Below are 72089 nucleotides of genomic sequence, written 5' to 3'. Positions count from 1 at the left end.
AACACGCACTTTTGGGGAGGGGGAAACAATTTAACGGGTAGGAAGGGGAGTGGAAAAGGAGTTGAATTACTTTTATGAGTATAATTATGTCTCAAAAACGGAAGGTGTTACACACGTGAAAATTAGTATTTGGAATCTCCTTTAAAAATAAAGAAACACGCAATTGTTTTTTCGGAAAATCGACGAAAGAGGTGTAGGGTTGAATATAAGTAAATAAAGAATTGAAATACGTTTATGAGGATACTTTATCTTAAAAACTGAAGCTTTTACAGACATGAAAATTTTGAATCTCCTTTCAAAATAAAGAAACACATATACTTTTGTTTTCGGAAAATCCACCTTAGGCGGGAGAGGGGTGGAAAGAAGTGAGGAAGAAGATGTTGAATAATTCTTATGAGTATACATTTATCTCAAAAACTGCAGGTGTTGGAGACGTAAAGGCATGAAAACTGGTATTTGAATGTCCCTTAAAAATAAAAATAAAAATAAAAAAATATGAAACACGTATTTCCTTTTGCTTTCGAAAAATCCAATTGAGGTGCTGAAAGATTTGGAAAAGCGGGTGAATTTTTAAAATGAGTACCGGTATATCTACGTTATATGTCGTTCGGCTCCATGGCTAAATGGTTAGCGCGCTGGCCTTTGGTCACAGGGGTCCCAGGTTCGAATCCCGACAGGTTCGGGAATGTTAACCAACACTGGTTAATTTCCCTTGCAAGGGGGCTGGGTGTATGTGTTGTCTTCATCAACATTTCATCCTCATCACGACGCACAGGTCACCTACGGCTGCCAAATCAAAAGACCTGCACCTGGTGAACCGAACCCGTCCTGGGATCTCCCGGCACTAAAAGCCATACGCCATTTAATTTTACATTATATGTCAAAAACTTAACATGCTAGAGACAAGAAACTTGGTATTTGGAAAGTCCTTTAAAATACAGGAACCTGTATCTTTTTGTTTTCGGAGAGGGCACCTAACAGGGGGTGAAAAGTAGTGAAAAATAGTTGAATTATTTTTATGAGGATACTCATATCATAAAAACTGAAAATGTTACAAACGTGAAAATTGATATTTGGAATCTCCTTTAAAAAAAGGAAACATGTATTTTTGTTTTCGGAAAATACACTTAGATGGGGGTAGGGGAAGGACTGATCAAGGGGTTTAGTTCCTTTTATGGGGATAATTATGAATATCTCAAAAACTGAGTATATTACAGATGTGGGAATAGGTATTTAGAATCTCCTTTAGAAATATAGAAACATGTACACTGACTGACAGAGCAAATGCAACACCAAGAAGGAGTGGTTCGAAAGGGATGAAAGTTGGGGAAGAAACAGAGACAGCACGGACGAATAATTGATGTTTATTTCAAACCGATATGCAGGTTACACAGTGCGCACGACATCGACTCAGTAGGATGTAGGACCACCGCGAGCGGCGATGCACGCAGAAACACGTCGAGGTACAGAGTCAATAAGAGTGCGGCGTAAACTTGTCCCCTTTGCTGCCATACAACCTCCCTGATGCAACCTTATGTTAAGGCATGTATTCACTATTGCGTGTTTCATTGGTGGTTGGTAGTGTGACGTGTTTTAGTGTAAATGAAGGGGAGTGTAGAGGGACAAGGACAAATGTCCAGTTATAGAGTCAGAATAATTAATCAGATTGGGCTGATATCTCCGTCCTATCTGGGAACTGATCTCAGGACATTCTGAAAACAAGGCCTCGACGTTAAACGTTCACACAAGGAACCGGGCTGCCAATCCTTTTTGTTTGGGTCATCAGTCTATAGACTGATCTTTAGCATCTTTTTCCACAGCCTGGTGGGGTGGCAGGTATTACCTGTATCGCACATGTAAACTTGTCCCCTTTGCGGCCACACAGCCTCCCTGATGCAACCCTATGTTGAGGCATGTATTCACTATTGCGTGTTTCATTGGTGGCTGGTAGTGCGACGTGGCTCTCCATGCCATCCTACCCTGTGCTTAACTTTCCATTTCTCCGTAACTGCTACAACCTTCATCTACTCTAATCTGTTTGACATATACAAGCCATTATCTATCCCTAATTTCTTACCGCGTTGAATTCTGTCAAAATCCAACTGAGCAAGTCCTTGGTGTCTTAAGTTCTATCTTATTCTATCTTTTCTTTTGTTCACAATTCGCCAAATCTTTCTCGTCTCACCAATCCAATTAAGTATCTCTGCATTCGTGATTCCGTCCACCCATCGCAGCTTCAGCATACTTCTATAACACCACATTTCAAAAGCGTCTATTCTCTTTCTTTCTGAGCTAGTTATAGTACATGTTTCACTTCCATACAATGCCACGCTCCAGACGGAAGTCTTCAAAAACAACTTTCTAATTCCGATATTAATGTCCGAAGTGAGCAAATTTCCTCAAGAATCGCCTTCCTTGCTTGTGCTAGCCTTCATTTTATGTCCTCCTTACTTCTAGCATCCTTAGTTATTCTACCACCCAGGTAAAAATATTTATCTACTCTCCTTAAGACTTCATTTTCTAATCTAACATTTCCTGCATCTCCTGACTTCGTTCGATAGCACTCCATTAACTTCGTTTTGGATTTATTTATTTTCCTTTTGTACCCTTTCTTCAAGACTATGTCCGTACCATTCAGCAAATTCTCCAGATCTTCTGCTGACTCAGATAAAGTAATAATATCACAGACAAATCTCGCAGTTTGGATTTTCTCTACTTGAATTTTTTTCGTTCCAAATTCCTCTTTGATTTCCTTTACCGCCTGGTCTATATAATCAATGAAAAGAAGAGAGGACAAATTACAGCCTTTCCTCACTTTTTTCTGGATTGGTACTTCTTTTTCATAGCCCACGATCCTTACAACTGCATATCGAGTTTTGCAAAGATCGTAGACCCTTTTTTTTCAGTATCTGATCCCGATCACCTCCAGAATCTCGAATAGCTTAGTCCAAGTTACATTAACGAATGCCCTTTCTAGATCTACAAATGTTATGAACGCGGGCTTGTTCTTCGTAATTCGATTATTTAAGATCAGATGTAAAGTCAGGATTTCTTCACGTGTTCCTACATTTCTTCTGAAGCCAAACTGACCTTCTCTCAACTCATCTTCCAGTATTTCCATTCTTCTGTAAATATTACCCGTAAATATTTTGCAGGCGTGAGATACTAAAGCAATGAGGCGGCAGTTTTCATACTTGTCAGCATCTGCTTTCTTGGGAATAAGTATAACAACATGCTATCTAAAATCGGATGGTACTTCTCCTTTATCATACATCTCACACACTAATAATATCGTCGTGCTACTTTCTCCTAAGGCAGTAGGTTATTCTGGGGGTATGTCATAAGTTCCTGATGCCCTGGTCCTATTTATGTCTCTCAAAACTTTGTAGAATTCCGTCCTCAAAGTAGGATTCCCAATTTCATCAGTGTCAGTAGTCTATTCTCGTTCAAGGATATTATCACCTACTTCTTTCACTAGAAACAATTATTGGATATGTCCCTGCCATCTTTCTGACTTGTCTTCCTTCCCTAGAAGTGGTCTTCCATCTGAGCTATTAATATTCATACACACAGATTTCCAAAGGTTTCCTTGATTTTCCTGTACACATCATATACCTTTCCTACATCCATACAACCTTTAACATCCTTGCACTTCCTTTTCATCCATTCTTTCTTAGCTATACTGCACTTTCTATCTACTTCATTCTTTCATCGCCTGGTTTTTGTTCTGCCATCCTCATTTTTTGCATACTTTTACGTTCCACGTTCTCATTCAGATCTAGTATCTCCAGAGTTACCCACTGCTTATGTACTGATCTTCCTATCATTTATTCAGCAGCCTTACTCTTCTCATTCTTCATGACTGTCGACACTTCATCTATTGTGTTTCTTTCAGCCTTTTCATTTAGTACTGTGTGACATGTTTCTGGAAACGATCCCTCACACTCTTTTTTCAACTTATCTACATCCCATCTCTTTGCATTCCTTTCTTCAATTTCTTCAAATTCAGATAACATTTCGTGACCACCAACTTGTGGTCAAAGTGCACGTCTGCTCCTCGTAAGGTCTTTCAGTTCAACACCTGGTTTCTGAAACTCTGCCTTATCTCAAAGTCTATTTGATACCTTCCAGTGTCTCCAGCTCTCGTCCACGTATGTAGCCGGCGTTTGTGGTGTTTGAATCAAGTATTATCAAGGACTAAACCATGATCGGCTCAAAATAAACAGAACGACTTCCTCTTTCATTCTTATGTCCCAGTCCGAATTCTCCTACTGCGTTACCTTCTCTTCCTCGGCCTACCATTGCATTCCAGTCTCCCATCACAATTAGATTCTCATCGTCTTTTACATATTGTATTAAATTTTCTATCCATTCATATAATTTTTCGTATTTTCATCATTCGCTCAAGTAATAGGCATATAGACTTGCTTTACTGCGGTGGGTTTGGTTTGGTATGACATGTATGAAGAGTCCGAAATCGAAATTTCACGTACATTAATGAACAACCTAAACTAGTTTCGAAAGCATAGTCAATAAACTAAATGAACTGATTTGAATGATTATGAAATGAGTAATTAAATCGAAGGAGAGTCCAAGGTCAGTATTGCATGTGAAGTAATAGATTTGAGCTCATGCAGATTAAAATCTACTTCAAATTTAAGTTTTTAAACATAGTTGTCGAAAATTTTGCACCTGACAAACGGGAGCGCCTTTCTGTTAGAGCATGAACCTGCTCTGAGAACAATAATGCCCTTCTTTTGTGTAAAACAAAGACCTTACATTGCGGAGTACAATTTTCTTTTAGTAATTTGAATCGCAGTTCGGAACATGAAGCAGGTAATAGCGAGTTTTGGCTCATCTTCAGGGCAATGTCACGCGGAGTGCTCCCATTGAGGCGAGAGGATAAACAAAGCACTGTCACTGTTTCGCAGCATTGATGTAGCTGACATCTACGGAATAACTGTTGTTTTTGTTCACGTGACACGACACACGAAGCAATAAAATTTCACCGCCTCGAAACAATGGAGCGTTGCTGTGTCGAGGCATCGAGACAGCTGATTACACCGGCTCAGTGATCGAGGAATACAAAAATTAGCCAACTCTAGTGTGAGGAAGGTAAATTTAATAGGCAAGACCAATGGCAAGAGGTCCAAAGGAAGATTCCCAACCAGATGGATGGACCAGCTGTGGCCTCTATTGCGGCAATCTCTCCATACGGCAGCAGACAGGCACAATTAGGAGGCTCACATCAAGAGAGCAAATTCACGAAACGCCACCCGCCCTGTGAAGTGTAAAGGATTGAAGAGGAGATACGTAAACCATAGATGACATGCAATTCACAGATGAATAAGAATACTTAATTCAGTTGAATATGTGAAAATGTATTATTAAGAAGTTTTAGTTCTTCGCAGTTGTATTAAAATTTTTGCAAAATGTACAACAAGAGGATAGTAGGCGTGTGTGTGATTCCTTAACGTCATAGGAACTGAAATATCAGTGTTCTATATGACATTGTACAAATAATTTGCCTCCTTTGTTTCTTTAACGCCCATATAATGTTGTTATTATTACTTCATGTGAGGGTTTTTAGGCATCATAGTAAAGAGCGCTGAATACTTCCTGCGTAAGTAATCTACAGGGCAACCTTTGCGATTCTGAAGTCTGTGCAAGTAGGTATAAATGTGGGCGAGGAAGTGTCTATCAATTTACTACTCGTACAAATTATACCGGCAATCGCCTGGAGTTGAAGTAGAAGACCATAAAAGTTATTTTCTAGCATAACCGAGGCTAGGAATTTTGCTTGAAGCTGAGTATAGCCTTTTCCATATTCTCCAATCAGAGCGCAAACAAAACTGGCAAACAAAATCCAGTGGCGGATGAAATGATTTCTTCTCAGATACGGAACTCTTGATATCATCTACCATTGTACTAAAATAATTGTACTCATACTAGCTCAAGCGCAAATGTGTAGAGCAATAGTAGATAAATAATGTATGCTTCAAATAATGATAGAATTCCATGACCTGGTGGGGGACTGGGTGGGAAGTGAGCAAGTACCGTATTCACTGCCACAGGACACATACGGGACCTTTTGGACTGGTTAATGGTCATAAATGAAGGTCACGAACGTCGTGGACAGGACAGAGCACTAGACATTTCAAACAAGCAGGAGAAGTATCTTCTGTCAAATGTTTACGATCTGGCAACTCAAATACAGTAAACCGATTGTGTTAGCACGCTGCTTCATCGTGATGTCAAAAGACGCCAAGGATAAAGCTTTTGAATAAATCTAAAGTTCTAAGCGAAGAGAATAACGAATGTAGTTTTACGCGCACAAACAGAAGCTTAACAAAATTATCACCCAATGTTCTATCGAAGAATCTTGGGCTGGTTGCTCTGTGTAGTTCTGAATGATCTCACCATGTATGCGTTAAAAAATCTCAATTTTACGATAAACAAGTTATTTTTCCCTGTTTATATTAATACAAGGATGTACATGGATAAAGGTGTTTAATATTTATTTCAGTCCATTCTTTAACAGCAGATTTTTCCCTTGAAAAACTCGTCGAAAAGAATAGAAGAGAAATAACAATGTCAATGATACTGATACTGGCCGAGGTAACAAGGCAAGCGGCGGGTCGGTAATGTGTGGTTGTAGCGTAGTGCAAGTGTGTGTTCCTAACACATATTTTGTGTAGTCCTTGGTAAATTGTATGTACAATCATGGCAAGTATCATACAATGTGTTTTCAAAGACAGGATTAATAGGCCTTTGCCTTTAATCCATCGTTGGATTAGTCACGAACTAAAACTTAACAGAGACCAGGTGATTGCAACAGAGTTAAATAACGCGGAAAATGCTGTGTACATAAAACTAGTATCTCTGACTCTTTATAAAAACCTTCCAGCACGTCAAGAAGGAGTTAAATCTTTTGGTTTAGTTAATGGTGGTACCACTAAAGTAACAACGATTTCGGCAGCGGACACTTAAACTAAACGAATACGTGTGCTCAACCTCCCTCCAGAAATAAGCGACGATCGCCTACGAATTTGCTGATGTAAGTAATGGCATAAGAATTGTAAAAATAGAACTTAAGTACCCTATCCCGTTTCAGCTTATGCTGAATGATTGTAGAATTCTACTATCGTACGAAGGACAATCAAAATCATGTTTATATTACAAAGAAAACACACCTTCATACAGATTGTCCCAATAGGGAAGATCGTCCCGCGCTGAGTAGAAAACAAACATACAGCTCCGCTGTGGCCGAGTCTGATGGAAGCAGTACACTAAGCAACACAACCGATGCAGAAGTTGGAGATCTCTCGCCTTGAATACCCAGAGAGTACTACTCACACTCCGCATAATCAACAACACGACTTTCAATAAACCTCGCTTCTAGATGACAGCATAGAGGACGCATCCTTACCTCGTAGTACGGGAGAAGCAATCATGACACCTCGTAGTGACAACTTTGAGAAGGGGAAAAACATTCTGACACCACAGGAGATTGAGGAACAGGCGGCAGCCGAAGAGAGCCTAGTTAGAATGAAACAATAGTAAATACACCAATAGAGAGAAAAATATGGTCTGAGGATATGGACATTCAGGAAGACACCCATACACCAACAAGAGAAACTCAGTTCACAAAAGAGGATACACACCCATATTTTACAAACCATCCAATCACAGACAACACACAAACGAAGTCTGCTTCTTTGCGCAGTGAAGACACGGAGTTTACACCAGATTTAGAAAATTTCCCCATTCCTGACCCTGTAATTGATCCTAACACAACAACACGACCGGGTGTTAGTAAAAGTGCAGTGACCTTGCTAGTAGGTGACAAGACTACCCCGAATACTACAGGCAGTACCAAAGACCCTCACAACTTACAGATAAAAGTTGTCAACAAATATGTTGCGCGTGACGAATCAAAACCGTACTACACCCAAAGACGTAGTACCCTACACAGTCGGATTAAATAATAGAAAGTATATTAAATAATAGAAAGTATAAACCAGTGTATGCGTGAAAGTGTTTGACCAGAGCAGCTTAATCAAATCCTACTACCAGGGGCCTATTCCACAAAAGTATGGTCTTGTACATTACAAGTTACTAGTGTGGGTTCTTGTAATGTATGGAGTTGTACATTTCTGTTCCACAAAAGATTGATAGTCTCTTGTATATTACCAGTGAATTGTTACAAGTTTTACAAGTGACGACATATCAATAAACATACTACGTCATAGCATGAATCAGCTGTTTATCTTCGTATTCCATTCGTTGAATTAGGTTATGCTTGCCTCATTTATCGTAATATCGTATTTTACTGTAACTTATGCAGCAAAGATTGAAAGAACTAATATTCCTGTGAATTTTTTAATGCTACGATGTTATTTTTCAGTTTATTTCTTTGATGATAGGAAATTACTCCATTATTATCACCCATTCTGTTCTTCCGCGATCCTCGCGTATGTTCTACGAGAGTCTAACATACCTACCTTGGTCTGTCATTAGAAATCAGATGCCGCTAATAACGATATTCGGCCGCCAAACTTAATTGTTACGAAATTGCAAACTCTGCATGAATTGTTAAAATGACGTCAAGAGAAACAAAGTTATTCATTTTGAAGGAAATAGAAGGTAGAAAAGATATTCGTTTCGCTGGATTCAGCGAGAGTCTGAAAAAACAAGACAAAATAAATGGTTGGATGGAAATATTTGACTTGGGAAAAGCTCATGGAGGTTTTGAGGGGAAAAGTTGGACGTATGTAAGAGATATTCTGCTCATTAATGATTCCAGGAATGTCCTTCTTGGAATATGGTTGTTGTTTTTTTTTAGTATTTTCAGGCCAACAAACAATTTGAGGAAATTTTATATCATTTATTGCAGCTACCACAGACCGAAGATTTTGCCATCCCAAGCATATCTGCAGTACCATGGTACTGACCACCATTTCCTAGCCAATGTAATGTTGTTAGTAAATGTTGTTTAGCAGAGAGAGATTTATTTCTGTTCGTAGGATATTTTAAGCTATGGCCAATATCTATCAAAAGTTCTTCCACTTGTATTGTGCTTAACCTAAAACGTTCATTGTATTTAAATACAGTGTTAAACTGGAAGTTTATTCTTTCCCTGTACAGACGATAGTTTTCATTTTCATCACCATCACTATCACTACTGCTAGACCACATATTTATCAAAATGTATCCAAAATAAGCGTATTTAAATAGCACTAGTACATTTATATATTATTGTCCTTTCACTGGTAGAGAATTCTTCTCATTTCGCTAGTAAGTTACAAGTACTAGTACTTTTGTGGAACACGCCTATAAAAATTCACTAGTAATTTGTAAGTATGGAGTAGTAAAGTACAACTGTAGAAAATTCTTTTGTGGAACAGAAACTCTGGTATTTGTACAAGTTACTAGAGAATTTACTTGTAATGTACAAGACCATACTTTTGTGGAACAGGCCCCAGGATGAATTCTACTACAATTACCTTGATTATTCCCTTGTTTCGCCGGGCTGAGTGGCTCAGACGGTTAAGGCGCTGGCTTTCTAACCCCAACTTGGCAGGTTCGATCCTGGCTCAGTCCGGTGGTATTTGAAGGTGCTCAAATACGACAGCCTCGTGTAGGTAGATATACTGGCACCTAAAGGAACTCCTGCGGGACTAAATTCCGGCACCTTGGTGTCTCCGAAGACCGTAAAAGTAGCTAGTGGGACGTAAAGCAAATAACATTATATTATTATTACTTCCCTTGTTTCTGCAGATGACTCTCCTACGTCGTGTCACCACCTTGAATGTAGACGGCGTCAAAAGTCTAACCACGCAAGTTCTCATTCAGGATTTTCTCATGGTTCATGCCATAGATATCCTATTTACACAGTAAGTTAATGATCCAAACTTAGACTGGCTGTCGGGATACGAATATAAAGTAAATGTTGGTCCAATACTTCGAGGTACGGCTATAATATATAGAGAAGGACTGACCGTTTCTGAAGTGGAGTTTCATCCCAGTGATAGAATTGTTGCTGTGAAATGTGAGGACACACTTTTTATTAATGTTCACGCTCCGTCCGGTTCTCAAGGGTGTCTTGACAGAGAACGATTATTTGAAGATGACGTCAGATATATTGTGCAGGGCACTATTAATAACATCATTTTGGCCGAAGACATTAACTATGTACTAAATCCGCGTGATCAAACTGGAAATTTCAATAACTGTCGCAACCTACAAAATCTTGTTAAGGGATTGCACTTACATGGAGGTATGGGAACTTAAACATGGAACAGATGTCCAATTTACATTCTACAGGACCGGGTCAGCTTCTAGAATAGATAGGGCATATATATCACCAGAGATAATAAATAGGCTACACCGTTCTGAGGTTATACCGGTGACATTTAGTGATCATCATGCTCTCATCTTTCGTTACTCAACAACGGTACGATCACCTCTACATGGGCATGAATACTAGAAATTTAATGCGCCCCTCTTGTACGATCAAGATGTCCAAAATGATTTTCGAACACTATGGATGAAATTGCATAGTAATCGATCTAAATACCATTACCACGTGTTATGGTGGACTGATACTGTTAACCCAGAAATTAAACGACTTTTTCAAAAGATTTCCAAACAACGGGCAAAGGAAAAGAGAAATACGTTGCATTGTTATTATGAAGTTTTATACCAGCTTCAACGACAGCAAGCCAGTGGAGAGAACGTCACTAATGAAATGAAATAAATCAAACACACAATCACTAATATTCAAGAGAATCATCTGAAAGGGACGTTCATCCGTGCAGAAGTACCCTCAGTAGTTGAAGAAGTGCGTTCTTTACTATTTCACATTTTGACTCAAAGACGTAAAGGGAAGAGGAAAGCAATTTCTAAACTGCGGGTTGAGCATGGTCACATAAAGTCGGATATGAAGGACGTCCTCAAAATTGGTGCAGACTACTTCACAACACTATTCCATGACGACCCACACATTAATCAGCACTTTTACATCATCCTACAGCACGGTCTACCAACCTTGAATAAAGAAGATGGGTCAAGTTTGATTGCAGATATTACCTCGGAGAAAATACTCTCTGCACTTTCTCTAGCGCAGCGTCATCGCTCTCCAGGCCCAGATGGAATAATTTATGAATTCTACAAAATAATGTGGGACATAATACGGGAAGACCTGTTGAAGTTGTACCAAGAAATACTAGAGATGCCACGCGTCTTAACGGAAGATTTCACGTCCGTAATTATTTTAATTCCCAATACCACGAGACCACTAGGAATGGAAGACTTCAGGCCGATCACCTTTCTAAATACAGATTATAAGATCTCCACTAAAATAGTAGCATCTGGAATAAAACTGCAGTTGCAACAGATCATCGGACAATGGCAATCGTGTGGGACATCAGGTCAAAATATTGTCTCCAATATATTAGTGCTGAGAAACATAATTCTGTTACACGGCAAAGCCTCATCGAACCTTCCTCCCACGACACTCGTAAGATTGGACTTCCATAAGGCCTTCGAAAGAATAAAACATCCATATCTATGGTCCACGATACACACTTTCGCCTTTCCATCTAAATTGATTGAGTGCATTAAAGGACTGTATAGAACGGCAACCTCACGAATCCTTATAAATGGACATCTAACTGTGAAAAAACCTATACGGAAATCAGTTCGTCAAGGCTGTCCCCTCTCTCTGCTTCTGTTCATCGTAGCGCTAGAACCATTTCTTCACCGAATAAAGCAGTGTATAACTGGCCTGACACTCAGTACACTAAAAGTGGCAGTACGGGCGTATTCTAACGACGTGTGTATTATCCCAACAGAACCATACGACGAAGAGCGATCTCTAAATATAATCCACGAATTTCAGGAGGATTCAGGATCGAAGGTAAATAAGAAAATGTCCGGAATGCTGCTTCTTGGCCGACATCAATCACCTGCGCCTAATCGATCACCGTCCATTGCAACTAAGTTGAATATCTTAGGAATTGTTTTCAAAAAAATTTTAAAGATACGGTAACCGAGAATCGGACGTCGATTACTAATAAAGTTAGAAACACCTTAATGAAGCAGCATACTAGGTCTCCGAATTTCATCCAAAAGTATGGCATATTCATGTGTTTGATTTATCTAAAATATGGTACTTCGCTCACGTTCTACCTGCAACAAAACAAATTACACAGCGTATAGAACTTTGTCTAGGCCACTATCTTTGGAGAGGTTCTCTGTTTCGGGTGAGACGTGATCAGATCTACTTGTCAATTACACATGGAGGACTCGACCTAATCTGTGTAGACCTGAAATGTAAGGCTCTACTGGGAAGAATGATACTTAAATCACCATCAGGGTTGCAAACTCGAACAGAACTGGCATTTCTTCAACCTCCGGAGCCTGATGTAAGACGTGGTCGACATAGGCATATACATCCTGCTTTCCGAACCATCGTTGGTATCCTTGACCGTCTCCCCAAAGACCGGAAAGAAAGAAAATAATTTCACTAGACAAAGAATTTCTGCACATGCTGCTAAAAGGATTACAGAGACCAGTACCGATTGAACAAATATTCCCCCAAAGAAAGTGGAAAATGGTGTGGTCAAATGCTAACAATAAACAAGTACCCACGCATTAGAGATCATCACAGTCTACTCGGTAATTAATGACATCGTGCCAACAGCAACAAAGCGCTTTCGTCACAACTTGCCTGAAGATAATACGTGTGGACATTGCGCTGAGCTCGACGCCACAGTGCACCGAGTTACATCTTGTCGAGAAGCGCAACCTGTCTGGACATGGACTGTCAATACAGTGCGGAAAATACAAGGAAGTCTGTCTTCTTTATCAAATGAGCAGTTAATGATTGGAGAATTTCAATTGTCGGAAAAATCAGAAGTGAATGCTGTAACTTGGTTGCTATTGGCGGCAGTGGATTGGAATTTGACATCATACGATAAGAGTGGATGGACTTTGGTGGACTTTATTAGATCAATCAAGACTGCTCGTTGGAAAATGGTAAAAGAAACCCGCAATATAGAGAAATTTGCGAAACATTTATTTCATTTTTAAATGTTTTTATTTTATTTTATGTATTTACACGGTGATGTAATGAGAATTGACAACATTGAGATGGCTTTGCATTTTTTCAAAAGAGTGTTATTCTAAATTTGTATTTCTTTCTTTAAATTATAAAGTGCATTTTTGTGTTTATATTAGTCTCACCACTCTTATACAATTATACAGGTGTGCTTATGGTTTTCAGCTTACTACATTTCTTTAAACTGTCATGTTGTTTCTTTTCCTTTTAATTGATTAATATGAAATGTGAATTATAATTGTAATTCTGTAATTTTGAAAAGATGAATAAAAACATATTGACAAAAAAGATACTGACATCGTCGATGTACCTGGGCATTTTCCCCCACGTCTTACATTATCTGTTGTTAGAGATTAACTCCAAAACATTTTACAAACCATGGATTCTTTTACACTAAATATTTCAACAATTCACTTCTATAAAGAAGCTAAAGTATAGATCTAAAATGTAACAGTAAGGTGATGGCACTATTTGTACGCTGGTCACATTGCTTTGAGATTTGGGGAAGAAATGCGAAATTCGGGCGTGCACTGTTTATTTGTTCTCGTGAATGCCGTTGTTGTCGTTTCTATAATACAAGCACCATACTACCCCAATGCATGAAACAGAGTTCGCACTTGAGAAGCATGTACTACACTCCAGATGGATCCACAATATGGCTATTTACGCCTGTCCTTCAGGCAAAGTATACATATTAGTCTTTAATCTTAATTGAGAAATTCCTTTCGAACCACTTGATGTTATTACCACTTAGCAGTAATTTAGCTCGAAGTTCATATTTATGAAAGGGCACTGGAAGTTTAAATTGGTTTCTCAATATATGTCTTGCAACAGAGTACAAAATGAAATTGGAATTTTTACTTCAGAAAGAAGTACACCGGTCCTGTCAATGGATTCATGAACAGTTAGTAAATACATGTTCTGTAATTTATTGTCAAAAGGCTACTAACCGTTAGAAGAGGATAATGGTAATTTGTATCCATAGCCTGAGCTCAAATACATCCTCTGCTTATTCAATTTTCTAACACTATTACATACATAAGCTCACCGGACAAAAAATTATTCACCCTAGTGCCCACTGCGCAGATGGATGGTTAAACATTTACAGATGGCGTGCACTGCGTCTACGTGAGCATAAGGTAGTAGCGATCAGTGAGACACTGATGTTTCAAGCGGACAGTGTACGCGAACATGGGTAGATGAAAGGATGTGACAAAGTGACAAAAAGGGGCAATCGTGTTGGGCCGTGCACATGCCATACGGTGCTTGAAGTTGCTAGATTTGTTGGTGTTTCGCAGAGGACTGTTCAACGTGTCTACGAGCAGTGGTGTCCTACATGTTGCCACGAAACACGACGTCAGAATTGTGGTTGGAAAAAGATTCTAACAGAGAGGGAGAGGAGACGCGTTTCACGGTTTGTGAAACAAAATCGTTTCCAAACCCGACAGGAATTGCTGCAGTCAGTGAATAAAGGTCCATCCCAACCTGTTAATGAGAGAACATTACGACGGGAACTGCATACAGCAAACATTTGGAGTCGGGCGCCTTTCAAGAGGTCATTGCTCACACAAGCACATAAAGCTCCGCTTCTTCAACGGGCTAGAAATCATCGAACATGGCCAGTAGCTAACTGGCGGAAAGTAATGTGGTCTGACAAATCACGTCTTTGCCTGTATTCCAATGACTCACATCGTCGAGTGTACCGGAGGCCAGATGAAGCATTACATCCTGGATGTGTGCAAGGACAGGTTCCAGCCGGAGGTGGATCTGAGATGTTTATGGGGGTGTTCTTCATGTCATGGATTGGGCTAGTTCACCGAGGTGACCACTAACATGAACCAGCATGTTTATTTAAAACATTCTGGATGATAAGGTGTTGCCTTTCATTCAACCTCTGCATGATGAGTATGCTATTAATACCCAGATTTTAAAGATGACAACAGCAAAGTTCATCGGACTGGACGCATATGTGACTGGTTTTATGAACACTCACCCACTCTATTACATCTCGATTAGCCTCTAAAATAACCTGACTTGAACCCCGCTGAACATCTGTGGAACGTTGGGTAAAACGCCGACGTCAGTATCCGCGCAATTTGGTGTAATTGCTCGATCAAATCCACAGCGAGCAGCTTGACCTGGATGCGACGTATCTGCACAATCTTGTGGACTCACTTCCTAACCGAATCAAGGCGGTTATCAAGTTCAGAGGAAGATATGATGCTGGTAGTGGTTTCTCCAGGGGTGGCCACAGAAAGGGCCTTCGCCGTGTAGAATTCTGCAATGATTTAATCCAGGTTAACTTTGTACAAATTCTACTAGTTTACGAGGTGTACAAGCCTGAAGTTGAGAGCTTTAAATGGCGATACCTGCTACAAAAACGGCTGATATAGGGCAAGATAACCATACAACACATTTCAGGTCTGTGAGGGTACAACAATAACAGATATGCTCATGTCCGTAGGTTTAACCTTAAATTACCCTACACATGTCCCCCGAGTGGTGCTAAGTGAGCAACATCAGAATAAGATGAGACCGAACTGTCGTATACAACCTCCCGGTCGAGGAAAACGGAGAAGAATCACACCTAGAGGCCTTTCTCAGGGCCCTCAAGTTCGTAACATTGGCCCTTCAATGAAAATATGCCAGCTTAACATCGAGGGCATAAGCAGAGCAAAGTGTGAACACCTAGCAAAGATTCTCAAAGAACACCAGACTCATATCATCCTACTTCAAGAAACCCACACGGAAAATGATCTCCAGCTGCAATCCAGAGGAAGAATTCCAGGATTTAAATTAGTATCCGCAGTTAATCACGCAAAGTACGGGATTGCCACCTATGTGAGGAGTGATATTACCCACTATCAAGTCTTGCCATCCTTCTCAGATAATGAAATATTTACTACCTCAATCAAAGTATGTGATTTGACAGTAGTTAAAACCTCCTGGAACTCCCTGGCCGTCTCCGCCAATTCCATCTCTGCAAAATCCAAGTATAATTGCAGGTGACTTCAACAGCCATCACACACTATGGGGATACAAAGAGAATGACAGTAATGGGGAAACGCTGGTTGGAAACTGAAAACCTTAAGATTATCTATGATGCCAAGGATAAGGCTTCCTTCTCTTCTGCAGGATGGAACAAAGAATACACCCCGGATCTCTGTTTTGTAACGCAGTCACAACACCCACTCAGCAACATACGACGCACAGTGCACAACAAATTTCCTCACAGTCAGCACAGATCGATAATTCTCCAGTCTGGATTGCTTGTGCCCATCGTTCACTCCTGCCCGAAACAGAGATGGAATTTAAAAAAAGCCAGTTGGGAAGAATTTTCTAAACAGATTGACTCCAACATGCGATGGATAAGACCTATCCACAGTAACTACAGCAGATTAATCAGTGTAGTTAAAAGTGCAGCAAAACGATGTATCCTAAGAGGATATCGTAAACAATACATCCCCGGCTGTAACGAGGAGAGTGAAAGGCTCTTCAAAGAATTTGAGGTCAATGGTGACCCAGATACAGCTTCGGAAACAATCCCTAGATGAAAATAGGAAGAGAATTTGGCAAGAAACAGTAGAGTCCCTAGACTTCACTCACTCCAGCAGGGAAGCTTGGAGCCTGATCAGTAAATTGGACACCCAAATAGCAAAATTAGACCGAAAACAAGCATCAGTCTAGACGACATGGCCAAGCATATGATCTGTACCTAAAAGGTCTCAGTTGAAAAGCATCATAGAAGCCACGTAAAGCACCTCCTGAAGGAAAATAAACGTTCCGCTCAACGATCCTCTGAATTCTTTGCCCCATTTCAACTACAAGAAACTAAGCAGGCCTTAGAAAGTCTAAAACCTGGCAAAGCGGCAGGTGCTGATGGTATATATCCAGAGTTCCTTGTTCATCTTGGACCAGCTGCTGCTAAATGGCTTACTAACTTCTTCACAAACATACTAGAGACAGGTAACCTACCTTCTGTCTTCAAGAAAACAAAAATAATAGCTGTATTAAAAACATCTAAGGACCCAACAAAAGTTGATAGTTACCGGCCAATAGCACTACTCAGTGTTACAATGAAGCTTATGGAAAGGCTGATACATAACAGGATTTTTGCGACAATAAACCAGCATATTCCAATCGAGCAAGCTGGATTTAGACCTGGACGAGGATGTGAAGAACAGGTTTTAGCACTAGTTACCCATATTGAAAATGGATTTGAGAACAAAATGGTAAGCACGGGCGTCTTCTTAGATCTGACAGCTGCATATGACACCGTGTGGCAAGATAAGCTCCTTCTCAAATTTATCAGCATCATCCCTTGTCTGAATCTCTCCACATTACTCAGTAACATGCTGAGTAATAGGTACTTGCAGATTTTTTCCGAAGACTCCAGAAGTAAAGTACATAAGATAAATGGCGGACTCCCTCAGGGCTCTGTATTGGCCCCTCTTATATTTTACCTGTACACACATGACCTTCCTGTAACTAAATCCAGAAAATTCATCTACGCAGATGACTTCGCATTGGTTGCCCAACACCAACGCTTCGATGAGTCTGAGTCGACGCTTACGTCAGACTTAAAGATTCTAGATAGTTACTTTTATTAGAACAACCTTAGACCAATCCCCAAGAAAACTGTTGTGTCTACCTTCCACTTGCGGAATAGAAGTGCTGGGTAAAAACCAACCATACCATTCAGAGGAGATAATCTACAGTATTGTACTAACCCAAAATACCTGGGAGTCACCCTGGACAGGTCCTTGACCTACAAGAATTACCTCTATAATGTGTCAGCCAAGATCAAAACGAGAAATAACATCCTCCAAAAGCTGGCAGGTACATCCTGGGGTGCTAATGCTCAAGTCCTGAGATCCACTGTCCTTGCACTCTCTTATTCCGTCGCTGAATATTGCTGCTCTACCTGGCTTAACAGTGCTCACACTGGATTAGTAGACACCCAGCTGAACCAAGCAATGCGTATCATTACAGGATGCATCCAACCAACTAACACACACTGGCTTCCTACCCTAAGCCACATACCACCTCCATCCCTAAGAAGATCACAGTCACTGCTTAACTTGTGGAAGAAAATTGAAAACAATCCTCTCCTCCCTATTCATTCTGACATAGCAGCTTCCCCAGCTAAACGACTGAAATCCAGACACCCTTCTTGGCGTACTGCAATGAATTTACAGGACTCCTCCTTTAATGTATCGGACGCCTGGAAAGAACAGTGGCAACAGCAATCCTCATTATCACATCATCACATCGTTGAGAACCCGTGCAAGTGCCCAGATGGTTTTTCTCTTCCCAGACGGCAGTGGAGGATGCTAAATCGAATTAGGACCGGCCACGGTAGATGTGGAGCCACTCTCTTCAAATGGGGATGGAAGACATCACCGCAATATGACTGCGGACAAGGGGAGCAGACAGTGGATCACATTGCATTTGAGTGTCCTTTGCGTGGTTACAGAGGCTCTATAGAGGACTTAAACTGTGTCTCAAACGAAGCTCTTCTCTGGCTATTAAATTTTGACATGGAACTTTAGTTATGAACTTGAGATGGTAGTTGTATATATTGTATATAATATTGTATTCATCATACGCTAAATAAAATAATAAATTAACAGATAGAAACAGATTGCAGTAATGTTTTACAACAAGAAAGAAAAGAAAAGGGAGCAACGCAGTGAACTACGTAAGCTTCATTCCACTTTCCACAAGTGAGTGATCGTGGCCTTAATTAAGGAAAAGTCCCAGAAATCACCCGGTGAAAATGGGAAAAACCTGAATGTGTGCGGAGGACTTCTCGAGTCATAGTTGTACTAAATGCAAGAAGGTGACATTGTTCGCCGTGTTCTGCGTTTTCTTTCTTCTTTCCTCCCGTGTTTATTGCTGTAGTGACAAGTTGATAACTGAATTTCACTCTTTCTCAAAATTTATTATTAGAAGACGAATTTTGGAAAATGAGGCTAAAGTTTGAGCAAATGGAGTAGATTTTTTAAGTTGCCTTCTTAATTTAGGGAAATTCACATAATATGTCAACCTTTCCCTCGAATTTCTCCGCACTTGCTTGGGTTGAATACAGGAATGTTACGTTTTTAGATTCATATTTAACCTTTCACAATCGTAGATCTGAATAATAATTACTTATTGTGATGTGTACAGATACAGCAAAGGTACATAATGAACTAAACACTTAATATCTTTTAAAAATAATTGACATTTGAAATATTGGGAATAGATTTGTACTCAGACCCGCAGTATATATACCTGGTGGGTCACCAGCCCCTTATTTGTTCCGGAGGTAGTTTACCCAACTAACGCGCATATCGCTGTCTCGCGAAAAACATTAGTACCTGCTTTTTTATGGCCTTAGTACAACCATACCGTTTATATAATGCTTGCGAATATGGTAGAAATCATTAGCGGCAGTGTTATTTCTGTTACTTAAATTATAATGAATGTGAAAAATGGTCACAGCTGAGAATAACACTATCTTACGTTTGGACAGTAAGTTTCTATTGAAACTGTTCATTACATCGTAATGAGCACGTCATAATATCCTGTTAATACAATATGTCGTTTTCCGCGACGTTCTGCGATAAATAGGGTCATAATCAGCATGTTTTTCACAGACCGGTACACGAGTGGCTCTCTGCTGGCTGGGAGAACTGGAGTCTAGTTGCTCGCAACGAGAGAAAGGGGAGCTCGTACAAGCAAGTACTTAAAAAAGCGCTCTCACTCCACTGAGAGAGAAAAGATAACCCACGCTACGCGTGAGAGTAGATTCAGGCCAAGAGGAGGGACTTATCACGGCGTGTCAACGCATGAAATAGTAATTCTCTGTGATTTTCCCTAAAAATCCAATGATGCCAACCTACATTCTTCAGCTGTTTTTATTAATAAGCAAAATTCAGAGATACGTGATGGATATTTATGACTAAGGAGTCATACGGATCAGAGGATTTTGTACTGATTTATGGTAAGTCTTACATAATTAATGTATCACTAATGACGCACTTTATGCGGGTGCAGAAAATTGCAAACAGATGTTTAGGTCTTGACCGTGAGACAGGAATCCAGGAATCCCCACGGCATGGCGTATAAAGCTGAAATTTATCAAGTAACCCTTTAGAGATAGCGAGCGACTGTACGATACGATGAGGATGAAATTTGATCAGTAAAAGAAGAATATTTGAGCTTCCATTAGATACCTCAATCGACGTTTAGAAGCAAATATTAGCGGACCGATGTTTGGAAAGTAGGCGTGGACTTCCACTAGCGCCAGGCCAGCTTCTCGATATAAGAAAGAGCTACTTGATGTCATTTACTCAATATATTCTACACCTTGTGCGGATATGCAGTGACTTACGTACTTAGCGTATTCATCACCTTGTGCGGTTCGCATGTACTTTGTTACCCAGTAATCTACAAACACGTTATCGATTACTGAATGTGCAATTGCTTGCCCGAGTAGACGGAGTTATGAATTTATTCATTCATTGTGAAACTTTACTGTCAAGAGTGAAACAACGTAAATTCAGTCAAGCAAGTGCTATTCAGTTATATTGACCCAGTTGTAATTGGGAGACGTTTCTTATGTACGAATTGATATGTACATGTATTTTAATTAGTACATGGGTCAGACAAAGAAAGAGAAGTGAAAGTTTCTAGAAGAAATAGCGGATTATATGGGGGATACTGACAGAACGGGCAGCGTATGCTAAATACCATAAACCCAGTGAGTAATATGTCCTACAAATAGTAAATGCCGTGAATCAGGCAAATGTAGTATCAGTAATACGCAAAGTGTTAGACTAATCAGAAGCGTTCGTGTATCCAGAGACAGTGTTCGGGAGAACGCGTGATGCTTCAATACCTAGCTGATTATTATAAACTGCGATAGGCAAATGAAAGGAAATAGGTAACGAACTACATGGCTAATATCGTTACTAGGCTAGTAATATTGAGCATATGAGTGATCCTAGTCGCAGCAAGTTATAGTATGTTGCATAAAATTAACATAGCATTAATAGTATAATTTCCTCATTTGCATATATGAACGAGCGTGATCGTCAAATCCAGGAGGAGTCTACGAGCTGTTAGCCTTGTGTCCACTCCCAGTGCACCGGAGAACTTCTAGATCATCCTACGGCAGTTGAAAATCCATACATCATGAACGGGACTCGGAAACAGGCGAATCCAGGATTCACCATTAGTGAAGCCTCTGTGATGACAGCCTAAGCGCCATGGATGTACCAGCCAGATGACAACTGACCGCAGAGCTGAAGCGATAAGTACATTTCCAAAATTCTAAGCCTGAATTTCATATCGCACCCCCATAAATGTAAATAGATAACATTTTGCATGTCATAAATTAGAGGAAGGTAACTCTCCTAAGCTGTTTCGAAAGGATTTGAGTTTTTCTCAGTATTATAATATTTTATAGGGAATTTGTCTTCAATTTTGGATAATGAAATGAAAATGGCGTATGGCTTTTAATGCCGGGAGTGTCCGAGGACATGTTCGGCTCGCCAGGTGAAGGTCTTTTGATTTGAGGCCCGTAGGCGACCTGCGCGTCGTGATGAGGATGAAATGATGATGAAGACGACACATACACCCAGCCCTCGAGCCGGCGAAATAAACCAATGATGGTTAAAATTCCCGAACCTACCGGGAATCGAACCTGGGTCCCCTCTAACAAAAGGTCAGCACGCTAACCATATAGCCATGGAGTCGGACAATGGTTGGGTAACCATGTTTATTGATACACCGGGAAATTAATGCATGAAGTAGTTATAAGATCCTAGTGTTAACTAAATGTGAAGCATTGTAATAAAGGGGGTTAATATTTATTAGATTATTTTCAATTATCAGCAATTAACAGATCGCTATGAGTCGTCAAAAGGTTTCAAAGTTATTTATGTAATGCTTCACACGTAATATAGTTGACCTCCCAGTTTGTGGTTTTAACACCGGCGACCAGATGATGTGAAGACACGACAACGGGGTGCGAACCATGATTGATCTAGCACGCGAGTGTTACGATTAATTTAAATACCCGATGGATAGAGTCTTCTAAATAAATATGTATGTGTTTGATATATCAGTGTTAGGGTGGGAGTTCATCTCGCATGCCAATGTTCGGGAGGCTGGATCGAATATAAAAATGTGAATCTCCAAATGATTACACTATGCGACAGGGAAAAAACTTTTACCACAAAAGTAGGTGTACTTTATGTATTTATGCCTCCTGAATTAAAAAATGACACTGAAAATATCGTATCACTCACAGTTTTGGCACAAAACCTATACTTTATTAATAATGATATCACATATTGAAGTAGTACATATATATGCAACACGAATCATGCTGAACTAGAATACAAGTTTAAACCAACATCATATTGAAATATGCACACAGTGAACAGATACATACAGAGGCACAAAACCTATACTTTATTAATAATGATATCACATATTGAAGTAGTACATATATATGCAACACGAATCATGCTGAACTAGAATACAAGTTTAAACCAACATCATATTGAAATATGCACACAGTGAACAGATACATACAGAGAATGTGGTAAAAACATGCACTAACGTAATTCATTCCGTGCTTCCTTAGTTGTCATGGCGTGGCCCCTGCTTTTCCTCTTATGGGGCATTTCGGTGTGCTCACAGTGAAGCATCCAGCAATAGTCGCCCATCACCCGAACGTCCCACGTTCCATGGTATCGTCGTTCCATGTCCTTTATATCCTGATGGAACCTTTCACCCTGTTCCTCACTTACAGCACCCAGGTTTGGTGGAAAAAAGTCAAGGTGAGAAAGTAAAAAATGTAAATTCAAACTCATTGAGCATCCCAGCATTTTCAACTTCGTCAGCATGTTCTCCACTATGTCGACGCACTCTGGGCTGCGATTGTTTCCAAGGAAGTTTTGAACCACATACTTAAAGGCAGTCCAGGCTTCTCGCTCCACGGCATTCATTGAATTAAGGAAATCTTCATCTAGCATTACTTTCCGAAAATCGGGAACATTGAACACACCCTCCTTCAGCTTAGCATCTGACAGGTTCGGGAACTTGGTACATAGATATTTGAAACATTTGCCACACCTAGGTAATGCTTTGACAAGCTGCTTCATTATGCCCAGTTTGAGGTGCAGAGATGGTAAGAGTATTCTGTCTCTTTACACTAGAGTGTCACACTTGATATTTTGGTCTCCTGGAACCAATTCCAACCTTCGGGTCCACTGCATTTGCTCATAATGTTTGTCACGAGCACGACTGACCCATTCACAGATGAAACAAGGAACTTGTTATATCCGGTCTGTTGTCCTAGAAGCATACCCAACACTTTCAAATCGCCACACACCATCCAATTGTGATTCTCATAATGAATGGTAGTAAGAAGCACCTTCATGTTGTCGTATGATCCTTCAGGTGCAGAGAATGGCCGACAGGTATTGAGGCATGCATGTTACCATTGTGCATCAGAACTGTCTTCAGGCTTCTTTTAGATGAATCAATGAACAGTCTACAGTCACCGGGTGCGTACGGAATGTTGAACTGACCCATCAAACCTTCTACATCACTGCAGTACACTAACACGTCACTTTGAGAAAAAATATTGCGTGAATATCAAGTCCCTTTTTCTATAAAATGTAACGGACGTTCCGGGTGCTATTAAATGTCTTTCACGCATTCTTGACCCTAAGAGCTCTGATTTATCCTTTGACAGTCCCAGATCACGGACTAAATAATTTAGATCTGGCTGAGTGAACAGAAGACGGGCCTCATCTGTACCTACTTCAAAGTCAGTATCATCCGTCTCCTACACGGCATCCATGTCATCACTGTCATCCGTATCTAATGTCAGCGGAGGCTGTGGTATAGGTAAATCCGGGCCATGTTGAATGGGACGAATAGCTGAGCGAATGTTGTTCGGATACTCAATAGTCTTGTTTTTCTTGTTGAAACCAGTTACCTTACAAGAGCAGAAGTAGCAGTCGTCGGTATGATCCTGTTTCTCTCGCCAGACTATAGGGATGCCAAATCGTAATCACTTCTTCTTTCCTGCCACCCACCGTCGTAAATCTTCTACACACACAATGCACACGACCTGTGGAGCCCATGGTTTATCGATGTCGCCGAGTTTCACTCCGAAATAGGCATGGTAGACCTTTTTCACGAAGGTAGTAATGTTTCTTCGGTCCTTTTTCACCGCAAGTTCACGACATATTGAACCCGAGTGACATAGGTCCATAGTCAGTCATGATTTGATTGATAAAATAATATATGGTACATTTATTGAAATACAGAAAACTTATTCCGTACAAGCTTTGTTGAGGTTGAGTACGCGACAGGCTGGAGCCGTGAAGCTTAGCTCGACACAACAACATTTAGCTACTTCACAGCAGGGGATCTCATTAGTTGGCGAACAAGGAAATACAAGTCCACAAATAAGTCTTGGTCAGAAAGAGAAAGGGGTAGGTGACACAAAGGAAGCTCGCAACATGAGTAACGCGCTGGGATATTTTTGGCGGACGGAGAATTCCGTGACGTCATGGAAAACTACAGCGGTTGCGAGGACATTCGCTAGCCTAGGTTCGGGCAGGTGGAAATTTAAATCACGTGACCATTTGCCGGCCAATCGCTAAAATTTGATGGAAGACTCAGCGGTACCATCTTAAGAGATGATGGATGAGATATTCTCGTAACTTCAAAAGTAATCAGTAATAAATTATTGTGAGTACACGGAGCAATGTAATGAATTTATTAGATGTCACGCATGGAAAAATAATCAATAATTATTGGCAAATTAAATAAATTGAAGGCTGCATTTCTTGGAAACCAGACAGCTTGAATGTCATTGGCTGGACGAAGACCACGTTGTAAGGGACGCTTCCAAAGACGCGAAATGTGAGGAGCTAAATCCACCCGTATCTCCTAAATCTGTGATCGCCAGGAGTTCATATTTAATCCAGCAAATAAGCTAGAGGAGTGGATTAATTTGATATAATTTTAACGTCTAATTCGGAGTGCAAGTGCCGATATTAAAAATCCACCCTCTCCCTCAGGGGTATGACGTCAATGAATCCGCGAGGGAAAGCTTCATCCATATATACGAGCGCAAGGGATACTCGCCACCACACTTGAAGTGAATCTCTGGAGCTGAACCGTCGTTTCGCAGCCGACTTCAAATCCGTCGGGCGTATAGTAACTCAACATTTAATGGCGCGAGCATCCGCCAGTACTTATAAAATCTGATCGCGCTCAAGCAACATGAACTGGAAGTAGTTAACTTAGGACAGTGTTTGTCAGTTATAAATATCATAGTGAAGTCAGTTAATTGCACTGTAAGAGTAAGTAATATAAATTGCACCGCAATAAGTAAGTAAATAACATACTGTGTGACGAACAGTACTTTGAGGGAATAATAGCCTGTACTTTGGAATATCGAACCGATAACATGAACACCTCAAGAGGGCCGTATGAAACAGGCGTATCGCGTCGGACGACATAAATCGCGACGGGCGTAGAATATGACACACCGCCGTACGTGTCCATGTCCATTGTGCGGTAATTGGACGAAGATTAAAACAGTGTAAAATAATAAAAATTTGGGTCTAGGGTATTAATTTGTTTTATAAAAGTAAATGTTCAGTGTTAACCTTGTCAATGGTAAATTATTGTGATAATTAAGGTATTAGTGTAAAATGGTAATGTGCCAGGAAATAATTTGTGGAAATACGCCATCAAGAATGGAGGAGTAAGAACGGCGGAGAGGGGCCGAAAGGAGCCTCTCATCTGCCAAGCTGCAATGGATTCGATAACTAAGATGAGTACTAAACTGTAAATAATATTTGGGAAATGTTAGCGTGGTTGGAAAAATGGGAATAATTTGATTAGATTTGGTTACCTTCTGTAAGAAGATGAGTCGCTTAACGACCCCATCCTAAATTTGTAGCACGGACAGTATTAAATAATAACAATGTAAATAATCGGGTCCTTTTTCGTATTCAGTTTGTTGTAGATGTAAATTTTGTAGATATAGGGTAGTACGTTAAGTCATGCATGTATTCTTATTTTCTTTGTATTCAAGAATAATTTTCTTTACATTTGATTTCGTTATCAGAGTCAAATAGACCCGATCTGTGTTTTTCTGTTAGTCATTTTGACGAGTTATGTAATGGCATTGAAGGGAAGTCCAGCCTTGTCATACCAAAGTGAAGTTGTTAAATTTGTGAGAAGCGATATTAATAATAATAATTCATGAGATATTGGAATTTTTAGTGATCAGTGCGTAATAATAAAATTTAAGTGATCAGGTGTTGATTTTGTCGGAAATCATTTAATGACGGGATGTCGTTTTTAATTCGGAATTAAAGTGTGTGGTAATTTAACTTGATAAATTAATAATATTGAAATTTAAGGGTCCCAGGAATTAACCTGGGAGGAGTCCATGTGGCTTTTGTCATCACATGGCTCTGGGCAAATGGGAGTGAAACGCGTCGTTGCTTGTCATCTGCAACTATAACATATTGGGTTCAGCAAGAGAACCCAACTTAGCCTCTTTCACTCCAACTCCAGCATGTAACCTACAAGAGGTGTCCCTGTTAAACCGAGCAACCCAGTGGAAGGTTGGGTAACCAATCCCAGCCGGAAACTGGGTCGGTGAGCCGATTAGTGCTGGTGGCTTCAAGGCTTACAACCTTGATAGTTACCTTTTAGGTAACCACCATTACGACTCTCGTAATACTCGAAACATGGAGACAAAGAATATTCAGAAATGTACCCCAGGTGGTAAACAATCCAACCCCACACAGTCTGGGGCAAGCAGGTCATCGGATTCTGGGGAACCTGCACCTTCATGCTTCCCACTTCTATCTAATTCTGCTAAACGACAACCAAAGAGAAACATCGAGTACTTTGCTACAATAAATATTAATTCCCTACTGAAGGTAGGTAAGCTCAAACAAACGCTTGACGTGCTGGAAAAGTACAAGGTTATGATAGCAGCACTACAAGAGACTCGGTTTACCGACGAGGATACAATAGAGTCCGGAGTGTACAGAATCTACAAGGGGAAACCTGGTGAAAAAGTTATCAAGACACTTCCACAATTTGGTACTGGGTTCGCAGTACACCACAAGATGGTTGACCATATTTTAGATTTCACTTCACCTAACGGAAGGACCTCCGCGTTATCCTTCAGGTCTCGTAATAGAGCATACACAATCGTAAATTTCCACTCACCCACGAATGACACAAACCGTTCAAACCTAGAGAATGTAGAACAATGCTGGGCCACCTTAGAAGAAACTCTAGATATGATCCCTTCCCACCATTCCATCATACTCATGGGAGACTTCAATGCACAAGTCGGTAAGGAGTGGAAGTACCGGAAGATAGTAGGCCATTATCCAGCCCATAAGAGAACAAACAGAAATGGAGAACGTCTCATTGAACTCTGTGACAAGTACAACTTAGTCCTGAAATCAACAGCCTTCAAACATCTACCTAGAAAGGCCAAAACATGGAGGAGTCCAAATCCTATGCTTGGTGAATTCCAGTTAGACCATGTTGCTATAGCACGGCAACATCATACAGACATACAGAACGTCAAGGTATTACGAGGAGCCAACATAGATTCTGATCACTACCTTTCACTTGTTAAGATTAATATGCAACCCTTTAGAAAAACACCAACTCTCCAAAGTAGTCGTAAGATACCCAGGTTCAACACTCTGCGACTGCACGATGAGGATTGTGATTTTCAGGATACCCTCAGGAAGAATACAGAGAAAGAAGGATGGCCTGCCTTACAAAAGGCGTTGCTGGATGCCGCTCAAGAAACTATCCCGGCCTCATCAACCAAAGGCAAACACCCTTGGTGGAGTTCAAAGTGTGATGAGGCTATAGAAGAAAGGCGTAAAGCCTGGACTAGGTGGAACCAACATAAAACTGAAGCCAATTATGAAGCCTTCCTCATGCAAAGAAAAGCTACAGCTAACACCATCCGCAGTGCCAAGAGAAATTACCTCAGGAGCCTAATGCAAGAGGCTGAAAATAATTTTCAGAGAAACAACTCAAGAGACCTGTACAAAGGACTTAAGAAGCAAACGACCCAGTACACAGCTCCTACCCTCATCCTCCACGGGCCAGATGGAAAACTTCAACTGAACAATAAAGACTGCACCAAAACTCTTGCAGATTATTTCCAGAAGCTACTAAACGCAGAGGAACCTAAAGAAAAGCTTATTTTCCATGAGCCTTCACACAGGAACCCTGATTCTCAACCACCTACGAGAGAAGAAATAAAGGACATCATCGCTGGTCTCAAGAACAACAAGGCTTCAGGTGAAGACGGCATAGTTGCCGAGATGTGGAAACATGCAGATGACCAGTCTTTGGAGAGCATCCATCAAATCATAAAGGACATATGGACAACAGAGTCCCTACCCGAAGGATGGACGTCTGCCGTGATTCACCCCCTCCACAAGAAGGGAAGTAAGACAGATCTCAACAATTATAGAGGTATTTCCTTGTTACAAATTACCTACAAGATCCTCTCTGTAGCTCTACTTAATAGAGTCACCACACAGCTAGACTCACAGTTAGGTGAATACCAAGCTGGTTTCCGTAAGACTAGATCTTGTCCAAAACAGATACACAATCTTAAGACAGTTCTCAATTACAAAAGCCGAGGTGGACATCCCTGGGTGGTGGTCCTAGTAGAATTTCAGAAAGCTTATGACTCTGTGGACAGAGACACCCTTTTCTCCATACTATGGGAACTTGGTCTGGATGGGAAGACCCTACGATTGATTCAAGCCACTCTGAGGAACACGACGTCCAAGGTCAGGTTCAGAGGTGAACTATCTGAAAGCTTTCCAATCAGAACAGGAGTTAGACAGGGTGATGGTCTCTCCTGCATTCTCTTCAACTGTGTCCTGGAAAAGATCATCAGAGAATGGAGAACTATGCTACCACCAGGAGCTGGACTGAAGCTTGGGTACAAGAGAGACAACCTCATTGTCCCGTGCCTAGCCTTTGCCGATGACCTCATTCTACTGGCAAACAATATAGAGGAGGCTACCTACAACTTACAGAGTCTTTATTGTGTAGCAGTTAAGACTGGTCTGAAAATCAGCATCCAGAAGACTGAATTTATGACCAATATCAAGGAGGCCCCTTCTACAATTCCTCTCACAGACGCTACCATACGAAAAGTACCTGCGGTTAAGTACTTGGGAGAATGGATCTCTGCGAATCAGAGCGAGAACCCAGCCATAGATGCCAGATGTACCAAGTTTGAAAGGGCTTATCACTCGTGTCGTAGTATCTATTCATCTAAGTGCCTCTCCAAGAACCTCAAGCTCAGACACTACAACTCGGTAGTCAAACCATCTGTTCTGTATGCTTCTGAGTGCCTTGTAATGGCTAGGAAGGGCCCACTCAGAAAGCTGGAGTTAAAAGAGAGGAAGATCCTGAGGAGGATATTAGGACCAATCAGAGAGGAAGGAGGCACTTACAGAATCCGCCATAATAATGAACTGTATGAACACCAGGAGGACATCGTCACGTCTATAAGGAAAAGGCGCCTGACCTTTTATGGACACTTGGCCCGTCTGGATTCCGAAAGACTCACCAAAAGGATATTCACAGTAACAGGAAGAGGCAAGGCTTCTAAGAACAAATGGATCACGTCAGTTAAGTCAGATATGGAACAACTAGATATCCCACCGGGACAAACTCATGACCGACTACTGTTCCGTCAAGCCATCCGACACGGAGTTTTCCCAACGTCCCTTACAAGTAAGAAGACTACAGGAACTAAGTGGACCGAGGAGAGAAAGCTGGCTCATAGTCAGCAAATGAAGGAGTATTGGAAGAAGAAGAAAGCAACAACTTTACCCAAGAGTAGATACGAGCCCCGTGGTCCTCAGTAGGACTAAACGACAAAGAAGAAGAAGATTGAAATTTAAGATCGGTGCTAATAATCCGTACATGTTAATGAACGTGTGGTTTAAATTACGGTCCAATATTTTTCTTTACGAATAAATGTCGTGTCTTAAATTTGCAATTCAGTAGCCGGAACAAGTAGGACTAATATTACGAAACCATGATTGTCAAATTTTGGTAAATATAATTTCAAAATGTTACGATTATTTGTGGAGGACGAACTAAGGCGTAGATCGAAATGAGATAGAAAAATGTTAAAGAATCTGCAGTCAGATAATAAAAGGTCGTACGATGTCAGAAGTGAATAAATAAGTCAGTTGATAATTCTGTGAGAAATAAATGAATCAAGGAATATTGAGATAGAAAGGGATATAAATTCCGTACGAGAGACACTTGGGATATAAATGAGTGTAAATGTACGGGCAGTGTCACAGAGAAATACTGAGTTACGTAGCGGGTAGAATTCGAACCCGTGACAGCATGTACGAAATAAATAGGCTGCACCGCTATTCGTCGAGATACTACGGATCTAAGGATAATGAGAGTTCAGATTCCACATAAATGATCGTATATTGTAATCATTGTAATGACGAGTGATGACAATCATGATGTCGTGATAATAATAATAATAATAATAAATATTGCAGATAAAGGATTGGACCGCCTTAATTAATTGAGCGTTGATAAGATGTTAAACGGGAATCTAAATGAGAATATGCAACCGATAATAATAATAACAATGTTAGGACGATGTCAAATCGTCGCGGTCGGATTAATAATAAATTGTCATAATAACAACAGTAATGATGACGTTGGTTGATCAGTGAAATAATTGTGATTGCGACCGATATCCTAATGCATTTTTGGCGGAAGTGACCGATTCAAGAATAATAATAATGATCTTGAGTAATAATAATAATAATAATAATAATAATAATAATAATAATTTCAAGGATGATAATTTCATGGATAAATGAATATTCTGACGATAGTTAATTAATTAATTGGTGACAACATCCCTCGATTCGTATGTTTGAATAATATGAATGATAAATATTATAGTCGTTTGTTACCTCGTTATCATACGGTTTCCGCACGAGACGAGTTACAGTAATACTTGGTGTGTTTGTTTACTTCGCCCGCGATGCGAGGGGAGGTCATCGGCACGGTATTTCCCACCGCTTCTCGTTATCTCATCTGTGGCAGTAGTCTACTGAGGCTACTTTGTAATATGTCAGATCATGTGTAAATAAAATATAAATGCTAATTCAGTGGTATGGCATCAGCTGGACATCGTAAGATAGGAACTGTCCGTGTAACCCATTTTTCGTAATTCACGAGAAACATTACCCAGTCCGAGTACCGGTCTCGGAAAAATGTATATAGCCGGGGTACATCATCTTAGTTAAATCGGGAAGCTGACCGTAACCTGGGTTATGCTCGGGCTCCCGATAGAATGAAGCTATATCCTTGAACAACGGTTCGATTCAAATGGAATCGACCCATAAGTTATACTCCAATTGTAATTTCTTTCAGAAGCAACCCAGCAAGATAATGATACCACTTGCGGTATAGCAAGTGATTTGTTTATGTAACATGTGTGGAAATTTAAATATCATTGCCAAATGTATCAAAGTTTCGTACGTCGGGTGGCGTAATAAACTGCTCCTTCTGGCAATTATTTCAAAGGAAACCATTCTCATAATCTTTTTATTGTAGTTAGATGAGACCCTTTTTAAAGTTAACAGTCACTTCCTAGTTCTATCATGGAGTCCTTAAATTCAAGTTTACAATCGAGTTTTCCCCATTTTAATTTTAAATTGCTCCGTTCATTCCCGTGTTCTATTACGCCTCTATATTTATATATTCGTGGACTTAATATAATGAACCGACACCCCTGACATAAATGCTAGTCTGGGACTCGGGAGGTGGACGGGTGCAATATATAACAAAAACTGTTAGGAGAGTTAACACAACCTCGGGTAGAGATTCTGCACTAAGAATAACACGTACTTCCTTCCACAAACACAATACAGTGACGGAAAGGCAACGTCATTTGCAACGTGACAGTTCGCTACATGCCACTAGGAGCGCAAGTGTTTAACATTTGAAAGCGATGTGCCGCTTCTGAGCTTCAAATGGTGTTTTCATGTCTATTATAATAAACACTAAAACCCCATATGAAGCTCAGAATATTATTATAATACCATTAATTTTGCATTACCATTAATTACAAATTTATGCGATTTATGCAAAACCTGTAGGTGATACGATGTTTTCAGTATCATTTTCGAATTCAGGAGGTTTAAATACATAAAGAATGCCTACATTTTGGAAAAAAAGTTTTTGTGAAAAAAGTTTGTTGCATAGTGTTATATGTTAATGCGACGTAATATGCCGCGCCGTCAATAATGATACACTGTATGTTAGTGCGAAGTAATATGCCGCGATGTGAATAATGATATCGAGGCTGATAAAAGCCGGATTATTAAAGAAAAGGTATATTCTTTCTGTGATGATAATAATAATAAAAATAGAAATTGCCGCATAGAGTGCGGGAGATGGAGAGTAAAGGGGCCCATTCACAGTCGAGCCGGTTAGCGAGCCCGTCCATGTATAAAATCCACACCCCGAACCCGACTGGCTCGACGGTGACCATACACTGGCGAACCCTTTGGCGGACCAGTCCGCCAGTCTGTATTGCAAATAGTATGTGCATTGCCTAGTTTTTGTTATGGAGATAGTGGCTTCGAATCCCACTATCGGCAGCCCTGAAGATGATATTCCCTAGGTTTTCCATTTTCACACGAGACAAATGCTGGGACTGTACCTTAATTAAGGCCACGGCCACTTCCTTCCAACTCCTAGGCCTTTCCTATCCCACCGTCGCCATAAGACCTATCTGTGTCGGTGCGACGTAAAGTCACTAGCAAAAAAAAAATTTGTTATGGCCCAACGATAACATTCCAAAGTGGCTGTAGCTGTTGCAGAATTTGTGCATTGATGAAGTAAAGAAGAAGAAACGTGTGTGTGGATGAAGGAATGGTTGAGAGATAAACCACGATTTTCACACGTCAGCCTATTAAGAACTCTGTGCGTACAAGAACCTGCAGATTATAAGAACTTTCTGCGTATGGATAGCGACAGTTTTTGCGAATTGTTGGAGTTGATTCGGCCAAACAAAGAGAAACAGGAGACACACATGAGAGATACCATCAGTGCTGAAGAGAGGTTAATTGTAACATTGCGATTTCTAGCGACAGGGAGAAGTTATGAAGACCTGGAATTTAGCAGTGTAATATCTCCTAACCTACTTGGAAAAATCATTCCTGAGACGTGTTGGGCAATTTCGATACGTTGCAGTCGGAATATTTGCACGTAAGTGGGCCTACACAATTTTGATTGTGATGTATTATAAGATCGTTTTTATATAAAAAACGTAATATTCTTTTGAAAGTATTAGTTTGGGAAATGTTATTTCACTAGTAATTATGAAATACAGAAAATTTCACTACTGTAGTAATGTATGATACATATTTACAGTATCAACAACTTAAGTGCAGAGGCGCGAGAGGCATATATGTCATAGCAGAATAGTCTATAGGCTAATAATATTTGAAGGAGAGTATCGGGAGACCACGGATTCTTCTTCTTTATATTACTATTATTACTGTTGTTGAGTGTTTGAATGTCGCACTAACACATGGAAGGCATTGCGTGACGCAAGGATGGGAAAGCTCCAGGACTCGCCCGGTACATTTCAATAAATTCTTCCCGGAACTGCTTATTCTTCTCAAAAGTCATTGTTATTTGAGGTAGGCCTAATTAACTCACACAGAAACCAAATTAAGCTACAGACGAAACCACAGTGAGCCGGTCAGGTAGTGGCCATACACACACTGACGGGTTGGCGAACCGGTCGGGTTCGCTGGCTTAGCTGTCGAACCGCCAACACGGACCCAACCTCGAGCCCAACCCTCAACAACCCCCCATACACCTTCGAGCCGGTCAGTGCGACCAAGGTCACGAACCGGCTCGCCAACCCGCTCGACTGTGAATGGGCCCCTTTAAGAGTAACCCACAGCTGAAAGCTCCTTGACACATTTATGGCCCCCTTTGTCTGAAAGAGGGTGAGACTCGTACGGATTCCTTGTCTGGCTAGCGCATGAAACATTAGGCGAGGTGTTTATTTTGTCTCACCACGATATAACATTCACATGCAGGAACGTAGATTATTATCGTCGTTGTACAATCAATATTTCACAAGATGAAAGAATTTCTCTCATTTTCTTTCTTTATTAAATCAAATCGATGTATGAAATTTCAGGGAAATGCACCCCGGATGTCTGAAGAGCATGGGTTCGACCTCATGTGACAGTGATGACAATGATCATTCTCAGTAACCCTGGAAGGATCGTGCCTTCCACATGCATACTTATATATAAAATGTGGTGTTTTTTTGTATTTATTTTTCAGGTAATTGCTATAGTTCATGTCTTATATTGTGTGTTTTATTATTCGTTGAATGTATTATTATATAGGAAAACAACGTTGTTTGGAATCTGCTTTGTAAGATAGTATTTAAGAATATCCTGGAGAAACTAGCGTTATGAGGCAGTATAAAATTCATAAAAATATGTAGATAGGAGTTAATATGCTAATGCTGTGATATGATTTTCACGTGTCTCAGAAGTGTGCTTAATATAGCTGTATTAAACTCCTCAACCACCATGATACTGTAAAAGAGGAATAGTGAATATTTGTATTCATTCTACGAGATGTGCCTTTCATTATGTGTGTTTCAATCAAATCAAAATCAATCAATCAATACTGATCTGCATTTAGGGCAGTCGCCCAGGTGGCAGATTCCCTATCTGTTGCTTTCCTAGCCTTTTCCGAAATGATTTCAAAGAAATTGGAAATTTATTGAACATCTCCCTTGGTAAGTTATTCCAATCCCTAACTCCCCTTCCTATAAATGAATATTTGCCCCAGTTTGTCCTCTTGAATTCCAACTTTATCTTCATATTGTGATCTTTCCTACTTTTACAGACGCCATTCAAACCTATTCGTCTACTAATGTCATTCCACGCCATCTCTCCGCTGACAGCTCGGAACATACCACTTAGTCGAGCAGCTCTTCTTCTTTCTCTCAATTCTTCCCAACCCAAACATTGCAACATTTTTGTAACGCTACTCTTTTGTCGGAAATCACCCAGAACAAAACGAGCTGCTTTTCTTTGGATTTTTTCCAGTTCTTGAATCAGGTAATCCTGGTGAGGGTCCCATACACTGGAACCATACTCTAGTTGGGGTCTTACCAGAGACTTATATGCACTCTCCTTTACATCCTTACTACAACCCCTAAACACCCTCATAACCATGTGCAGAGATCGGTATCCTTTATTTACAATCCCATTTATGTGATTACCCCAGTGAAGATCTTTCCTTATATTAACACCTAGATACTTACAATGATCCCCAAAAGGAACTTTCACCCCATCAACGCAGTAATTAAAACTGAGAGGACTTTTCCTATTTGTGAAACTCACAACCTGACTTTTAGCCCCGTTTATCAACATACCATTGCCTGCTGTCCATCTCACAATATTTTCGAGGTCACGTTGCAGTTGCTCACAATCTCGTAACTTATTTATCACTCTATAGAGAATAACATCATCCGCAAAAAGCCTTACCTCCGATTCCACTCCTTTACTCATATCATTTATATATATAAGAAAACATAAAGGTCCGATAAAACTGCCCTGAGGAACTCCCCTGTCAACTATTACAGGGTCAGACAAAGCTTCACCTACTCTAACTCTCTGAGATCTATTTTCTAGAAATATAGCAACCCATTCAGTCATTATTTTGTCTAGTCCAATTGCACTCATTTTTGCCAGTAGTCTTCCATGACCCACCCTATCAAATGCTTTAGACATGTCAATCGCGATACAGTCCATTTGACCTCCAGAATCCAAGATATCTGCTATATCTTGCTGGAATCCTACAAGTTGAGCCTCAGTGGAATAACCTTTCCTAAAACCGAATTGCCTTCTATCGAACCAGTTATTAATTTCACAAACATGTCTAATATAATCAGAAAGAATGCCTTCCCAAAGCTTACATACAATGCATGTCAAACTTACTGGCCTGTAATTTTCAGCTTTATGTCTATCACCCTTTCCTTTATACACAGGGGCTACTATAGCAACTCTCCATTCATCTGGTATAGCTTATTCGGCCAAACAATAATCAAATAAGTACTTCAGATATGGTACTATATCCCAACCCATTGTCTTTAGTATATCCCCAGAAATCTGAAATCATTCAGTATGCAGTGATATAGGCTAATAAGTGTCAACGAGCATTTGCTAGTTAGAAGGGGGACGCCTCTTCGATAACGTTATGAGTACTGTAGGAGTGCAAAGATGCAATTCAGATAGAGACTGAAAAAATATATTTAAATCACGAGTCAGAATGATAATATACTGTATATTTCTTTAAAGTAACATCATATGGCAAATTTCTCGCATGTAATTTCGTATGTGATTTTTTCAGCTTATTGAAAATTATGTTTTAAAAGTAAGGAACTCATTCTTATTATTTGGTAGTGAAAGTCGTATTCCTCTCATATTTAGATTCCCCTACTTTCTAGATAATTAAATTAGTGCCCATTTTTCATAGCGAACAGACCACCGACACATTTTGTTCTCTAGCTTAGCCGTGGAAAAGGTGAAAGTAGGGAGCATGGGCTTCGATGCGGGGGTTTGTTTCCGAAGGTCTCATCTATCATATTCTATTCAATCATTGTATTAGTGGACTAAGATAATTAAAGTATGCCCTGGACAGGTGCACTATAAGGACTACAACGTGCCAGCTATGCACCAAGGACCGCGGAAAAGGAGTTGGATAAATCAGGCATCTCTGGTGTTGCATCAGCCAAGCTGTGTGGTAGTATGTTCGAATCGGCTGGTGCACTTTTTTCTCGATTAAGGCCATTTACAGATACTATAATATGGCCGCGTATCATCCTGTTCCAAGAGTGAATGTTTAATTGATCCTGAAAAGGACCGTTTTTATCTGATGTTAAGTAAACAGTTTGGACTACGACGTGATGGTCTGTAGGTAGGAAGTAGGTACCGTGCATATTCAGAGTAACAAATGTTAATCACTTTACGGTGTTCATTTAACTTTTTACCATTACGAAGCACGTGGCATGCATTTTAATTCGACCATACTTTCTCCATAAATTAGCAACAATTGAATGTACTCTTCGTAGGAATGCATCGTGAGGAAATGAATAAGTGTTGTTATGTGATCTGGTAGGGGTGGATTATTATTTTCGTGCGTAGGATTCGGTAGGTTGTTGATTCGGATCCCATGTTGGCTGTCCTAGAAACTGTTTTCCTCAGTTTCCCCTTTTCACCGCTAGGCGAATGCCGGGACGGTAACTTAATAAAAGACCAATGCCAATTTCCTTCCCAGTTCTTCCTCCACCCATCCTTAGTGGAAAGACGCCAAATCATAGGGCACCGCTCAAAACCAATAGCCTAAAATGGACCACTTCTGTCGTTCAAAAATTGTGCCCAATGCTGGGTTTGAACCACTACGCTGGCGATACTCACAGATCTTCTTCCCCAGGGCTCAACCGATTCAGCAACGAAATCAACATATTACTCTGGAAACTTTTAGTGATACTTCTTTGTAGGGGGTGAGGAGTAAGGAGAGAGCTTGCCCGGTTCCGGTAATACAGCCAACTGAATGGAAATGACGAATTCTATATTTTGGCTTTGCTGTGCAAACGACAACAGTACTAGTACGTAAAGTGTACGCCAGATGTCTCAGGGCAAACCATAGTTTGTGTTCAAAGGTTGCCAATGCGAATCTCGAAGAATGCCGAGGTCTACCGATTCAGTACTAGGGAGTCCAGGTATTACTAAAAGTTTCGCAAGTAGTACATGACGCTTGCTAGAGGTTTAGTACTTAATTGCGGCCGTTCCACTTCGAAAGTTAACATACGTGTCAAATTCTTCAATGAAGGTTTACAGTGTTCATTTAACATTCTTACGTTACATAGCACGTAGCATAACCCATTAATTCGATCGTATAACGGGTACCTGTGTTATTCAAGGCACAATAGATCACATGTTCACAGAATCGTCTTTATTATTTGGCGTGGAATTGTGCGTAGTAGTTTTTCCTTTGCTAGGTCCATGGATCAATCTACAGTGATGACAGACAGGTAGGGGAGAGCCTTATTGACCATAAGGAGATATTTCAAGTTATTTGGTGTTCATAAAACTAAATTGTAAGGATCTTTAGGTTATACGCGTTATTCGGGTTGTCTGTCTCCGAAAAAATAAGGGGCAAACTCTCATACTCGTATGGTATGTATCAGTTGGTACTTTCACGACCGGGCGAGTTGGCCGCACGATTAGGAGCGCGCAGCTGTGAGCTCGCATCCGGGAGATAGTGGGTTCGAACCCCACTGTCGGCAGCCCTGAAGATGGTTTTCCATGGTTTCCCATTTTCACACCAGGCAAATGCTGGGGCTGTACCTTAGTTAAGGCCATGGCCGCTTCCTTCCCATTCCTAGGCCTTTCCTACCCTATCGTCGCCATAAGACCTATCTGTGTCGGTGCGAGGTAAAGCAAATAGCAAAAAGATATTTCCATGGCTTAATTCAACAAAGAAGTATCACTACAAGTTTCGTGAGTGATATGTAGACTTCGTGGCTGAATCGGTTAAGCGCTGGGGCAGAAGATCTGTGAGTAACGCCAGCGTAGTGGTTCGAACCCAACGTAAGGCACATTTTTCGAACGACAGAAGTGCTCCATTTTAGCGGGGATACAATAATAGTCAATATTTTTTGCTATTGGTGTTAAGGGGTGCCCTCTGATTTGGCGTCTTTTCACTAAGGATGGGTGGGGGAAGAACTGGGAAGGAAATTGTGATTGGTCTTTTATTTAGTTACCGTCCCGGCATTCGCCTAATGGTGAAAATGGGAAACCGAGGAAAATCATTTCTAGCACAGCCAACATGGGATTCGAATCCACGACCTACCGAATCCAACGCACGAAAATAATAATCCACACCTACCAGGTCACGAAACAGCACGTATTCACTTCCTCACGATGCACTCCTACGAAGAGTACATTTAATTGTTGCTAATTTATGGAGAAAGTATGGTCGAAAGAACATGTATGCCATGTGCTCCGTAATGACAAAAAGTTAAATGAACACCGTAAAGTGATTAACATTTGTTACTCTGAATATGCACGGTACCTACTTCCTACCTACAGGCCATCACGTCGTAGTCCAACCTGGTTACTTAACAGACCATGCATTTTGTCCCACAGGAGTACTTTTACGTACCGGTAAATTTACCGACACGAGGCTGACATATTTGAACAACTTTTAAATACCACCGGACTGAGAAATGATCGAACCTGCCAACTTGGGCTCAGTTTCAAACGTCCGAGACACTCACCCTGTACTTTAATAAGAATATTTTTCTCCGATATCATTCTTAAAAATGATCATGCTGACACACTCTCATGAATTTCATCTCAAAGACATCAACGTTATTAATAGACCATACCGTCGATATTACACTTCGAACGAACAGAGCTTTATTGCATTCCAGTAATGTTGGAATGGCATTCGTGCAGACTGTCTAGTGTGATAAAGGAATTCCAGTAAGTATAACTATTTCCTGTGAATGGTAATTATCTCGTGAAACGGGTGGTACGAGTTCATATTGCGATATTTTAAAGCTTCTGTATAACCGATAGACATAACGTAAGTCCACTGATAACATGTTTTCTACAAGGATCTCTGTAGAATTCGGTGTTAGCATAAATCAATGTGTGTTAAAATTTTGCTAAAGGTTTTCCTTCTCGTCTCGGACCCTAATTCATAATGCATGTTGCAAAAAGAGTGGCAGTCTGCAAGCAGTATGGCATGTATATATGTCGTTGATTCTTTCTCAGTGACTACTCAGTGACTACTACGAGGGTTGGAAATAAATAGTGGCAACACTGCTGTGGAGACGCTATGCAACGGAATCTAATATTGTCGCTGATAGCACACGTTGGTTACATGCCTACCTTACCTCAGAGCAAATGGACTCGCCCTTCCTACATCACCTGCGTGCGCACACGCGAGAGAAACACAGTCACGTGTGAGCTAGCGGTTTAACGTAACGTTGTCACTATGTTTTCCAAACAGGAACAACGGATTTGGATCATGATTGAATGTGCCAGAGGTCGTTCGGCACGACGGTGTCATCAAGGTCTTCAAGAGGCTTGCTGCGAATCTGCATTGCCTTACAGAACAGTGGCACGTTGGGTAAAAGCCTTCAACGATGGCCGGAAAACTGTGGCGGACATTCATCGGGCAGGTCGTCCTACGAGTGAAGAAGAAGTGCGTGCTCTTGCCGCGTTACTGAACAGTGATCGAAACCAGACGATTCGTGAGCATTCACTTCAGAACTGTTGCAGAGATTCGACAGGCAGTAAACCGCTCCATTCGCACCATCAACAGAACAGGCTCTGCTAAAGGTATACTACTACTTCCACATCGCTGGCAACGGGTTATACACAACGCTGGTGACTACATTGAAGGACAGTAAAGGTAGCTAACATGTAACTCTTTTTTATCTGTTGTAAATAAATTGTTGCCACTATTTAAGTTCCAACCTTCGTATTTGCGGAGAAGTGCCACCAGGTGACTTAATGTTCCTCGAGCATGAATCATGTAAACATCGTAAGACAACGAAGAGTGCGGTTGTACAAGGTGAAGGTCAATAAACAGCGAACATGCAGAAAAGGTGCATTTGATAAGGCTTTCGAGAACCAGGTGAGTTTGAGAGTGCACGATTCGTTAGAATGAGCGAGGCAGGCTTTTTGTTTGGGAGAATTCGTCAGCACTACACTGTGTGGTGTTAAGAGCGTTGGGAACATAGAACCCACACGTCAGCACGACTCTGGAAGACATCATGAACTACCAGACGTTACGATTATTTCGGTCCATTCTTAGGATGTCAAGAACTTACAGAATAATCATATAACATTTCTATCGTGAGCGAGCGGCGTAGCCGATTGTGGAATGGCGACAAATCATGCTTAACGAGTGTCCCAAAATCACATTGCTATGATTTTACAGAATAATTCTCTATAAGCAAGGGACATGACCGTATGCCAATTGATAACATATTCTCTACAACTATCTGTAAGTTTTGCTTGGATACGACCATGGAATATGAGTATGGAAATGTCCTGGGTAGTGCACAACTCCAAGGCAAATTATAGAGCGTCCCTGCACTCGATTGGGCAATGTCTTGTTGTGGAATGCCATCTCGCCCATGATTTCAGGTCCCCGTGGAACACTGACGGCACAGCGATACGCCCAGAAAATTCTGCAACTATGTTTACTTCCATTCCTCGAGAAGCTGCAGAATCCACTATTCAAAAGTAATACGGCCCTCCAACAGTCAGTGTGGTAGTCTCGCGTCTACTTCATGATTTCTCAATTCTAGCCCAGTCCTGTGGTGTCTGAAGGCGCTCAAATACGTCAGCCTCGTGTCGGTAGATTTACTGGAACGTAAAAGAACTCCTGCGCGACTTAATTCCAGCACCTCGGCGTCTCCAAAAACCGTAAAATTAGTTAGTGAGGCGTAGAGCCAATAACATTGTTATACTTCATGACGTCGACTCGCTTCCTCGGCCGCAAAGGTCCAAAAATCTGTCACCCGTTTAGCAAATTTTGGCTCGTACGGGGTTGCAACTTTCACCAGCGTTAAATTTAAGTGGTCTAGAACGTCGGTAACAGGGTCTGTGGTATTCCTCAGCAGTGCATCAGACGTCTCGATCTCTCCATGTACAACAGTATCTCCGTGAACACCTATACCACAGGCTGTGTGATATCTTAATGCAAGCGTCTTTAAAGTACACGTTTCAAAGACATGCGTGATTGTATAACGCTTCTACTGAAATGAGTTGTTCTTCTTATCATAACTTTTGCGTGTTTCTAATATTCATGCTATTGCGACGAATTATTTGTGTTACCGTGTTTTTGTGGTAGTTAGAGGTGAAAGAAGGTGCGGGGTGGTGAACAGGTCTCAAGCTACGAAAGTAAAATTAATTTAAAATTTAACAAGGTTATATTTTCTTTTCAAAATTAAGAAATAACAATTACGGCAGGTACAGAGTAGCAAGGCAACAAAAGGTGCAATTACAGTATTTACAGTATTTGGGCTTCGAGCCCCGAATTCACACCTCTAGGGCAATTAGCCCAACTTTACTCCAAAATAAGTTTTACCAGAGGGGCCGAAAACCCCATTCATGTTCAAGAGCACTTGCTCCAAATTACACAGAAAAGCCTCCTCGAGGCATACAACACTTAATTTTCAAGAAAGAGCCACACGCTCTCAAACTTTAAGCCTCTCAAAGGCCACACCAAACTCCACCTTCAAGTTGTCCTCTCAGGACATAGACACAGGGGTAACATACCCAACCTACTGAGGTCTATTAAATGAAAAAGGGTAATTACATGACCTCTAAAATAACAGTTTGAGAGGAGGCGATCTGCACTCCTAATGTATTTGTTTCAAAACCTAATTTGGCTCTAGGCCACTGATGCAAGGGCTAATCCCATACTACGGAGGTGACTTTAGAAAGGAAGCAAATTTACATAATGTTAAGGAAGAATAGGTTGAGAAAATAAGTTCACCTCAAAACAATATGAGGGGGAGCTCGAGAGGGTTAAGCACTCTCTATCCCAATATGTAGTTTAAAAGATAGAATAGGTACAAGTTTCTTTACATTTTAAGGAAGGTTACATAATGGAAAAACTTCGGACCCGCCCCGAGAGTTAAACTGCTGAGCAAGCAAGAAAAGAAGTAATTAATCGGCCATTACCTGGTTGTTGACTGCCGCCGAAGAAAGAGGCGCTTCCTGCCCCCTGCTGTGTACTTTACACACGAAAAGATGGAACAGAAGTGGCCCGGAGACCCCAAAATCAGCAGTTTATATACTCTCGCGGAAAGTTCGAGGCGTTTGGGGAATGAGAACACCCTCCCACAAAAACTTTATTGGCTAACCAAGAAAACCCCTACACAATATGAAGAAGAAACACATAATTGGTGGAAAATTAATTCAAGAAATTCGGGATTGGCTAAATTCAAAAGAAGGGGAAAGAAAGGGTTAATATTGCCAACTTAAACAATGACTGAAAGAAATTTAGCAAAGAACAACCTTTTGAAATTAAATTTTCTCCAAAAAAACAGTTCTTTCACTCCGCACTAGGGTGCACTATTGTTGATCTTCAGTAGTGTCCTCTAGAAGAGAAAGTTCACACTTCTTATTACAAGCAAAACAAAAATACGTCGAAAATGACACAGTTCAAAAACTCCAAAATTTCCAGGTAGTGACATCTTCTGAGAAAGTAGAAAATTAATACCGTAGATAAAGTTCAGACTTCCTCCAGCAGAGGAGTTTCAACTGGCGCAAATTTTAAATAAGCGGCATGGAGGTGTACCGCCCGGTACAATTTGAATATTGGTAATTGGAAGTATTTTCATTAGCTTAATTCAAATACTCCTACGTTTGCAAATATTGCATTTGATGCTAACTAGGATAGTACAGCAGTATGTATATTCTTAATTAATACACGAAACGTTTGGTAAAGGGAGGTGGGTAGCGTTCATTGCAAGTACGTTTTATATGAGACATAGTTAATCGCATGTGAACGATAAATAAGAATTGAACATTGGTGACTGTTACAAATAAAGCAAGGTATAGTTTTAAGATTAATTCTTCTCCTAAAATATTTATTTTTAAACACAAATATGATCAAATAGTAGAGTTGCTTGGAAGGTGAGCACGAGTGCTACCAACCTTTTGCAGGCTGCACTATAATTTCGTTAAAAGTGCAAACACAGATATATATCTACAGAATTCTGTAATTTCTTTGATTATTCAAGCACGTCCTTAGCCTAATAAGAGAACTCTACCGTGTAATTTGTAGAACATTATTGAAAAACGAGAATTAATGTATAACTGTTAGGTTCTTGATGATTATTTCGTATAAGTTACTGAAGTCTCGAATGAGAATCTCTTAGCTGCACCATGTCCGGTAATAAATGAACATTACCGGTATAGTAATTCAAGAAACCACAAAACTGTAAAATTTTAATAATAAAAACGCAATAGAATACAGAGAATAAAACGTTTATATATGTTTATATAGACTGCGGTGCAGTCGAACTCATTAGGCTTATATGCTAACCACGAACCTGAAAAGACAAGTGCTAAGCCAGTATTTAGCAGTATTCACATTTTCTGTACGTTCCTTCTTCACCCAAGAATCTGGATACGTCTCTTTCGCAGAGAATTAAGTGTAATAAATTGTTGGATTCTGCTGGGGAACTAAAAAATGAAACATATCATGTCATATCATACGACGCAGAGCAGTATAAAATATTGAATTTCGTAGATGACAAGCTAATGTCAACTCTATATAAATAATTTGTTGAACTAATGTGAAATTAATACAGACTTCACAAAAATAACGAAACCATAAATGAAGTGTCTATCAATAAAAAAAGTGACACAAAATAACTCTTGGGGTAAGACTGAACTCGTCTGCAAAAAGTAGCAAAATTACTTACAGTAGATGGTATTCTTAAAATATGTTTGTCCTATGACTCTGTCACTTGCAACTTTTAAATATTGAATTGTAATTACTTTCACCTTGAGTGTAAATCAAATCAAATAAATCGCAGGGAACCGAAATGATTTTCTCGAGAAATGTATGGTTAAATTCATGGGAGTTCATGGCATACAGATAATGGACAGATACATATATTGGGCAGATATATTTAGTCGAACATGCAGCTATAGAACGATTTTTAGAATTTGATAATTCATGCGACGCATTACTTCAATGAACAACATAATAAACCTACAATTTGCAATACGTAGTGTAATGCTGGTAACACTATTAGAAACAAGATGATCTTCTGTAGGTTTAGACCGGTTTTTTAGATTTGAATCATTCTTTAAGATGTAGTTTGAGCATATAGCACTCAAAATGTAGATTAAGTTTTTAAAATGTTATATACATAGGATGGGACCTACCAACTATATATTAATCAAACAGCAACCGCCATACTCAAGCACTTAATTCAAGTTTCAGAGTATGCATGAACTCGTTGTGAAAGTAATACACCAATGATTACGTATTGAGGAGTGTATGGCTTGTTTAAAGCAATGCATAGGCATCACGTAGCAAAGTTGTGAGTGAAAAAGTTTGTTGGGAGTCTGAAGGAGATGAGAGGAGAACCTCCGAGATTTTCAATAATTCGTTCAGGTCGTAATATTGTCAACGTTGTCGTATGAATACGCGCGTGTGTATGCATGTGTGTGTGTGTGTGTGTGTGTGTGTGTGTGAGGAGGTGGGTGTTGTTAGGTGGAGACTTCCGAAGCGGAGGAGAGAGCGACGCTCAATTACGTTCCCATGGTAACCATGCTGTGCAGGGTCAGCAAATGAAAGAGCAGCGATGAGTGTTTTACACGGAGAACTGAAAAGTTTCTTCTACGAACATCACGTTTTATATAAACTCAACAAGTGCAATTCTATCACTGGATTGTGTGCAAAGTGATGAGCGTCGTTTTCAATCGATTTTAAACCAGCGTTACACGCTTTAGGGAAAATAAAATATTCAGCGAATTATCCTTCATTAGTGAGGCTTTATATTACGTTCCCGAATTTTAGCATTCCACTCGTGTGGAATTGGGTGACATGGAGGCAAAGAATTAATCTAAGTAATATATAACAGCCGTGAAAAACATCAAATAATATTGCTCATACAGACAACTGTTCCACCACTGAAGCACTCGGAGGTCGGATGATACAATGGTAGGTCATCCAACAATCTACGAGTCACCAAAGGCATGTCCTTGTGGTAGATAACTTATGTTAACTAGATTTGAAATTTTCTGTATAATTTATTTGTTATAATTTGTTCTACTGGCTACAGTACACAAACATGGTTGAGTAGGAGTAGTTCATAGCAAATAATGGATATCCCACACGACTAAAATCCTAATCATAGCTGATTATTGTGCAAATCGTATTCCAACTCTTGATTCATAAACATCTGTCAGTAAGTGTACTCCATGGACTCCTGTACGTGCTTACACATGGGTTTGTGCCTTTCTGAAAAGGAAGAAGGTGACAAGCTGATAAGGAAACTTTGTATGATACATATTTGAAACCATACGGTATAAGATCACACAAGCTTCTCTGATACGGTACTAATAAATCTTTATTGGAAAATTCAGTAAATGTTCATCATACAGACGGTTACATGCCATATGATTTATACGGCATAGCTGTATGTAAATAATTCGAATCTACATCTGTCAAAAAAAGCCCAGAAATTAACGGACAAACTATTACTACACGACAAACCATTGCATGTCAAATCTCGCACAGTCACAGCGCATAATTACAGAATTGTAACAGCAAAATACAGTACGTTCACTTTAAAAATAGTTTTATTCGTAATCTGTGATACGACCAACGGTATATGCATGTTTTATTAAGCGGTGATAAATGTATATAAATACTTTAACTGGACCTATGAGTTTTGCGAATTTACGACAGGATTTGCAAATGCGCAAGATTTATGCAAGGCAGTGGACTCGAAATGGGACATGTGGAACAACTTCATCGTGAAAGAAACGGCATGATAAATCGAATTATTGAAATCGATGAAACTTGCCTGTACTTTTCTTTCGAGTTCATTTTATGTGTAATTAAAACAAAGTCGGTCGCTCTCAGTGCTTAGGTCGCTTATCTGGACCAAGTTAGTTCTAGCGTTGAGAAGCACCTTCCAGAGGCATTCGAACTCATATGAATGATTTCCACTGCGTAGTTTCGTTGAATGATACAACACAGCTGCCATGACGTATGCAAACTGTAATATTATAAATAAATGATTAAGATTAAAAATTTTGAGAACCCAAGGGAGTATTTGTTGAAGAATATGGAAAATATTTAACGGAATATGCATGAAAAGTACTTCGCGCCGGAAAAATTCTTGTCACTTGGTGTGTACTGTTTAACGTTCAGAAACCTATAAATTCTGTCGACGTCCTAAAAATGTATGTTGAATTCTATTGAGATCGAATTATAATCTATAATGTTACAAACAATATTAATGAAGTTTATTATAAATTGCATGTATCTAACCACTTTTGGTCATAATAAACTATAAACTTTCCTCAGTTTCTGTTGATCCGTAACTGGGGAAGGGAATATTCTATTCGCTTGGTGTACGATTTCAAATGTCTCTATTTTGATTTGGAAATAAAGGTAATTTCCCAAGGCTCCTAATAACCGTCAGCAATAAGTCAGCATTGTGGAAAATAGTCAGAGGTCCAGCCGGAAGTAATGAGCTTGCTCTTGATATTTACCATCATATGTGACATTTTAATATGTATATACAATGACTAGATATTCTTGAAAGACCTACTGGGCTTCAGCTACGCTGGCAGACGTTTTTACATCAGCCCATAGGATAGCCTTCCTTCGTTCAGTAATTTCCATTTCGAATTTACAAGGACTTACAATGACACCGAGAATCTATATATATAAAATAAGAGTTTTGTCTGTACATTGCTCAGAATTTAAAAAGGATGGTATTTCTCTATCGGTCGTGTCCAAAGTAGCATGGAAATGCACTTTTTAATTTTCCGTAATTTCTGTCTGTCTGTCTGTCTGTATGTATGTATGTATGTATGTACACGCATCACGAGAAAACGGCTGAAGAGAATTTAATGAAAATCGGTATGTAGTGTCCGAGAATAAGTCGCTACAATCTAGGCCATAAATAATCTGATTCACGCTGAGAGAAATGGTAGTTTAGGGGAAGACCTAAAATTTAATTCTCAAATATTGATGTTATTAGTGGTCCTATCTTAATGAAAATCGGTATGTAAAGTCGGAAAATAAGTCGCTATAATCTAGGCTATAAATAATCTTATTCATGCTGAAAGGAATGGTAGTTTGGGGGATAGCCTAAATTTAAATTCTCAAATTTTTATGTTATTAGTGGTCCTTTCTTAGTAAAAATCGGTATGCAAGGTCGGGAAATAAGTTGCTACAATATATGCCATAAATAATTTTATTCACGCTCAGTGCAATGGTAGTTTAGGGGAAGGCCTAAAATTTAATTCTCAAATATTTGTGTTATTAGTGGTCCTATCGACAAATACTACGTTACTAAAGTTCTATAGTATTAAATTTCCGATCATTTTTGTCTTATACATTGTTACCGTACCTGCTATGATAACAGAGATATTCATGAGCTTAGATTTGTGTCCCTAAGTCCATATCAGCGCCAAGTCACGAGAAAATGGGTGAACAGAATTTAATGAAAATCGTTGTGTAAAGTCGGGGAATAAGGAATTACAGTCTACACTATAAATAATTTCGAAGTTGCCCTAATGTTACAGAGTCGAAAGAAAATTAAATGTGAAGGCCTACAATACAGAAAGCTCATAACACTGAACAACAATAACACTACATTGACCATTCTTTCTTGTGATGTGCTTTGTGTCTTTTGTTGCCAGTCATGTCCGATCGATGGGATTATTGCTGTATACCGAGAATTTTTTTAAATTTGCTTTACGTCGCACCGACACAGATAGGTATTATGGCGACGATGGGATAGGAAAGGGCTAGGAGTGGAAAGGAAGCGGCTCTCGCGTTAATTACGGTACAGCCCCAGCATTTGCTTGGTGTGTAAATGGGAGTCCACGGAAAACCATCTACAGGGCTGTCGACAGTGGTTTTCGAACCCACTACCTCCCGGATGCAAACTCACAGCTGCGCGCCCCTAACCGCACGGCCAACTCGCTGCTTGAATATTGGCGGGAAGTAGATGGGGAGTTAGATAACTTTCTTCTTAAGCATGCCATTCCTCTGGTTCATAAATTTTCTGATACTACTGGTACGTAACAAAATGGTTCATCACAGCATTCGAGCTATTCAATCCCTACCCTGAGGCACTGATTGGAATGCGCAGTATGTATATTTAACGGAACAATGGCAGAGGAGTGTTCACGGCTGTCTGCAACCTGGTCATTCCAGCACTGGAACTTTAGACTGTTAGATTGGCATCGTAGTACTGCTCGTTAAAAGTGAGAAATTGTGCGGTTTTTCATTTGAGCGAGTATTTTATATGATAACATTGCTTTTAATCCGTACTTTCCTACTGAAGTTTTCGTAATGGCCTAAGTTAACTGTAGTTAGTAAAACCACAAATACAGTCTTTCTGAGAATCCCGTTGCGAAGCACGGGTACATCAGCTAGTTATAGTTGTATGGAAGCACATACAGTGGAGGATAAAATATTTTTATATTTTGATGTCCTTTAATATATGCGCGATGGAAGTATTACAACGTGAAATATATTTTCATTTCGCAGATTAGGAAAATTTGAAGTCAGATTAAAAATTGGAAACAGTTGATTATATCTGATCCAACAGAACCCTGATCGAAGCAACCTGCCACGTGAAAAACGGATCACGTGGAAGAAAGGCGCTTATTTAATGACAGTTGGAACAAAAGAATGAAGGTTAGAGCACACAGAGGGAATTTACAACTAATGCATACGATTTCCGCATGTAGCACGTATAAAGTCCCCATCATGCTTCCCAGTTTCCATGGTAACTCGAGATCGATTCCTAAAGATGGACTGAGGAAAATGTACGTGTCTCCCTGTGAATGTTTTATTGAAAGACATGTGATAAAGTGGCTTTTTCATCGTTTCGCCGGACATAGAGCCACTGATATTAGCAATACGATGTAACGTCTCAGTACAGTTCGCACGACAAGTGTTATTTTTTTTTGCTAGGGGCTTTACGTCGCACCGACACAGATAGGTCTTATGGCGACGATGGGATAGGAAAGGCCTAGGAGTTGGAAGAAAGCGGCCGTGGCCTTAATTAAGGTACAGCCCCAGCATTGGCCTGGTGTGAAAATGGGAAACTACGGAAAACCATCTTCAGGGCTGCCGATAGTGGGATTCGAACCTACTATCTCCCGGATGCAAGCTCACAGCCGCGCGCCTCTACGCGCACAGCCAACTCGCCCGGTGACAAGTGTTGTAAACTTACCTGTAAAACAAGGATGGTAAAAAAAGTCGCAGTTATACTGTATATTGATGTAAGAACATTTATCAACTGAATTGTAAGAAATTATTCTGCAGAACATTTATCAGCTGAGTTGTAAGAAGGCATTCTGCAACATAATCCATATAAACAATGTTTTTTTGCTATCTACGTCTCGCCGACAGAGATAGGTCTAATGGCAACGATGGGATAGGAAAGTGCTTGGGGTCCAAAGGAAGTGACCGTAGTCTTAATTAAGGTACAGGCCCAGCATTTACCTTGTGTGGAAATGAGAAGCCACAGAAAACAATATTCAAGCCTACCGACAGTGGGGTTCGAATCCACTAACTTCCGAATGCAAGCTGATAGCTACCTGACCTAAACCGCGTAACCACTTGCTCGGTAAACAATGATTATTGAAATTTTAACATCATTCTTTGTGAGATATGATACTTTTATGTGCACTTAAAATGAGTGGATGCGCTTAAAGGAGTACTGGGCTTTCGCCACACAAGGAAACTCTGATGTCAGACCTAAGAATGTGTTTCCCTCATACGGAGAACAAACGCTTGTAATTTACACTTTTAGGAATTCCAAAGAATAGGTGTTCCCTTATTTTTAAAGGAGATTCGAAATACCACGTTTCACGTCTGCAACATGTTAAGTTTTTGAGATATACTGTAGATATGCTAATTTTAAAAATTGACCCCCCCGTTTACAGCTCCCATTAAGTGGATTACCGAAAAAAAGTATTTATGTTTCTTTACTTCTACAGGAAATTCCAAACACCAGTTTTCAAATCTGTAATATGTTACTTATCTGAAATAGTTTGCTTCGCTCGCGTGGATTTCGTAAAATAATAAAAGTAATCGTTCCTCGGTACTGTACTAAGACATCTGAAAATTTCTAAAGTATAAACATTCACCGACAAATTGAGTTTCATTTACACCGGAAACTGTTTGTAAACCACGTTTGTGTTATTGCCTTTTGGGGCTAAGATGACCATGCAACATAGAAATGTGCATATGATAAACAGTCTTTTCTCAAATCGAAAAGAAATGTTTATTTTTAAAGGAAATTCCAAATATCTAACTCCATATCGTAACATTTTCAGTTTTTGAGATAGGCTATAAGAATCCCCATAAAAAGAATTCAACCCCTTTATCAGTCCTTCCCATTTTCCCAAAACAAAAAGAAATACGTGTTCCTTTATTAAAAAGGAGATTCCGAACACTAATTTCGCGTCCGTAACATCATCAGTTTGTGATATATAAGCATTCAAATTAAAAATTATTCACTTCTGTTTTTCACCCCCCGTTAAGTGTCTTTTCCGAAAACAAAAAGTACGTTTTCCTGTATTTTTTAAGGACTTTCCAAATACCAAGTTTCATGTCTGTAACATGTTAAGTTTTTGACATATACTGTAGATATACCGGTACTCATTTTCAAAATTCACCCACTTTTTCAACTCTTTTCAACCCCTTAAGTGGACTTTCCGAAAACAAAAAATGCGTGTTTCTTTACTTTTAAAGGAGATTCCAAACACCAAGTTTCTCGTCTGTAACATCTTTAGCTTTTAAAGATATAACTATCCCCATACAAATAATTCAACGAATATTCCAATTCATTCCCCCGTAAGTGGATTTCCGAAAACAAAAGAAGACGTGTTTCTTTATTTTTAAAGGAGATTCCAAATACCAATTTTTACGTCTGTAAACTTTTAAGTTTTTGAGATATAGATAATCTCATTTTAAAATTCACCCCCTTTTCACCCCTTAGCGAAGGAATACGCGAAAATCCTCCCTTAGTGAGCACCTACACCTTAAGATAAATGTATCCTCAAAATTTCATTTGTTTATGTCCAGTAGTTTTGGCTCGACGATGATCAATCAATCAGTCAGTCAGTCAGTCAGTCAGTCAGTCAGTCAGTCAGTCAGTCAGTCAGTCAGTCAGTCAGTCAGTCAGTCAGTCAGTCAGTCAGTCAGTCAATATGTGTTATTTTATATATATAGATACTAGCAGTTACCCGCGGCTTCGCTCGCGTGGATTTCGTAAAATCATAAAATTAATCGTTCCTCGGTACTGTACTAAGACATTATCTGAAAATACCTAATGTATAAACGTTCACCGACAAATTGAGTTTCATTTACCGCGCAAACTCCTTGTAAACCACGTTTGTGTTATTGCCTTTTGGGGCTAAGATGACCATGCAACATAGAACTGTACATATAAGAAACAGTCTTCTCCCAAACCGATAAAAAAGTTTATTTTTAAAGGAGATTCCAAATATCTATCTCCATGTCTTAACCTTTTCAGTTTTCGAGATAGGCTATAAGAATCCCCATAAAATTAATTAACCTCTTTATTAGTCCTTCCCATTTTCCGAAAACAAAAAGAAACACATGTTCCTTTACATTTAAAGGAGATTCCAAATACTAACTTTCGCGTCTGTAACATCATCAGTTTGTGAGATATAAGCATCCTCATTTAAAAAATTATTCACTTGCTTTATCACTTCTTTTCACCCCCCCCCCCCGTTAAGTGCCTTTTCCGAAAAGAAAAAGTACGTGTTTTCCTGTATTTTTAAAGGGCTTTCCAAATACCAAGTTTCATGTCTGTAACATGTTAAGTTTTTGATATATACTGCAGATATACCGGTACTCATTTTCAAAATTCACCCACTTTTTCAATTATTTTCAACCCCTTAAGTGGATTTTCCGAAAACAAAAACTACGTGTTTTATTTTGAAAGGAGATTCAAAATACGGTACCAACTTTCACGTCTGTTACATATTCAGTTTATGATATATAAGTATCCTCATAAAATGAATTCAACTTCTTTTTCCCTTTTTACCGCCCCCTCTCCCTTTAAGAGGACTTTCCGAAAACAAAAAAATGTGTTCCTTTATTTTTAAAGGAGATTCAAAATACCATCTTTCACGTCTGTTACATCTTCAGTTTCTGAGATATAAGTATCCTACTAAACAGAATTCAGTTCCTTCCTACTTACTTTCACCCCTCCCCCCCTAGGTCAATTTTCCGAAAACGAATATATACGTGTTTATTTTTAAAGGAGATTCCAAATACCAAGTTTCACATCTGTAACATCTTTATCTTTTAGAAATATACGTATCCTCATACAAATTATTCAACGAATATTTCAGTTCTTTCCCCCCGTAAGTGGATTTCCGAAAACAAAAGACGACGTATTTCTTTATTTTTAAAGGAGATTCTGAATACCAATTTTCACGTCTGCAACATCTTTTTTTAGATAAGTATCCTCACAAGAAGAATTCAACTCCTTATTCACCCCACTCCCGTTTAATATATCCCCCCCAAATGCGTGTTTCTTTATTTTTAAAGGAGATTCCAAACATGAATTTTCACGTCTGCAAACATCAGTTTTTGAAATATAAGTATCCACATTAAAAAATTCAATTTTTTCACTTCCTTTCGCCCCTCCCCATTCCTTAAGCGAATTTTCCGTAAACAAAAAATACGTGTTTACTTATAAAGGAGCTTCTAAATACCAATTATCACTACTGTAACATCTTCAGTTTTCTAGATATTTGTCCTCATAAAAGGAATTCAATTCCTTTTCAGCCCCTCCCCAAGTCTATTTTCCCCCTAAAATGCGCTTTTCTTTATTTTAACGGATATTCCAAATACCAATTTTCACGTCTGTATCAACTTTAGTTTTCATAAAGTATAAGTATCTTCATACAAATAATTCAATAAATTTTTCAATTCGTTCACCCCCCATAATTGGATTTTCCGAAATCAAAGGAATATGTGTTACTTTACTTTTAAAGGGGATTCGAAACACCAATTTTTATGTCTGCAACATCTATAGTTTTCTTTATATATAAGTAGACTCATGCAAATAATTTAACTAATTTTTTTTATTTTTTCACCCCCGCCTAAGTGGATTTTCCGAAAACAAAATATATGCATTTCTTTATGTGATTCCAATCACCAATTTTTACGTCTGTAACGTCTTCAGTTTTTGAGATATCAGTATCCTAATACAAAGAATTCAACCCACACTTCAGTCCTTTCTACCCGCCACTCCCCCAAATGTTTTTTCCGAAAACAAAAAATACGTGTTTCTTATTTTTGAAAGGGATTAAAATACCAATTTTCACTTCAGTAACATGTTATGTTTTTGAGAAATACTGTAGATATTCTCATTCTAAAAATTCATCCCCTTTTTTGTTCCCTTATGTGGATTTTCCGAAAAAATTATCTACGTCTCTTTACTTTTACAGGAGTATCAGTTTACAAGTCTGTAGCATGTTAAGTGTCTGAGATATAATGTAGTCCTAGATATATTTTTAAATTTCCACCCCGCTTGTCACACCTGTTCACCCCCTATTCATTGGATTTTTCAAAAACAAAGAATACATCTCTTTATTTTTAAAGGAGATTCCAAATACCAATTTTCATGTCTGTAACATCTTCAGTTTTTGGGACATAAGTATCCTGATGCAAGGTATTCAACCATTTTTCCCCCATTATTCAACCCCCTTAATGGGATTTTCGAAAACCAAAAAAACACGTGTTTCCGTACTTTTTAAAGGAGATTCCAAATTCCAAGTTTTACGTCTGTAAACTTTTAAAGTTTTGTTATTGTTAGTTGTTGTTATTATTATTTGCTTTACGTCGCGCCGACACAGATAGGTCTTATGGCGACGATGAGGCAGGAAGGGGCTAGGAGTGGGAAGGAAGCGGCCGTGGCCTTAATTAAGGTACAGCCCCAGCATTTGCCTGGTGTGAAAATGGGAAACCACGGAAAACCATCTTCAGGGCTGCCGACAATGGGGCTCGAACCCACGATCTCCCGAATACTGGATACTGGACGCACTTAAGCGACTGCAGCTATCGAGCTCGGTTTTTAACGTTTTAAGATATAGATACTCTAATATTTTTTTAAAAAAAATCTAAAATTTCACCCCATTTGTTACTCCTGTTTAACCCCCATTAATTGGATTTTCCAAGAACAAAGAAAATACGTGTTTCATTATTTTTAAAGGAGATTCTAAATACCAATATTCAGGTCTGTAATATCTTCAGTTTCTGAGATATAAGTATCCTCATTAAAGGCATTCAACCCATTTTTCACCCTCTTTTTCACCCCTCCTAGTTCGATTTTCCGAAAACAAAATATACGTTTTTCTTTATTTTTAAAGGAGATCCCAAATACCAATTTTTTCAGGTCTGTAATATCTTCTGTTTCTGAGATATAAGTATCCTCATTTAAGGCATTCAACCCCTTTTTTCACCCTTTTCACCCCTCCTATTGGGATTTTCCGAAAACAAAAAATATGTGTTTCTTTATTTTTAAAGGGGTTTCTAAATACCAATTTTTACACCTTTCAACTGTAAAAGTTTTGAGATATATATGCACTAACTTTAAAAATTCATCCCCTTTTTCACCCCGCCTCCATTAATTGGATTTTCCAAAAAAATACATGTTTCTTTATTTTTAAAAGAGATTCCAAATACCAATTTTCAGGTCTGTAATATCTTCAGTTTCTGAGATATAAGTATCCTCATTAAAGGAATTCAACCGGTTTTTCACCCCTTTCACCCCTCCTATTAGGATTTTCCGAAAACCAAAAACACTTGTTTCTTTATTTTTAAAGGAGATTCTAAATACTAATTTTTAGATCTGTAAACTTCAAAAGTTTTGAGATATAGATACACTCATTTTAAAAATTCATCCCCCTTTTCACCTCCCCCCTTAAAGGATATTCCACAAACAAAAACATACATGTTTCTTTATTTTTAAAGGAGATCCCAAATACCAATTTTCAGGTCTGTAACATCTTCAGTTTCTGAGATATATGTATCCTCATTAAAGGCATTCAACCCCTTTTTCACCCTTTTTCAGCCCTCCTATTGGCATTTTCCGAAAACAAAAAAATACGTGTTTCCTTATTTTTAAAGGAGATTCAAAATACCGATTTTTACATCTGTAAACTTTTAAGTTTTGAGATATAGACACACTCATTTTAAAATTTCACCCCCCTTTTCAGCCCCTTAGCGACGGAATATCAATAAATCCCCCCTTAGCGGGCACCTACATTGTACTATAAATGTATCCTCAAAATTTTATTTCATTGTGTCCAGTAGTTTTGGCTCGGCGATGATGAGTCAGTCAGTCAGTCAGTCAGTCAGTCAGGACAAGTAATTTTATATATAGATATATAGATTGGGAGAGGTTAAGCGGAACAACAAATAGTAATTTTAGAAATATTATCCTGTGTAGAATGTGGTACGGTCGAGTGTATATTCACAGTATTATTATAGAAATGTGTCAAACTTCTTATCTTCGAATTTTGCAGCCCCTTGTGCCATCGTGGAGATTTAGTTATCGTACAAGATGAGACTGTATGTAGGCAGTACCTCACCACGCGCATGCAAACACACATTCAGTTGTCATTGTTGCCTGACACCATAAAATAGTAATGCCGAGTTGGTAGCCAAATAATTTAGTCTATTGCACGATATAGTTGGGAAAGAACATCATGCGGGTATTCGAGGTTTATATCCCGGCGCTTACGGAGACATTCTAGAAAGAAACATTGAAACACGAACTTATTTCAAGTTCTCGAATACTGTTACCAGTTGAATGTCGTTTTTGGGTAACGTGGAGAGTAAATTAACATAGTCTATAGGACTAAAAGGAGAGAGGGTTAAATCGTTGAGGAGTGATGGCGTATGATAGCATTGCCTTACTTCGCAGCCAGGTAATTCGGTCTATTGTACGACGGAACTTGAATTCTGCAGGATTCGGGAATCCAAGATTTAGATCCAGGTGATGACAGATGAAACTCTAAGAAGTTTCATAAATGCTATTGCTTGGCCCTTCAAGTGCTGTAGGATTTAAGAGACGCCGTTATGTCGTTATTTTTTTCTACAGGAATTCGTTAACGTGCTGGAAGTCATTGATACCAATTTCTAACATTTTAATGTACTGAAATGCTTCCGACCTCAACTGATCTAGAAAATTCTCTCTCAGGTAGAGAAGAATGGTGACTAACTGCGTCGCAGAGATCGACTATACTGAGGGAAGCATTGAAATGGTACGTTACGCACGCTGACATATACCATGTGGAGTTTTATCATACTCCTGTTGTGTAGTTTACTGTAATTTTATCGTGTCTTGTGCTGAACTCCGCATCTGGAGAGAATCTCGCCGCTTCCCGCACGATTGAACGAGAAAGTTACAGCAGCTGTAACGCTTAAGAACAATTCCGCCTATGACGACTGGAAAGTTTCATAGTTAAGTTAGGATGTTCGTGGTATTAATTACTTCTTTTTCTTATGATTGGTTAAAATTTTGTTCCAGGTCTAAGCAGTGGCCTGCACGCACTAATATTTCGTCACCCGCATCTGCCCAGAAGTATGAACAAATCTATAAATGTAGATATGCCACTAAATCGTTCCACAACACTCACTTCAACAGAAACACCACTCGACGTCCATCCAACTTACAAGCCACCGATGGACACGACTGTACGGCTCCATCAGAAAGCACGACTCAGATGTCAATGGTTTGAACACTGGAAACCTGTACACAGTCCTACATGGCTACGTAGCAATCAGGTTGTTGTGAATGACAGTGCGCAAGATGCTCGATACGCGCTCGACTTCGCTACAGGAGATTTGCTTATTGCAAATGTGAGGCCTGAGGATGCTGGTCTGTGGCAGTGTGCAGAGCGTGATCCCAAAACGGGACAGTTCACAATGTCTTCTAGGCCGATACATGTAATCGTCATCGGTAAGTAATAATGTATTTCTGTAAAATTAGACCTCAGTACAGCAGTGCGTAATTAATTTAGTTAATTTATTGCGCAAAACTAACGATAAGAAACAGATGTATATATCACTGCATTAATAAGATGATAACATCATACTAAATAGTAATATATATATATATACATTTTTTCTTTTCGTGTGGCTATTTCTAGGCGAGTGCAGCCCTTGTGAGGCAGACCCTCCGATGAGGGTGGGCGGTATCTGCCATGTGTAGGTAACTGCGTCTTAATGTGTTGGAGGATAGTTTTATGTGTGGTGTGTGAGTTGCAGGGATGTTGGGGACAGCACATACACCAGCCCCCGGGTCATTGGAATTAACCAATGAAGGTTAAAATACCCGACCCGGCCGGGAATCGAACCAGGGACCTTCTGAGCCGGAGGCCAGTACGCTGACCACTCAGCGAACGAGTCGGACACTAAATAGTATTGACTAAGTTCTTTAAAGGGATAAATTAGGTTAAGATTCACTAAAAAGAGGTTGAAACTAAATTTTGTAGTCTTTTTATTCAGTGAGAAGATGAAAGGAATGGACAATATAATGAATTCTTCATGTCTATGATACATCTAATTTAACTAATTGTTTACCAAACACAGCGTCTATAGTATGATTACTAAGGTGTTGCTGGTAATGACAACTACCATAATGACTGAGGTTAACAATTACAACTTCAACAATAGTTTTCATAACTAATAACATTAGTTTCTTGATGAACATAATTGGATGTAATGCCCGTAAATATAACAAAGTGAACTAAAAATGTGACATTAAAAGGGCAGCGCTCTATATTTCATATTATTATACTGTATATCTATGTACTGTATATAAGATAAGAGTTTCGTCTGTACATTTCGCAAAATGTAAAAAGTATAATAGTATTTCTGCATTGACCATGTCCGGAATAAGACGAAAATGCAATTCTCAATTTTCCGCCATCTCTGTCTGTCTGTCTGTCTGTCTGTCTGTCTGTCTGTCTGTCTGTCTGTCTGTCTGTCTGTCTGTCTGTCTGTCTGTCTGTCTGCACGTAAGTACGCGTATCACGAGAAAACTGCTGAATATAATGTAATAAAAATCGGTATACAAAGTCGGGGAATAAGGCACTACACTACAATTTAGGCAACAAATAATTGTATTTACGGTAGTTGAAAAGGTAGCTGAGGGAAAGACCTAAAATTTAATTCTAAAATATCTATGTTATTAGTGATCCTATCAATAAACACTACATAACAAATGTTATAGAAAATACCATTTTCGATCATTTATGTCTAATACAGTTTTACCGTACCGGCTATTACAGAGTTATTCGTGAGTGTAGGCTTCTTTGTTGCTTAGACCAGGTCAACGACAAGCCACGAGATAATGTCCGCAAACTTTAATAAAAATCGATATATAAAGTCATAGAATAAGGCAATACAGTCAAGGCTATCAATAATTTTATTCACGCTGGGTGAAATGGTACTTTAAGGTGAGGCCTAAAATTAATTCTCAAATGTCTATGTTGTTAGTGGTCGTATCAATAAATACTACATAACAAAACTTACAGATATTAAAATTTCCGATTATTTATGTCTTATACGGTTTTACCGACCGGCTATGATGACAGATATTCATAATTTAGACTGTTGTTGCGTACGCCATGTCAACGCTGAGCTTCGCTAACATAGAAATATTGTTCAGTCGTATTAATTGGATGGTGAAAACTGCATGCTCATTAGCCCAAATCAGCAATGACAATTGTAAGGATGACTATCAAAATGAGAAAAAATTTGAAGTAACATGATGAAATCAGGAAAAAGGACTCCCTTTACCTTGGATATCCTAATTTTAGAGAGTCGGAAGGAAACTAAATATGAAGGCCTACAGTATAGAAAGCCCGTAAAATTGATCAGCAATAATATTACATTGATTATTGTTTGTTGCGATGCGCTCTGTCTCCTTTGCTTCCACTCATATCCTATAGATGGCATTATTGCTTTGTGCCAAGTTATACAGCCTACTTGAATATTGGCAGGAAGTAGCTGGGGAGTTCGGTGACTCGTTCTTCGCATGCCATTCCTCTGGTTCATACACGTTCTGATAACTATTGGTACGTGATACACATTGTATTCCAGCTATTCAATTCCTACTATGAGGTGCTGATAGGAACGGGAAGTGTTATGTTGGGTATTCAGCCCGAAGGCTGGTTTGATCCTCTGCAGCTTCGCCAACAGCTGTCATAAATAGCCTAGGCGTCACTGAAGAGGCGTACTAGGGAAATGAGGAGTGAGGTAGTTTCCCGTTGCTTTCCTCACCGAGCCAGCCGTTGCTATTACATATCACTCTGCCAAGCCCACTGAAATGCATGCACCAACCAACACTATGAGCAATATTTTCACACCATTCATAACAGGAACTGGCTGCATAAGGAATGGTATTACTAGCATCACTCATACCTCAGTCACTTTCATATTGTCAAAGCCAAGGATGAGACTGAGACAGGTCAATGAAAGTAACAAAATTGATATAGCCCATACCAGGAGACACAGTGCACTGTAAACACTACAACTCGCCAGCAAATGGGAAGGGTACTTACTTGAATAAAACGTCAGAGCAGTGTTCACCGCTCTCTGTGGCGGGGTCATTCTAGCTCTGGAACTTGCCACTGCTAGTATGGCAGATTAATACTGTTCGTGAAAAGGGATAAACTGTGCCGTTTCTTATTTAACCAAGTATTCCATATGATTGCATTGCTTTTAAACGCGACGTTCCAGTCGGTTGATATTGTACTCTGACAAGAATACTGACGTGATTGTTGTGATCTATGTCAAATTATGTTTAATATTATTATCAGGGTCTGTTACAGCCAAAAACCACACCAAACCCCATGGCACTATAGCCCTTGAACGGCCTTGGTCTTGCAAGCGACCGCTGCTCAGCCCGAAAGCCTGCAGATTACGAGGTGTCGTGTGGTCATCACGACGAATCTTCTCGGCCGATATTCTTGGCTATCTAGACCGGGGTCGCTATCTCACCGTCAGATAGTTCCTCAAATCTAATCACATAGGCTGAGTGGACCTCGAACCATCCCTCAGGTCCAGGTAAAAATCCCTGACGTGACCGGGAATCAAACCCGGGGCCTCCAGGTAAGAGGGAGGCATGTTATCCCTACACCACGGGGCCGGCGGTCTGTTACAGCATCGCGGGTAAAACGGATGTGTGCATTTAAATTAAACTTGGTATTCGGCTTAGAATAAGGCGGAGTGTGATCTTAGCTATAAGTTATTCAAAACTTTCAGCTGGAGTAGGTCTTCAGAAAGGACCTGAATAAAACTCTTACGGTTGGTTTTACAAGAAAATAGCTCATGGCGATTTTTCGTTCTATACCTTTTTTCAATATAGCCAAAAATAAGGAAAATACCAGTGCAGTCTTGTGAAAGATTAAGTCAAAGGCAGGTAACTGACTCTATAGACTGTAAAGAGAGTTGGTATGGACATCGTTCTGACAATGTTTCGAACACTTTTTACATATGTCAGTAGTATTTTAATATTGACCTGATACATGGATTTCTTTAATACGGGAAGAAAGAGATTAAATCAAGATCAAAAATCATTCAAAGAATGTGAAAGTGCAAAGTGCCACAGAGATCAAGAAAGCGAGTGCGTCACAACAGATCACTGACAGGTAGAGGCGTGCACTTTAATGTGTCTCAAAATCTGGGAAACATAATGAGGGGTGCACGTAGGTCGCCTGTAGGGAGTCAACTCGAGAGATCTACACCAGGCTTCTCCGGAGGCTCATGCCATTCTTATTTATCATGCATATGGACAGTCAGCGTCCCGTCAACGACGGAGAAAACATGTAGTTACGAGTAGAATAATTACATCATTTGTTTACATAGTTCAGCAACGGAAGCGGGTATACCCGGAAATACATCAAAATGGTATAATTAAAAAACGTGTCAAATATTTTAATTGCATTTAACACCTGTGACTTCTTGATCTGAGGTTAGAGGAAGTTACATATTTTATAGATGAACTAGCTGTACTACCCGGCGCTGCCGAGTATTTTTTTTAAAAATGTTTACTTTAAGATTTGTAATACGTGTCAATTATGCCTGAAGTGAACTTTTGTAGATTTCCTTGTTATGGCGTTCATTGACATTTGAAGAACTATTTTTCAGTTTTAGAATTATCAATATGTGTTTGGTTTTAAGTTTTAGATTATTACTTTTTCGCGTAAAACTTTATCCTTGTGGAGGCTCAGATCGTCTGAAAAAAGAGTTGGTCCTTTCTGTTACCATGATTTTTCGAGGAGCAGAGAGGGAAAGAAGCGCGTAGGGTGAACGGTTGCGCAAGGAATAAACCAAAGTTTAAATATTGATAACAAAATTTACAAAAATTCATTTTCTTATGACTTAAGTTATTTGACCGAAACAACAGAAGTTTAACAAGAAGAATACATAACAAAGGGAGCTCAAGATCTCCCATCTTGATGAAATCACTCAGGAAATTCGGACCAATAGGTCTAATAAATTTACAAGTTACAAAATAGACGAGTCTTTATATAACTGAGAGAAAATAGAGTCAATATAGTTCAGAGAATGAAGCCATGGCTTCTGAAACAGATTTACATTAGCAAAGTAGTATTTGCTACGTCTCTCAAAGTATTTGGACTTGACGTGAACGACAGATTTTCCGTCTGGTTAACTAAGGAAACTTCCTCTGACAGACTTTCTGCCTTGGACTGAAATATATTATCTAAAGTTTTAATTTCAGATTGTAAATCTGATTTAAGATCTTTAACGTCCTTTGTAAAATGCTGCTAGCTGCACGTGGGTATTCTACATTTGCCTTGTGAAACGTTTATCGAACACTCCTCGTTTAGATTTAAGAAGTCCTACTTCTGTATTAAATTTACTAAAGTCGGACTTAAATGAATCCCTTACACTCACTTGAATCTGAGTCATTTTAACTTGAGCTTGTGAAATGTGGCTATGAGATTATTGAAATTCAGCATAGAGTTCCCTCAACTCGGCAGCAAATGATTGAACGGATGGTAGAATATTTCTAAGGTCTTGACCGACAGACCTTATAACTTAGGTTTTTATTTCATCCTTTAAAGCTTCAAGATTTTCAATGTATCAGTCACGAGCGGGACATCGGGAAGTGCTGACGTGTGAGTGAGCTGGGCAGTGCAAAATGGGAGTAACGCTACAGCAATACAGGCTAAGTATTGGAAGATGGCATGGTGCAAGGTGGTGTTGGAAGAAAGGTAGGGCAGAGAGAGGGAGAGAAATTAGTGATTATAAAGGACTGTTGGAGGTCATGTTGTGTGCGACGGTTATTGCGACGTTGCTGGTGGTAGAAGGTATAGAAAAGAACCCGGGTCCAAATCAGGGACTGTTCGGTTGGGAGGAACTTGAAGAGATCAAGAGAGTGGTGAAAGAAGCGAGCAAAGGAGAAGAAATAAAGGAAATAATGCAAGAACACCGGGCAACCCAAATGAAGGAGATGAAGGACTTATAAATGTTTATAAAAGAAGAAATTGGAGGGGTTAATTACAACTTAGCTGAGATAGACGATGAGGTCGGGAGCTTTAAAAAGAAGATGTTGGTACTGGAAGAGGAGTTGACAGCAATGAAGAGAGAAGTGAGGCTAGCGAGGAACGCATCAGCAAGAAAAAATGTGTTTGTGTATGGTGTACAAGAGGAAGGAACAGAATCAAAAGTGGAGTTAGTATTGAAAGTGGTGGACATAGTTTCGAATAAAATGAATATAAACTTCTCTGAAGTGGATATAGATTATATATATAGAGTAGGAAAGAACAAGGGACATAGGCCGGTGAGGTCAAGATTAATTTCAACCCTGACGGCCGGTATAATTCAGAGGAATGCTGGAAATTTGAGAGGATCGAACATTTATTTGAAGGCTGAGACAGAGTAAGAAGACAAGATGCAGTTGGAGATCGTTAAGCGGCATGTGTGGCGGGCTAGAGCTCAGGGATTGCGAACCAAGATAGTGGGGAGGTGTCTTGTGACTTCAGGCAGAAATTGGTCCGGATCGTGGGCACAGGAGGAACTGCTGAGGATGGAAAAAAGGTTAGGAGGAAATGAGTTGCAGAAACCGAGAGCAGGGAGACATCAGTGGGGAGAAAGAAGAGAGAAGACGAGACTGCGGTGTCAGCGGTCAGGTGGCGGAGATAGCAGAGACCTTGGTGAATCAGAACAACCCAGGAATGAGTGAATCAACAAATAGGACACTAGACCGAAGTGAAGTGAGTATAGGTAGTGAAGAGTTGATGGGAGGGAAAAGGAGTCAGGGTAGTGACTCAACCTCCCCGAATAAGAGAATTGCAGGAAGAGACTTGAAGAGAAATCAGGCGTTGAATAATGGGCAGGGAAAAAAGGCTTTGGCACGGAAAAGGGGAAGGATGGGGTGGATAAGAAAGCGAGGGAAGGGGAGAGGGATGGGGAGGAACCACAAGTAAGAATTACGAGAAGTAAGGGTGAAGTGGTGAAACGCAGAAGTATAGAGAGGGAGGGGGAGGAAGTAAATAACTAGAGATGGTGATAGGGATGATGCATATTGAGGGGTTGATGGGGAATTTAGGGAATAGGGAAATTGTGGATTTAGTGAAAGATTTTGAGATAAATGCTCTAGTAGAGACGTGGTTAGGGAAAGGGGTTGAAATTACATCGGACGGTTATAGAGTCGTTAACGTGTTAAGGAAAAAATAGGGAAGGGGTGCCGAAACCCAGGGGGCATAGTAGTTTTAATAAGAAATGAGGTAGCTGGATGGGTGGAGATGTTACAGAGTAGAGTAGAGGGGGTAGTGTGGCTGAGAGTAAAAATGGGGAAGGGGGCAGCGGAAGCAATTTGTCTGGCCCTGCTTTATAACAAACCGAGCGATTCATCTTATTCTTGACGAACTGATTGAAGAAATAACCACAATGAAATGGCTGTATGTAGAAGATAGGACGATTTTATTGGGGGATTGGAATGCGAGAGTGAGCAATAGGGTACCGGTGTACGGAAAGGAAGTAAAAGTAGGCGGGGCTGCAAAGAAAGAGTAAGGATAATTGTGTAAATAGTTATGGAGAAAGGTTATTGGAGTTATGTGCTATAGAATATTTATTTTAAATGGGTGAATGAAGGGGGATAGTCTGGGAGATTTGACGAATATTACAACAAGTGGAGGGTGTGTAGTGGCTATAGGAATACTCTCAGAGGTAGCGTTAAGGAGAATAATAAGTGTTGAGGTGTTAGAATGTATGTTAACGGAACATATGCCTATCAACATAAAATTGAGAACTTTGGTTGCTGATGAGAAGGGGAGATGGAGGAAAGTAGGGAGAGATATAGGAATGGAGGATGGAAGTACGTATAGGATGATAATGCGAAAGAGAAATTGAGACGGGATTTGAAAGGGGAGGGAGATATATTAAAGGTAGGAACTGAAAAGGTGGCAGAAGGGAATGATATGGATACGGTGCTAGAATTAATAGAACTCCCTGTATAGAGGGTGGGGAAGAAGGTGAGGAGAAAGGTAGAGGGAAAAAAAGTACAAAATGAATGGATGGTTTGATGAAGACTGCAGGAGAAAACGTGAGGTTGTAATGAGAGCCATAGCGGAGTTTAGGAAGGAGGGGAAGCAAGGAAAATGGAAGGAATACTGTAAATTGAGAAGGGAATATAAGGAGGTATTGAATGAGTAGAAAAGAGGATGGAAGGAGGCGGAAGCTGAAAAAATAAATAGATATTGTAGAGAGAAGAAATTTGAGAGGATATGGGAGTCAATAAACACGATTAGAAGAACGAAACCGGTGGGGAAGGGGATAAAATAGGAGAAAACGAGTGGGTTATGCATTTTCAAAGGCTTTTGGAGGGGGAGCGGAAATTGGGTAGAGAAATAGACAAGTCAAATATAGGAAGGGAACTGAAAGTAGAAATTCCAATATTGGATGAGGAGAAAAAAGGCAGGAGGTAATGACAGTAGTAAAAAATGCTAGACGCAGGCCGCAGGAGATGTGAAAGGTATTTCCAATAGTGTGTGGAAGGAGGTTGGGGAAAATGAACCGATGTTGAGGGGGATTGTGAAATTCTTTAATAGGTTGCTAGAAACGGGGAAATTTCTGAGGGAATGGAGGAAGGGGGTATTATGCCCTATTTAGAAAAATAAAGGGGCTAGTAGCGATCCTATCAACTATAGAGGAATTACACTCCTAGAGGCGTTGTTGAAGGTGTACACAGGGGTTTCGTGAATAGGATAACAAATTGGGTGGAACAGTATGGTAGGATATCTGAGTTTCAAAATGGATTTAGGAAAGGAAGGAACACAGTCGATAATGTTTGGATTCTGGACACCTTGATAATAAAGTACTTGAGGATAGTAGGGCATAAATTATATGTTGTAGCGATTGATTTAGAAAAAGCCTTCGATGCGGTCAGTAGGGAGGCGCTATTTTTGAGATAAAGGGAGGTTGGAATGTCGAAGAAAATGAGGGTGGCAATAGAAACAATTTATGAGGAAGTGTTTTTGATGATTAAATTTTAGGATGGAAGGATGAGTAATTGTTTTGAATCGAATAGCGGGGTGAGACAGGGATGTAAGCTATCCCAGATATTATTTATATTATTTATAAATAATATTTTAGAGGGCCATGGAGGAGAGGCATGGCAATGTCTTTGGCTGGGGAAAATGGAGGTTGCGGGGTTGCTATTCGTGGATGACCTAATGATTTTCGCTTTGACGGCAAATAGGTTGCAAAAACGTTGGAAAAGGTAGTTGAGTATACTAGGAAGTGGTCTCTCAGAGTAAATGTAAGAAAGACTCAGAAAATGGTGTGTAGGAAAAGGGGTGGGAGAAAGAATAAGGAAGTCAGGCTAGATTAGGAAGAAATCAGAGCAGTGGGAAAAATTGAGTATCTAGGTGTAATAATTAGTAAGAATGTTTCTTGGAGCGAACAGTGTAGGAGGGCTAAATTTTAAGCAAGAGGAGCGCTTGCGGCAGTGGGGGTATTAGAAAATAAATTTCCAGATGTTAAATAGAAAATTCAGAAAACAGTGTTTAAATCACTGGTAATGGGCAAAATGCTATTTGGCGAATGGAGGAGGGCAGGGGTGAACTAAACAAGGTGGTGGCGAAATTTAGTAAGATCATGATGGACCTCCCGAACTGTACAGCCAATGCCGGTGCCAGATTAGTCTGTAAAGAATCGATGGAGGTTGAAATAGCTAAGAGGGAATTCAAGTGTTGGATTAGATTGGAGAAAGGGAAGGGTGGGGTATTAGTACAAGAAACGCTTAGTTTTCGGAAGGGTATGACGAATGAAGGTTACTGTGTGAATAAGTGCAAAAAAATGATTACAACCGATTGGATTGGGGGTATATGGAGATGTTTGTGGGGGAGGTAGGAATAAATGGATATGTGAAAGGATAAAAGAAAGACTACTGGATATTGAAACATACAGTTTAATAAGGGAACGTAGAGAGAGAGTGTCTTTATCAGTATTAAATAAATTGGTAGAAATAATAAACCCGAAAACTGAGTTTGAGGGTAGAAGTGATAAGAGAGGTTTGTATTGATGGGTATTGGGGTTCCGAGGAACAGGGGATGGGTAGGTACTGAGAATAATGATAGATGTGTGTTATGTGCTTATTTTCAATAAATGCCGAGCTTTGGAGGAGATAAAGATTAAACTACTAAGTAAGACGGAGCTGGATAAGGTAGGGGAAAGCAATAAGATGACAACTTGGTTATGTACAGAGTGGGAGGAAGGAACGAATATAGCGAAATTCTTAAATGTGGTTAGAGTAGGATTTATAAAGGAACTGAGGGAATGACAGGGGTTGTGCAGATAATGTGGTTCATGCCTAGAGAGGAAGGGGGAAGGCATTTTGCTCAGAGGAATGGATATCCGCCCTGAGCAGATGCGGGAAGGGTATCATGTTGACCATGATATCAGAAGAGGGGGCTGCAGTGTTAGGGGAAAGGGGAGAGCACTTTGCCCTGTGGAAAGGTGATCCGCCCGGGACGAATTGCTGGGAAGTAGTTCGAGGAGTAGTGGGATGGGAGGGTGTAGTAGATTTAAGTCATGAGGAGTACGAGAGTAGATGTGTTTATGAGAAGAGTTGGTAACAAGGGAAATCCTGAGAAAATTACGTAGGAGTTGAGAAAAGGGGAGGTTGAGGGTAGTGTAAATTTAAGAATTTGGTATATAGTTTAAGTTTATCGTTGATGGTTGAAATGACGCTTAGTTTGAAGCTAGTAAAACAAAGTAGTGAGAAGACTGAGTGAACTAATGGACTTGGAGTGGAGAACTGTCTGTTTGTGTGTAAATGAGGTGTAGGGAAAAATTTGGATTGATCAAGTGTATTTGTGTGAGGAGGGAGGATAAAGAAGGTGTATGTAACAGTAATTAAGGTAGATTAAGTGGGTCTGTAGTTAAGGAGAAAATGTTGGAAGTATGGAAACTATGAAAGTAGGTCATAGGAAAAACACGTTACATTGTTTTAGGTGCCGTGATGAGGGTTCTAAAATGATGGATTGTTCATGTTTAAGTCTTAAGTTTCATAAGATGGAAGAACTGGAATAAGTCTAACGGTTTGATCTGTGTAAGTGTGGTGCTGTAGATTGAGAAGACTGGGTCAACTAATGGACTTGGAATGGAAACTGTTTGTCTGTCTGTAAGTGAGGTTTGGAAAAAAATTAAATTGTTTTAGGTGCGTTGATGAGGGATGAAAATGGTTGTTAGTTGATGTTTAAGTCTTAAGTTTAATAAGGTGAGATGTAGTGAGCGAGAGTAGTGCGAGAGAGGAGAGGGTGACGTATCAAGGGAAGACGGAGGGGTGGGGGACTTGACCCACCCCAAGGAAGTTAGGCTTGAGCATGTCTGCACGGGAAGAAAAATGAGAGGGAAGGTAGTGCGCTGACAATGGACCAGAGTAGGTGTGACGTGCATAGCGGAAGTGTGTGGCAGGCCGCGTGTTGGGTCTGGTTTCCGCCAAGGTGGCTTGTCACACATAGTAGGGAAGGAACACAGTGTCAGTAAGTGTCGGTGAGATAAGATATTAGTTCTCACGTGGCGAGGCTGGTGGCTGCTGTCAACGGGTTGGTGGGCTTGTGTTCCATACCAGGGCTGACGCAGCGAACAGTCTACTTAATTTTTAGGTGGTAGGTAGGGGTAGGTGTTTAGGGTAGTTAGTAGTGCGGTGGCGTCCTGCATGTGTGCTGGCTATCCGCGTACGTGTGGGATGATACTGAGTAGATGTAGAGGTAGTTAATTTAGTTAAGTAGATGTAGTAGCTATTGTTTGTTTGTTTTTTTGTTTCACTCTGTCTTTATTACCTGTAAGCCGATGGTGTATACTAGGGTGGGCATTAAATATATGTATGTGCTTATTTTCAACGAATTGATTCTTCATTTCACCTAACTTAGCTTCTACTTTATTACTGGAATCCTGAAATCTTTTCTCCATTTTATCACTCGCTTCTTTAAACGTTTGTGCTAAACTGGCATTTGATTCCGTTAATCTGGTGTTAATTCTCTTATCTGAATCAGCGAATTTGCGCTCTAAAGCATATTTTGCTTCGGCAAATCTGAACTCAAGTGTATTGTTGACTTGAACAATTAATTCTTCTATTTTAGAATTTATTTGTTTATTTGATTGCTCAATTTTCGTATTCAACTAAGCCATCTTAGCATTCGATTGATCAATCATAGCATTTAATTGAGAGTTTGATTGATCAGTCTTACATTCTGTTTATCAATTTTAGCATTTAATTGGGTACTTGATTGATCAATATTAGCATTTTGGTCATTAATGCTTAATATAAGGGCTTAAGTTGCTGAAATTAAGTTATCCATGTTCGGAATAGTAATTTTGCCAGGTTATGTAAATTGAGACAACGAATCACAATCAGCTCTATGTGCAGTTTTTGAAACACGATTTTCCTACACTTCATTCGAGGTTTATCCACGCTGGTCATGAATTAACATATTCCGGACGAGCCTATTAACGTTCGGCACCACTTTACTTTCGTACTTGGCTTGGCTCCAATCAAGGCCTTACCTGCCTGGGCGCCAATTTACTCTTCCTTCTCTCTGTACAAGGAACAATTAGGCATGAGGTTTGTCAAAGCGGCTTCGGGTTCTTATGGAGCGGTACAGAGAAGGGTATGCGAAATGACGGTATATTTTCCTTTAATAAAATTTATTCTTTTCATTGAACTCGAAATGTTGATTCCCTATCATTTTATAACGATTTCTATACTAAAAATGCTAGTATATCATGCACATAGGCTTGTCATAATGATGAACTTTTCTCCAAGTCTTTAGAAGTATTCTTAAATGAAAATAAATTATATCTTAATTTAACGAATTCTTCTAATAATGTCTCTCTTGGAATAAGTTAATTTAGTAAACGTAAGTAAATAAAGTATTTTATCACTTTTAACATGAATTTTTTTGTGTTTATAGCACTCGAGGCGTTAATCTATGCGCATAGTTTACCTAAATTTAACAGTGAGATTCGCAAAATTGTGACAGTAATAAATAAAATTTGTCTTGTAAAGTTCAACCTTGACCTTTAAACAATTGCGTTAGACCTAAATGATTCTAGTTCGAGTATATAGTGTTCGTCGAGATACCCACTCCAAAATCACTGATTTCACTGTTCCACAAATGAAAAGTTAGTCTGGTAGAACTAAATATTTAAAGCACTTATATCACCTGTATTACTGGAAATCTGGACTGGATTGGAGAACATGTAGTTCAGCGAACCACACGTTGAGTTCCCTGTAGTCGGATGTCGTGATGTCCACCATGGTACCACGTTTGATTCTCTCATCGAACCACGATCCTATGTCCCTCGTTGACAGGTGTAGATAATTGCGATAGGCACTCGACAGGATTTATCTTATTCAAAATATACTTGTAGTACACGAAAAAGTCCAACTGACTATTTTAACTTCGGGAGTGTCCTATTTTAATATGGCCCATTATTTAGTAAAGTGCACACGAGTGGGGTATTTCATCACTGGTAGCTTATTTCAAGATTCTTGTACTAGAAATCATTTGTCCGTAATACGCCTACGCCTATCGTCCGTAATCGATATCATTGAGATATTAAAGTCTATTTACAGCACAGTTCATTAGGAATAATTATGAGTGTCATTACTTGGGAAGGAAATCAAATTTATAAGTAGTTTACCAAGAACAGAATTTGTTAACAAAATTGTATTTCACAAATATCGCAAAAGCCAAATTTCACTTCACGTAATTTTCAAGTGTCTGCACGCAATGATAGATTCTACTCATGAAGAAGAATTGTAAGTCTCGTAATATTTAGAAGTATTAACACACGACAATAAAGTTCATTCATGACTAGAACAGTCTCTAAAATTCAGAGTTTGAATTTGGAAGAAAGAAAGAATGTAACTCAATATCTCACACTCGCCACGAATGTAACACTATTCCACAGTCTCTAAATGTACACGTTAAAGTACGACTGCGACCTAAGTTCGAGTGCTGATTATAAATTCATTCTCACCAGCCTGCATACGCTACAGCTGTGAGTACAGAACTTGAACTACTACCAATGCGGCTTTCCTTTTATATCCACTAGCCGGGCTATCACCTGTGCCTTGTGGAAAATTGCATTTCTATCTCATTGTATATCTTCCAATTGCATGGGTAGATATTCACCAAATTTACAGGGGCTTACGTTCATACTATGGGCTACAAGGTGATGTTTTTAAATTGAAATTCCAACGGGTTTATATTCTAGAAAATGTTCTGAAATTTTCTAGATCGCCAAGTCTTGTTCATGTGCTATTACGTCATCAGTTACGTGGAACAGGTGATGTGTACTGCATGCTGAATGTTTGGCCGTGCCGTGCCGTTGTGAACCTACGCTCTGGCCGTCCCGTTACAAATATCGGACTTTAGAATTTTTGTTCCAGATGACCAATGATTCCTGACATTATTTGTGGCATAAT

Source organism: Anabrus simplex, chromosome 2, assembly GCF_040414725.1.
Source record: "Anabrus simplex isolate iqAnaSimp1 chromosome 2, ASM4041472v1, whole genome shotgun sequence".
Lineage (NCBI taxonomy): Eukaryota > Metazoa > Arthropoda > Insecta > Orthoptera > Tettigoniidae > Anabrus > Anabrus simplex.
The sequence above is the reverse complement of the archived record's forward strand: the minus strand, read 5'-3'. Positions refer to the sequence as shown.